General features: G+C 38.3%; 5 protein-coding genes across 8 annotated transcripts; 3 read left to right on the top strand and 2 right to left on the bottom strand.

Moving 5' to 3' along the window:
• The first annotated feature begins 5760 nt into the window (after positions 1-5760).
• On the top strand, positions 5761-16471 carry ldhbb (lactate dehydrogenase Bb). 2 transcript variants are annotated; one of them, XM_067436827.1, is made up of 8 exons: positions 5761-5905; positions 8693-8829; positions 10742-10859; positions 11022-11195; positions 11306-11479; positions 12174-12291; positions 12523-12646; positions 13272-16471. In XM_067436827.1, the coding sequence occupies exons 1-8, from the start codon at positions 5851-5853 to the stop codon at positions 13443-13445; spliced, it is 1074 nt and encodes a 357-aa protein (XP_067292928.1). In that variant the 5' UTR covers positions 5761-5850; the 3' UTR covers positions 13446-16471. The 2 variants fall into 2 exon arrangements, with proteins under 2 accessions (XP_067292928.1, XP_067292929.1); XM_067436828.1 differs by lacking the exon at positions 5761-5905 and adding an exon at positions 6039-6187.
• Positions 16472-16781: 310 nt separating this feature from the next.
• Positions 16782-21354, bottom strand: golt1bb (golgi transport 1Bb). Of its 2 annotated transcripts, XM_067436831.1 has the most exons (5): positions 21094-21343; positions 19513-19604; positions 19250-19428; positions 17219-17300; positions 16782-17129 (listed from the first exon to the last, which is right to left on the bottom strand). In XM_067436831.1, the coding sequence occupies exons 1-5, from the start codon at positions 21116-21118 to the stop codon at positions 17091-17093; spliced, it is 417 nt and encodes a 138-aa protein (XP_067292932.1). In that variant the 5' UTR covers positions 21119-21343; the 3' UTR covers positions 16782-17090. The 2 variants fall into 2 exon arrangements, with proteins under 2 accessions (XP_067292932.1, XP_067292931.1); XM_067436830.1 differs by having other exon boundaries at positions 16782-17300; positions 21094-21354.
• A 126-nt stretch (positions 21355-21480) lies between these two features.
• Positions 21481-29597, top strand: slc35b4 (solute carrier family 35 member B4). Its single transcript, XM_067436829.1, has 10 exons — positions 21481-21729; positions 21836-21949; positions 23304-23406; positions 23486-23535; positions 23993-24074; positions 24204-24264; positions 26602-26711; positions 26788-26863; positions 27913-27988; positions 28678-29597. Exons 1-10 carry the CDS (start codon positions 21653-21655, stop codon positions 28922-28924), a joined length of 996 nt encoding a protein of 331 aa, XP_067292930.1. The 5' UTR covers positions 21481-21652; the 3' UTR covers positions 28925-29597.
• Positions 29598-31078: 1481 nt separating this feature from the next.
• On the top strand, positions 31079-38869 carry chchd3b (coiled-coil-helix-coiled-coil-helix domain containing 3b). 2 transcript variants are annotated; one of them, XM_067436506.1, is made up of 9 exons: positions 31079-31316; positions 32165-33044; positions 34498-34591; positions 34686-34866; positions 35217-35231; positions 36164-36247; positions 36337-36407; positions 36949-37084; positions 37242-38869. In XM_067436506.1, the coding sequence occupies exons 1-9, from the start codon at positions 31242-31244 to the stop codon at positions 37266-37268; spliced, it is 1563 nt and encodes a 520-aa protein (XP_067292607.1). In that variant the 5' UTR covers positions 31079-31241; the 3' UTR covers positions 37269-38869. The 2 variants fall into 2 exon arrangements, with proteins under 2 accessions (XP_067292607.1, XP_067292608.1); XM_067436507.1 differs by lacking the exon at positions 35217-35231.
• An 8651-nt stretch (positions 38870-47520) lies between these two features.
• Positions 47521-53180, bottom strand: gpr22b (G protein-coupled receptor 22b). Its single transcript, XM_067435711.1, has 3 exons — positions 52494-53180; positions 50797-51592; positions 47521-49167 (listed from the first exon to the last, which is right to left on the bottom strand). The coding sequence occupies exon 3, from the start codon at positions 49161-49163 to the stop codon at positions 47841-47843; it is 1323 nt and encodes a 440-aa protein (XP_067291812.1). The 5' UTR covers positions 49164-49167; positions 50797-51592; positions 52494-53180; the 3' UTR covers positions 47521-47840.
• Between the last annotated feature and the right edge of the window lie 12657 nt (positions 53181-65837).

Raw genomic sequence — 65837 nt, 5'->3', positions numbered from 1 at the left:
GACGTCACGGTCACGTGTCGGAGCTGCGCTCAAAGTGCGCGGCGGCGTGGCGGCGACGTATGTGAGAAATTATATTTTTTTACTTTGCGTCTGAATAACGTACGCGTGGATAAACGTCTGAATAACGTACGCGTGGATAAACGCCTGGACAACGTACGCGTGGATAAACGCCTGGACAACGTACGCGTGGATAAACGCCTGGATATACCTATTCATCAAAATTTGGAAACTGTATCCTACTATTTTGATAGTTTTTGTGAGAAGTCTCTTCTGCTTACTAAGGCGCTGCATTTATTTGATCCAAAATACAGCAAAAACAATATTTTGGAATATTTTTACATTATAAAATAACTTTTTTTTTTTCTATTTGAATACATTTTAAACCATTTCTGTGATCAAAGCTGAATGTATCACCGTTACTCCAGTCGCAGTGTCACATGATCCTTCACTCATCATTCTCATGTGAGGATTTGAGCTCAAGCATTTATTATTATTATCAATGATGAAACAGTTGTGTATAATTTATTGTCAGGATTATTATAATGAATAGAAAGTAAAAAAATAACAGAATTGTTTGGGGAAGCTTATTCAGCAAGGATGCATTAAATGGATGAAGTTAAAGTATACACATTTATAATGCTGCAAAAGCTTATATTTTTATTTATCTTAAGTATAAAGCTTTTGCATTATAAATAGGCCTAGGCTATCTTTAACCCTCTGCCCGACGAAAGCACCAGCTTTTTTGATCAGATGATAATGTTGTCATCACATCATATGCATTTGTTAGATATCTGAGAAGTTACTACCATATATAATATTTCTATAATAATGTTGTCATTATTTGCACATTTGTTTTCAGATATTCAAAATGTGTGTACAGGATGTTACAGTCTATGGCAGGGGTTTTCAAACTGGGGTCCCCAGAAAAATTTCAGATAGCCTTATTTAAAAGACAAAGCAAAAATGAATAAAGTCTACCGAACAGTCTAACTGTTTTATTTCTAAACGTTTCTTTCATTGTTTGGCGTATACTTTTCAGAATTGTATATGTTTGCTTTGTATTTTTCTAGTGAGTTTTTCTCACTATAGTCCCCTTTATCTTGCTCACTGAGTTTGTAGAGCAGTATTCTTAATGCGATACATAGCTGCTTATTGTGAAAGTTGCCTATACTAGTCATTTTTTATTGAACATGTTCTTCAGGTTTATACGTCCAACGTAAAGTATAGGCGATTTAATTTTGGAAACAATGTTCTATTTAAAATGTCACACTTACTATTTTTCTAACAGTTTTAATGTTTTTTCATACATAAAAAATATATAGATGGATTTAAGGGGGTCCCTCATAAAGGTTCATCATATTTGGCATTATAAAGTTTGAAAACCCCTGGTATATGCAAAACATTGTATATATCAAGATGGATCTTGGATATCATGATGAAGTTTCACAAGACCGTTATAACTAACAGCACATAAATGTAATCAATAAACACCATCCATATTCTCAAAAACTTGACATCATCAAGAAACATCTGATCATATTTTCTTTTGCCATAACAAATGTACTTGATTACAATACAGTTACAGCAACCAGAGAAGAATTAAAAGACAAGTAAAGGGTCAAGAGATTTAAATAAAGGAGCCACTAATCATGATTCTGGAGACTACAAATCAACATTCAATAAATCATCAGCATCTAAACCTCTGATAATCTTATTAAGAGCTTGTGTGTGTGTGTAGATTCATGATGTCCAAAACATCCAAGTTATAAAATGTTCAAACAAACAAACTTTTTATTAAACTCTTTATTAAACGTCACTGGACTAAACACAAATTAACAGTACGTATGTTCACCCAATTACAGGAAATAACTCTGGCAAATACAGTCACATGTAACACATCTGACACACATGGTGTAATTATAACACAGTGTGTAAAAGGTTTCAACACACTTCTGTGTAGGAGGAATAACACATTAGTTGAGTTAGGTAACACAAATATGTGTTAAAGAAACACAACATGTGTCGTCCGAGCACATACACTACATGTGTTAAAAATATACACAACTTGCGTCAATTTTAAACTCATTTCGTTGTGTTGTTTTCAACACGTCATGTTATAAAGTGCTCGACAAACACCATCATTGTGCAGTGTATGCTGTGTTTATGTTTTCAAACAAACAGGCCTATGCAAATTAAAAGTTATTAATATAAACTTTTTTATCAGTTGCTACATTTTAATTTAAAGTGCAAACTCTGTTAACTGTTTTCTCTTCATGAACTTCTCTCAAAAGTAGTATTATCGGTGAGGTGTTAAACTGTGAACAATTGCGTGGATAAAGTCAGAGTTTGAAACATTGTATTTTGTGCACATGCGTTCTGTACTCGACTACGAACTGCTGACACAATGACAATTTCTGTGTTAAATGCTACATTTATTGAGCACACTCTTATGTTACACATGTTGTGTCAATTTTAACACATCTCCTTTTAGAGTGTAGCAAAAGTTAATATCTCTTACATCTGTTTTTAGTGTTCATTTAAAATAAGACAACTCTGATATTATTATAATCTTCTAGGCCTGTTATTTCACAGTTTAGATTGTTCTTTAATGATGATCTAAACAGCAGAAGACAGAAATTGTGGTTTAAATCCCAGTGGAGCAGGTGGGGTGCATGGTTGTAACACTGCATTACAATGAGCCCCTATTAGAAATATGATATTATAATCTTTTTTCTTTTTTTTTTGTAATTCGTTTGAGAAAACCATGAAAAAAGGGTTAATAAAGACGAGTCAAGTTTTCAAGTTGTTCAGAAATTATTCATTATTATGTTTTTAACTATGCTGTGCTGTATTAAGCGATGTGTTTGTTGTCAAACTCAATTGTTTAAATATTTTTAATGATGAAAAATGCCTTTATATTAAAACGTTAATAATTGTATTTATTAACAAAATATTTTAGTTTGTCTTGTATATGTTTTGATTGAATGATAACATTTTAAGCAGTTATTTGGACATACTACCCCACCTATGGGGCATGTTGTCACATTTCACGTCCATTGTTTCAGGGTAAATCAGGAAAAAAGCTTACACTTATTGAAACAAAACCACATAATTGTATTAGACGTGTGAATTAATGTAGGCAAAAAATACTCTGAACCCCAAGTGGATTTACACAAACTGAGACAGTCAAAAATCGTTATAGGTTGTGCCCTGCTCTCCCCTAAATGATCTAATGTGGATAAATGTATATTTTGTATTTTCTCCTAATAAATACGTGTTTAACTGGGTTAGCTTCTGACCTATTTTAAATACAGCTTTATAAATGGGCATTTCTTTTAACTACTAACTGTATAGTTTTAACACATTGATGTAAAATCTGTAAAATGCATTTATTTACCTTTTTTTTAACTGGCTGAATTAAGTAATATAGGCGATTTCCTTTAGTATTCCAGTACAAGAGACCTATTAGCCTACATGTTGTAAATAAATATAACTTTCTAGACACATAGGCTATCCATCGGTCCTCCTCACTAGACGAATTGTTAATGCAGTTTACTGTAATTACGTCAACTTCGAACATTGAAGGGTTTTTCCCGATAACTGGCAAAACTTCAGACGACACGCGCAGACGTCACGTAGCTTCTCAGGCGAGTATGTGGGCGACGAAAGTGTAACGCTTCTTATCACACGTCTTTGGTCACGGCTTTGCTCACGTCAAGGTACGCGACGATCGACACGATTGATTGCTTAGTTAGCAAAGTAAATATATAAACCACCCCTCATAAGCGAGCGCCATACATCTTAACATTGATTGGTTTTGTTAGCGGACGTGCGTCTGACGTCAGTGTGTTGTCAATTCAGCGGCTAACTTTGACAAGAATGAATGAACAGACGCATCGTTGCCAATAATGTTAATATTATGGCATTACTATCTGTAGCACCAACTATACTCGAGGCAAATTCACCAAATGAACGTCCTCGTTGTGCAAACATTTTATCGGCGCCGACAGGAAAGGAGGAGCTCCTAGAAGATAGGCTTTTTAACCAAAACAATGTATTTTATTTTATAGCCTAGTTATGTTTAAATATTATAATGTTATTTTTAAATTTCATCTAGGCTATATTGATTATGAAACGTGCACAGATGTGCAAAGACATCGAGTCAGAAATAATTTTGACCACTTCATTAGATTTGTTTTGTAGAAAGCTTTATTTTGTATCTTAATTTTAATAAATGTTTCATCATTTGCCTGAATTTAATAAATAAGCTTAAATAAATAATATAGCAGACATCCCGTGACGGAGTGATCATTTGTGTTGCACATGAACTGGAGCGGTCTCATAACTAAACTGAAACTCATATAGTCAAGCAGAGCACGCTGTTCACGCGAGCTGACATAAGTACACAAGCGGTTCTGGATAAAATGCTGCGCGATCACTGCTGCTTACATGTGCTGTGAGTTTAATCTGTGTTTTTTCACTAATCCTACACCAGAACTTCCTGTAAATGGTCTGAAAGTCCGAACTATACAGAAAATGCTTTCACACAAGAAACGAACCGAACCTTTGTTCAGTTTGGTCCGGACCGAGACTACCTCTTGACGTCGGACCAAATTTCGTCTGTTTGGTCCGGACCATGGTCCGAGGGAGGTTTCACACCTGTAATTTTGGTTCGTACCAAACTGAAAAGTCCGAAAATCCGGACCAAACAAGGTAGGTGTGAAAGCACCCTTAATCTTATCGTTTAAGTAAGGATAATTGACAACGGGCCATTTAATTATTTGAAAAATAACGCAAACCCAATAATAAAGCCCCAGTCTTGCAGATCATTAACTAAAAAAAAGTTGTTCTAGGGTTTAGTTACCCTTTAATTAAGCTGATTCTTTAAAATGATTAGAAATTAATTCAGTATTCAGGGATTAACTACTACAGAAACTGCTGTATGGTCATGCATACCCTATATACAAACAACATATTCATATTCATTTAAAAAACATATTCAATATTCTTTTTTTAAACCATACCCTTATTGGGGTAAGGGTATGGTAAAAAAAAAAAAAAGAATATTGAATATGTTCTAAATTAATATGTTTTTCATATTCAACAATATGACCCCCCCCCCCATACTCAATATGACACCTTAAAATGTTACCTGGCTATAACAAAAAAAATATATACACAAGACAAACTAACATATTTTGTCAATAAAATATACTTATTAAGTTTTTCAAATGAAATAATGGTATTTTTTAATCATGAAAAATAAACTAAATTTCGAGTTTGACAACAAATACTATGCAAAACACAGCTATACATCGTTAAAAACATAACATTGACTCTCAGTCATTTTTCGCCTCTTTCTCATGGTTTCTCAATATAATTCATAAAAGTATAGAATATAATAGCACAGTTGCTCATTGTAAGGCAGTGTGACAACATGCCCCACCTACCTGTGCAACTGGGATTTATATAATCTTCTGCTGGATAGATCAGCATTAAATGTCTATATCTTTAATTGTTAAATAACAGATACAAGATTAAAATAATATTAGATTTGTATAGTTGTAAATAAACACACACACAAAGACACACACTGGTTTGTCTCAAAATAGTGTTGATATGGCAACTAGTTAATAGATAAAGTTCCGTCATCCAGGTATGTGTGTCCAGTTTGTGCTCCGCTCAGCCCTACAGCAGGTATAAACCCAGGACCAGTGTCGCTTGTTTTAATCTGTCGCCGTGTGTTTTATCGGCTGTACAGCAGATGGCAGCGGATTACAGTAACTCCATTAGCCTGGCACAGGAGCGGGCACTGACTGCAGAGGACGGTGCGCCATCTCATACAGTAACATGCTCGTCTCATGGTGGTGTCTCTACCTGGGCGCGCAAAGCCTCTACAGACAAGGTACGACTGGCATGAGCGTGTGTGTGTTTTAATATGAACATATAGTCTTAAATGACCTTGAGTGGAAACGAGGGCAGCGTTACGTGAGAGACAGAGTTTTTTTGGACAGGACTTGTGTGTGTTTGTGTTTGTCCACATCACCGGAGGAGTGTCCTGTCCTGTCCTGTGTGTGACCTTGATCGATACAGACCCCCACTGTTAAACAGGAAGGTTGTGCATTACAGCATATCTCCTGATGCGTGTGCGTGTGTGTGTGTGATTTACTGAAGATCATCTGCACAGGTGAGATCTTACTGGGCCACATGCTAGGCCTATATCATCCGTGTGTTATGTTATTATTATGAGATGAGGTTATAGGATGTGCCTTTCCATCTCGTTGCCTTGTAATCTGTGGAGAGTGTTTGTTTTGGGAATTGTTGCTCGGTGAGGTGTTTAATCTTCCACATGGTTAGAGGGCGAAAACTTAATCTGGGACTAATTTAACCAACATGTTCCTCTTAGATTTGCTCGCTTCACCACAATCTAACCGCGTATTTTCCTTTCAAATTCTTTAAAATATTCATCTGACTTACCTCAGTATGCAAATTTAAATAGTTTTGTTTTAATTACTTTTTTAGACCATTTTTTAAATCATATAATTTAAAATTATATTGAGTATCTTATAGAGGAAGCATTTTATCAGTATCAATTAAATACGATTTTGATTAATTATTAATTAATTTGACTAATTGTGTTTTTGTAATTTGTATTAGTTTAAAAAAAAACATGTCTATATAGTTTTTATGGCTTTATTTCAGTTTTACGTTTAGTTGTTTTAGTGAATCAAGTTAAACTAAATGAAAATGAGAAATGTTTCCTGGGCAACTAGTTGGAATAAAATGTTTATTATTTTATTGCAAATAATGAAAATCTGTGAGTGTGCGTGTGTGAGTGCATGAATATGAGTGTGTGTGAGAGTGCATGAATATGAGTGTGTGTGAGTGAGTGAGTGTGTGTGAGTGCATGAATATGAGTGAGTGAGTGAGTGAGTGAGTGAGTGAGTGAGTGAGTGAGTGAGTGAGTGAGTGAGTGAGTGAGTGAGTGAGTGAGTGTGAGTGCATGAATATGAGTGTGTGTGAGAGTGCATGAATATGAGTGTGTGTGAGAGTGCATGAATATGAGTGTGTGTGAGTGAGTGAGTGTGTGTGAGTGCATGAATATGAGTGAGTGAGTGAGTGAGTGAGTGAGTGTGTGTGAGTGCATGAATATGAGTGTGTGTGAGAGTGCATGAATATGAGTGTGTGTGAGAGTGCATGAATATGAGTGTGTGTGAGAGTGCATGAATATGAGTGTGTGTGAGAGTGCATGAATATGAGTGTGTGTGAGAGTGCATGAATATGAGTGTGTGTGAGAGTGCATGAATATGAGTGTGAGTGAGTGAGTGAGTGAGTGAGTGAGTGAGTGTGTGTGAGTGCATGAATATGAGTGAGTGAGTGAGTGAGTGAGTGAGTGAGTGAGTGAGTGAGTGAGTGAGTGAGTGAGTGAGTGAGTGAGTGAGTGAGTGAGTGAGTGTGTGTGAGTGCATGAATATGAGTGTGTGTGAGAGTGCATGAATATGAGTGTGTGTGAGAGTACATGAATATGAGTGTGTGTGAGTGTGTGTGAGAGTGCATGAATATGTGTGTGTGAGAGTGCATGAATATGAGTGTGTGTGAGAGTGCATGAATATGAGTGTGTGTGAGAGTGCATGAATATGAGTGTGTGTGAGAGTGCATGAATATGAGTGTGTGTGAGTGAGTGAGTGTGTGTGAGAGTGTATGAATATGAGTGTGTGTGAGTGAGTGAGTGAGTGATAGAGTGTGTGTGAGTGAGAGTGCATGAATATGAGTGTGTGTGAGAGTGCATGAATATGAGTGTGTGTGAGAGTGCATGAATATGAGTGTGTGTGAGTGAGTGAGTGTGTGTGAGAGTGCATGAATATGAGTGTGTGTGAGAGTGCATGAATATGAGTGTGTGTGAGAGTGCATGAATATGAGTGTGTGTGAGTGAGTGAGTGAGTGAGTGAGTGAGTGTGTGTGAGTGCATGAATATGAGTGAGTGAGTGAGTGAGTGAGTGAGTGAGTGAGTGAGTGAGTGAGTGAGTGAGTGAGTGAGTGAGTGTGTGTGAGTGCATGAATATGAGTGTGTGTGAGAGTGCATGAATATGAGTGTGTGTGAGAGTACATGAATATGAGTGTGTGTGAGTGAGTGAGTGTGTGTGAGAGTGCATGAATATGAGTGTGTGTGAGTGAGTGAGTGAGTGATAGAGTGTGTGTGAGTGAGAGTGCATGAATATGAGTGTGTGTGAGAGTGCATGAATATGAGTGTGTGTGAGAGTGCATGAATATGAGTGTGTGTGAGTGAGTGAGTGTGTGTGAGAGTGCATGAATATGAGTGTGTGTGAGTGAGTGAGTGAGTGATAGAGTGTGTGTGAGAGTGCATGAATATGAGTGTGAGTGAGTGAGTGATAGAGTGTGTGTGAGAGTGCATGAATATGAGTGTGAGTGAGTGAGTGAGTGAGTGAGTGTGTGTGAGAGTGCATGAATATGAGTGTGTGTGAGTGAGTGAGTGAGTGAGTCAGTGTGTGTGAGAGTGCATGAATATGAGAGTGAGTGAGTGAGTCAGTGTGTGTGAGAGTGCATGAATATGAGTGTGAGTGAGTGAGTGAGTGAGTGTGTGTGAGAGTGCATGAATATGAGTGTGAGTGAGAGAGTGAGTGAGTGTGTGTGAGAGTGCATGCACTGATTTGCTGGTTTGCTTCCTCTGCAGTGTTGAATATGGCATCAGTTCTGCAGAAGCTCATCACTCCTCTGTTCAGCGGGCCGGTCGAACCGCCGAGGAACAAAGTGACGGTGGTCGGTGTGGGACAGGTTGGCATGGCCTGTGCCGTCAGCATTCTGATGCGGGTGAGAGCGTAAAACATGAAGTCATTGATTGACAGGCTGTACTCGCCAACATAAATTGGACTTTGTGACAAAAACAAACATTTTCCTGGACAAATTCTGTGTTTGTTTATTGATTGTACAAGAGGTTATGAACATTCAGCTCATGCTGATGATGTAAGTAAGTCAGTGGGTCACAATATCAATCATTTTTCAATAGATTGTCTGCGCTTGACTTTGATCCCTTTGTCCAGTTAGACTAAAGGTGAAGAACCACGGCCAGCACAAACATTGATGAGCCAATCTGAGTCTGACAGGTCGACAAATAAATAGATTTGAAATTTTGAGTATTGTCCAATGATGTGAGATTCACTTATACACACACACACTCTATTGCCAAAAGTATTGTGACACCCCTCCAGATCACAAAATTCAGGTGTCCCAATCATGGCCACAGGTGTATAAATCAAGCTCTAGGCCTGCAGACGCTTCTACAGACATTAGTGAAAGAATGGGCCGCTCTCAGGAGCTCAGTGAACTCAAGCGTGGGGCCGTGATAGGTTGACACCTGTGCAATAAGTCCATTCGTGAAATTTCCTCACTACTAAATATTCCACGCTCAACGTTTAGTGGTATTATAATAAAGTGGAAGCAATTGGGAACAACAGCAACTCACAGAGTAAAATCACAGAGTGAGGTCAGCGTATGCTGAGGGTCACAGTGCGCAGAAGTTTTAACTTTCTGCAAAGTCAATACCTACAGACCTCCAGACTTCTTTGTCCTTCAGATTACCTCAAGATCAGTGTGTAGAGAGCTTCATGGAATGGGTTTCCATGGCCAAGCAGCTCATCCAAGCCTTACATCACCAAGTGCAATGCAAAGCTTGAGATGCAGTGGAGTAAAGCAGCTGCCACTGGACTCTAGAGCAGAGGAGACGTGTTCTCTGAGCGACCAATCACGCTTCTCTGTCTGCCAATCCCATGGAAGAGTCTGGGTTTGGGGGTTTCTATGAGAACGGTACTTGTCTGACTGCATTGGGCCAAGTGTAAAGTTTGGTGGAGGGGGGATTATGGGGTGGGTTGTTTTCCAGGGGTTGGGCTTGGCCCCTTAGTTCCAGCAAAAGGAACTCATAATGCTTCAGCATACCAACAGTTTCCAGCATGACTGCGCTCCAGTGCACAAAGCGCCGGCCCATAAAGACATAGATGAGTAGGTTTGGTGTGGAGGAACTTGACTGGCCTGCACAGAGTCCTGATCTTAACTCGATAGAACAGCTTTGGGCTGATTAGAGCGGAGAATGAGAGCCAGGCCTTCTCGTCCAGCATCAGTGCCTGACCACACAAATGAGCTTCTAGAAGAACGGTCAAACATTTGCATAAACACACTCCTAAACCTTGAGGAAAGCCTTCCCAGAAGAGCTGAAGCTGTTAGAGCTGCAAAGGGTGGGCCGACTCCATATTAAAGGTCATGTTGCATGTAAAGGCAGGCATCCCAAAACTTTTGGCAATATAGTGTGTATATATAAATGATTTCAATGCGTTTCTATGAAAAACACAACTCAGGCTCATTGGAAATACGTGACTCTGCCTACATTTTTGCAACACCTGAAATATGTACCTCCAGTTTTCAGTTTTAATTATTCAGTGTATTATTTTATTATATCGTTTTTTTTCTTCTCTTTTTTCCCCCCATATTTTTTATATTATTATTTTTTCTGTAATATTTATATTTTTCAGTTTTCATATTCGTATTATTATTATTAGTAGTATTATTAGGATATTTTTCCATTTTTATATTTCTATCTATCATTGTGTCTAAACAAAAGCAGTGTTTTAAAGTATTATTTTAAAATGTAGCACATACTTGTGTTTAGCATGAGTGTTTGTAATTAGGGATACACACTCAAGTGATTTCCTGAATTTTCTGGTGTCTGCAGGAGCTGGCGGACGAGCTGGCGCTGGTGGACGTGGTCGAGGACAAACTCAAGGGGGAGATGATGGACTTACAGCACGGAAGTCTCTTCCTAAAGACGCCCAAGATCGTCTCAGGCAAAGGTAGCACTTCTTCTGTCACCTCGACTCCTCAATGATGCATGCAAAACGGTGGTTGCTATGCAGTTGCTAATATGTTTTGTAGTATGTTACGACATGGTAGCTTGGGAGTTTTGAGTGGTTTCTTTCAAAAGAGAGCTAAAAACGCTGCCATGTGTCCTTTAGATTACTCTGTGACGGCCAACTCTCGTATCGTGGTGGTGACGGCCGGCGTTCGTCAGCAGGAGGGCGAGAGCAGACTGAATCTGGTGCAGAGAAACGTCAACATTTTCAAACACATCATCCCTCAGATCGTCAGATACAGTCCCAACTGCATCCTCATCGTGGTGTCCAACCCGGGTACACACACACACACACACACACACACACACACACACACACACACACACACACACACACACAGAGAATCATACATCTCTTTATTTGCTTTTGTCCTTCTGCCCATTCAGTGGACATTTTGACGTACGTGACCTGGAAGATGAGCGGCCTGCCGAAGCACCGCGTCATCGGCAGCGGGACCAACCTGGACTCGGCTCGCTTTCGTTTCCTGATGGCCGAGAGGTTGGGCATCCACCCCAGCAGCTTCAGCGGGTGGATTCTGGGAGAACACGGAGACTCCAGCGGTGAGACAATACAGACAAATATCATAGTGTGTGTGTGTGTGTGTGTGATTTACATACACACTTCCATAAATTAAAAGTATACAGTATTTATATAAATAATTCAACATTTTATAATAATTAAATTATAATGTAATATAAATTAGTAATAATAAAATATATGAAAAATAATCAAATATTAAAAATAACAATGATTAATTTATTATTATAAAAATGTATGTAAATAATTTAATATTTTCTTATGCATTATTAAAAAATACAAAACTATTTAAATAATAATTTATATAATAAATAATAGTAAATATTACATTAGTTCATTATATTTATTTAAAAATATATTTTAATATTTGTATTAATACTTATTAATATTATAAATAATATTATATATATATATACACACATATATATATATATATATATATATATATATATATATATATATATATATATATATATAAATAATTATATTTATTACTGTAAAAAATATTATTATAATAAAAATAAAATGTAAGTATTAAAATCTTTGTTAATATTTATTATTTAAAAATATATTTAAAAAAATAATAATAATAAAGTAATAATATAAATATAATTATATAAACTGTAAAATGTTATGTCTTTAAAATACAGTAAACATATAATATAAAAAATAAACCATAAATATTGGCTTCAAATTTTGAAAATGTTTTTTTTGCAGTTCCTGTTTGGAGCGGCACTAATGTGGCAGGAGTCAGTCTGCAGAAACTCAATCCTGACATCGGCAAAGACACGGACAGAGAGAACTGGAAGGACACGCACAAGAAGGTCGTGGACAGGTACGTCTATCAGTCCGTCTTTTAGTTTTGAGTTCTCATTAAAGAAGAGATCATCCGTATGCCGTATGGATTGATAAACCTTTCAAATAGTATGCGACACTGACGTCACGTGACTTCACTGCATCGCATGATTGATGTCTAGTTATCGTCTAGAATTCGGTTTGTTATTTAGACAGAAGTGAGCGTACCTATAAAGCATCATGTGCTCCTGTGATCATGTGTTCACTGCAGTGCCTATGAGGTGATCCGACTGAAGGGCTACACGAACTGGGCCATCGGCTTGAGTGTGGCCGACCTGACCGAGAGTCTCATAAAGAACCTGAACCGAGTCCATCCCGTCTCCACCATGGTGAAGGTCCGTACAGCATTACTGAACCCTGCACATAACACACACACACTAAAAGTTCAGGGTCAGAGTTCAATAATAACCCCTCCTCCCTTTTATAAGTCCATTTATGCTTTTTATTTCTGGAAAAAGTCTTCCGATGACTCAAATATCGGCTCAAATATATTTTTGGCCAGAGGCTAAAGACTACAGCCCGTAGAGGAGCTATTTCCTCATGTTTTCAACCCGTCCATGGGGGGTGGAGATCACACTCACAGCTCAGCTCGGCTCAGGCATTCATGTAAACGGAGCGGTGTGGAGCAAAGGGTGTGTTTCAACCTCTCAAATTAATTCTTATTAAAAGTTAAGCTTCCAAAGGCATGAACTTAAAACGTTTGACTGAAAACGCTTACCTCAGCTCACCTACCACTGTGACGCTTCAAAAAGTTCATAAAGAGACCATAAAACAAATGCATATGAATTGAGCGGTTTAGTCCAAATTTTCTAAAGAGTCTCGATTTTTAGTTTAATGGGTTTTGAACGACATGAGGGCAAGAAATGAATGACGAATGAAAAGGCAAAGAAAGGCAAACATGTGATCCGTAGAGGAATAATCAAACCCATTCCCAGCCCTGAATGAAGGTGTTTGTTGCAGGGCATGTACGGGATCGGTGACGAGGTCTTCCTGAGCCTGCCGTGTGTGTTGAACAGCGCCGGAGTAGGCAGCGTGGTCAACATGAGTCTGACCGGCGACGAGGTCTCGCAGCTGAAGAAGAGCGCAGACATGCTGTGGCACGTCCAGAAAGACCTTAAAGATCTGTCACGCTAACTCACAAACAAGAGCTTTTATTCACAGCGTACAATGTTTGATCGCTGCTTCAAGACAACCGTGAACAGTTCACTGGGGGTCTAGGTTTTTCTTATAGCCTAAATTTGAAACACTGTCCAGACAAAATTAAAGTTGCTGTTTGGATTCAAACCAGCAAATGCTTAAGAGTCTCTGACTGGATGATTATTATTGCAGTGATTGCGTCTGTAACATGTTATATGTTTGGCAGCGGTTCTTCTAGCCCTGATTGATGGAGTGTGTAGCTTTTCATTTCTTAAACAACCATGTAGGAAGAACATCATGGCCATATTCCTGTATGACAATGTCAAGATTCATCAGCTCAGATTGTGAGAGAATGAAGGATCACTTCCACCTCTGAGTCCAGAGCTTAAATTCACTGAAAGTCTTTGGGATGTGCTGGAGGAGACTTTACAGAGTGCTGGACTCTTGCATTGGCAATACAAGATCTGGACCAATAATCTTTTTTAATCACAACATTTATTTCCATCCAAATTGTGTCAACATCTTGTAATAATTAAATCACTGCAATTACAATCCAATCATAGACTCTTAAAGGTGCAGTATGTAAGAATGACAGCTAGTGGTTCAAATGGGTACTGCAGTCCAAATTAAAAATATTGTTTCGGACTGAACACTTTTTGCCAGTTTGAGGACTCAATAGGAGCGAGCGCAATCGACAATGAAAGTCACCCTGCATGTTATTAAGTTGATTTATTTGTGTTTTAGTATGCTCGTGTTCATAGAGATTTTTAGATGGATGCTGAGGCTTTTTAGGTCGGGTAGAATCTGCAATCTCTGACCCAGTTTGTTCACTGGTATCCTTCATGGCAATAATATTGCATCCAACTGGCAACCTGTGGTGTTGAAATACTATTGGATAAGCTGGAGGAGTGCGGTTTGACACAGACCTAAACAAAAACAGACATTCCCACACGGAAAGCACATTTCAAATTAGGTTAACTGGCTGCAGCACTGTTTTTCAGAGAAACAAGTAGGTGAATTTAGCATGTTTCCTAAATATCTGCAAGCATATTATGGTATTTTTTTTTTTGCTTTAATACAGTCAAAAACTTACATACAACACCTTTAACCATTTGCATATTTAAATCCAAACTGCAAAAATTTTTTTTTTTGGCCGGGCAGTGTATAAATCGTTCTATCAAATGATTTAGAGGACTGAAATTACATTCTTAAAACAATCACAAACTGTTACTGTAAAACAGATCTGAAAGCTTATGGTGAAATATAGCAAATATTATACGCTACAAATCAAATGTTTGGACACACTTGACTGAACTGATGTTTCTTAAATCATAAAACCTTTCGGTTTATGCTCAAATGCTTCAAATGAGCCCTTGTAGACAAATATACATTTTGCCAACATTTGAATTACCTTGCAAAACTAACCGTTTCTAGTAAAAAAAGCATTCATTGAAGCAGATTGTCAATGACAAACATCAGGTTACATATTCAACAGTTTTTAAAAGCATCCCATAATGAACCTCTAGACCGCTGATGAATGACTAGATCAGTGTTGGGTAGGTTACTCGATAAAAAGTCAATTAAAACTAGCTACTAATTACATCTTCAACAGTGTAGTTAGATTACTTCAGATTACTCTCTTAAAGTACCGGATTACTTTTAATCTCTAAATCCCATATCAGCCTGGACTAGTTGACCAATACAAGGATACACATGAAACAGTGGTTAATTATTTCAAATAAACAATATGCAATTGCATAAATTATTCTTGAAATGACCAAAGTATGTAAAGAGGGTTACATTTCAAAAAAATTCATTTTAACATAAAATTTTGATGTTAAATCCACTATTATTTTATATAAGGGATACATCGATATGAAAATTTTGTCCGATAACTGAAAATTCTTTATTTTTGAAAGCTGATAACCGATAAATGGCTGATAAATCTGAAACCTAATTTTTATATATTTTTTGAGAGCCTGATTACAAAAACAAGTCATCTCTAAAGCCATGAGCTAAACACACAATGATGTCCTCATTCTTATCATATGTAGCCTTTATGGCAGACTTGCGTTGCACTTTTTAGAAGTGATTTAAATCATATTTCAAGCAATTCAAACCCATCATGGTGAACAGTGCACAAATTAAGTGTCTCAGCTGAAGGAAACAATCCATTATTAATCAGCTTTAATATATCGGACACGTTTTCATATCGGGCCGATAAAGATAACATTAAAATAAACAAATATCAGTCAATACCAATATGGCGCCGGATATATTGTGCATCCCTGTTTTATATATAGATTTGTTCTATAGTCTATAAAGTATTTAATGCAATTACATCAGAAGTAACTAATTACAGAAAAATGTAAAATTAATCTATTACCGTCACTTTACTTTTTCAATGGAAATATAATAACCATACATTACTTTGTAATTAATTACAACCTACACACTTGTCTAGAGTGAGAAGAGCTGAATTCAAACAAAGATAAACTAAAATATGTGTTTTTCATTTGTCTCATGAATAGTCATAAACAGGGTGGGAAATTAGCACCCGGGTGAATTGTAAAACATATTTTTACTGGTTACTACTAAAAACACTACTAAATTGGACAGCTTTTGTCAAATGATGTTGCTAGTAACAATAATGCACCTTTGTCGAGTAACTAATTTCATGATTCTGACCGTTTCTGCCATTGAAATGACTGCGGAAAAATGTCCCAATCAACCCAAATTGACCCCATACTATGCTAATGCACTTTCTTTTAAATTTGAATTCTGTAAAAAGTGGCTGGTAAAATTGGACATCCACCAGCCACTGTGGCTAGTGGCCAAAAAAGTTAATTTCCCACCCTGGTCATAAAGATTAGGTGTGTCCAAACTTTTGATTGACATTGTGACGTTGCTGACATTCCAAATGACCGTTGGTGACAGGAACTACTCAATGTATGCACTAAATGTTGATATTAAAGTGCAACGTGTAAACCAAATGCTACAAATATATCCACGTTTGCACTGAGCACTCACTTGTATAAGGCTTTAAATGTGATGTCAGGCAACAGGTAGCAGGAGCATCAAGGATATAGTCCATTTATTAAACTGGATCTTTGTCGGTAAAAATGTATATTAGTCTCACATTTTCAATTATGTACAAATACTTAAACAAGTCAGTCAGGTATCATAACAGCTTATCACGCAGGTTTGCTGAGTTTCCTGGTGAGCATGAAGAGATGAAACAAGTCTCCGCTCCACTAGGTGGAGCTCGTGGTCCAAATTAGCCTCAAGATTTTGATGATATAAAAGAGCAAAACAAACCAGTTGGCACATAAAAACATTAAAAAAACAGTAACGACTTTATTCAGAACCCAGAGGAACTTCATCTTCCGCTCAGCGTGTGGTCATTTGGGGGTGCAGTGGTCCCTGTCGCCCCCTGGAGGGAGGCACGTGATGCAGAAACAGTGACAGCGCCTGACTTGGTTTGGTTATCAGTCCCAGAAAAAAACACTTCTTCACAGGTAAAATATCAAAATTCCCATCCGTGGTTCAGAGAGGTTGGCCGGCAAGACGCAGAGCCCGAAGCACATTATGACAAATATAAATATGAGCCACTCATAGAAAACTAAAATAAAACATTGACCGTTATACCATGGTGTTGCTCTCGCCGACTTTATCCACTAGCTGAAAAGAGAAACAGAAGAACCCTGTAGTCAAAACTAATCATTTAACAGGATTTGAAGTATCTTTTGGGAAAAATGTGATTGACTTACTCCACTGATACCAGGAAGATTCAGTAAAGATCCCAGAATAGGCACCCGCCTAATAAAGCCAACCGCTACTGGGAAAAAGCCCCTGAAAACAGATGGAAATACAATTTAAAAAAAGATCACCATATAACTAATGTGGTATTGCAGTATTATTAAAGAATTATCAGTACACATTATTTTTTTGAAAAATTCATGTGCCCTCATAATCTTTAATCAAAGTAGCTTTCCCCCCTCACAAAATCAAGCCCTGCTCTACATTTGTTCTTGTTTGAGAAGAAGTTACACTCATGTTGCGTCCCAATTCACCTACTTATAATACGCCCTAAACGTATGTACTGTTTGTGCACCTTAATACCTATTTACACCTGGTATTGGTATTAAGATGTGTTTTGGTCGATCGGCTCACAGGTGTACGACGCTGAATACAGGTGTAAACGGCGTCTAAACCGTTTTGAGCTTGTCCACTTTCATCCACATCCAGAGGTAGTAGAAAACATATTTGACCCGGGGCTGGGCGATAAAACGATAATGATAATTATCACAATATAATTGTCCTCGATAAAATGATAACAACAGTTCGATAAATTCTCGATATAATGCTTACGTGCTATGCGTAATGCTGCGCAGGCCGGGCTTCTGGGTGCGGCACGCGCTGCTGTTTACAGTCAGTGACTGACAGGCTTGGAGGATCGGAGTGAAGTGGAGCGATAAAAAAGAGCGATTGTGAAGAAAACTCAGAGCTCACGACCAGCTCGGGGGACACAGATACCGTTGACAAGTTAGTTCGCTCAACTTCAGAGGTTTGGAGATATTTTGGCGATCTCATCTGACATAAAACAGAGCGACGTACGTGGACTGCTTATCATAGGTTCCCGTTCACCACAGCGAATTTAATTATTAAATTAATGTGCTTCTTTGAAGTTCTTCCATATATCATTGAGCCCAACACAGCGGTAAATCTACATGAACTACATTCACACACAGGCTTATCACCTTGTTAGTTCAAGTGTGTGACTTGCAAGCTAACGTTACTAAACTATAATCACTAAAACATCGGGGAGAGGGAGAGGGAGAGAGAGAGAGAGAGATGCACGGTGAGGCAAGAGAGGGGGAACTCAACATTTTTCTTAACTTAAAACCCATTTTTTTGCATTTTTAGTGTTTTACTACTTACACGGTTAAGTAATGATATTATTGATATACAGTGTAGAGTAAAAAAAATTCTTACCACAATTCATATTTTAATAAATAAATCTACCTCAGTTTTAATAAATTGTTCACCTGTTTGGGAAGTGTTTGTCATGTTTTGACAATAAAGTATAGTTTAAAACCACAGTTACCTGTCTGTTTTCTACATCTTTCACTCAGGAGCAAATATACGCCTTTAAACTTTAAAGAAATAAAGATTTTACATTTATCGTAATATTTATCGATATCGACTGATATGGAAAATTATATTGTGATAATTTTTTTGGGCCATATCGCCCAGCCCTACTTTGACCGGATTGCTTTTGTAGTGTAGACGCTCATGTGGTTGCCACTAAAATACCGTCTACTCTCCTCCAACTGACCTAATGCGGAAACATTAGACAGGGTTTTTAAATCAACTGTCAGCGTGAGACCCAGGTTTGGTTTGAAGAGGAAAAACATCCCACTTGGAATTCACTATGGAGCTGATTTATTATTTAAACCCCCTTTATTACTTATGAATTTGTTTTATGCACTATGCTATATGCATATAAGGTGTTGGATAAAAAATAAAATTATAACGGGAAAAAAACTCTGCATAAGGTATCATGCGCAAGTATTATGCGATTAAATCTCATAATAGAGGGGACAAGGGTCTAGCCATATAAACTTCCCTCATCCACTTGACAAAGTGGAGCTTACTTCTTAGGGACGTGAGTGTGTTTGTGTGTAACTTTGACAGTGTAACTTTAATTGAAGGGAAAAAAAACATGTATGGTCATACAAAACCATCCCAAATTCCCTGTTGGGGTGCAACTGCAATAACAACAACAACAAAAAACTCACCGGAAAAGCAGGAAAAATCCATAGACCTCCAGGACGACGCCTACAATCGGCCAGCCAATGAGGACCACGAAAACACCTCCCAGAAAGAATCCGGTGGCTTTCATTTTATGCCGCTGGAAAAAGAACCTGAAAGTCCGTTCCAGTCCGATAACAAACGAGAGGCCTGCAACGAACAAGATCTACAAACACACACAGACATCCATGTTCAGTTCAAGGACACAAATCTGAGCTCACACATCACATTATACTCCATTCACACTCACATTTCCTATGGCCAAGAGTGCTTTATCAAAGAACAGAATCATTCCGAAGAAGAGGAAAAACACGCCGAAACCCGTCAGCCCCATCCCGATCTCTGATCAAACACAAGAACAGACTTCATTAGAGATGAATTACACATCTATAGACGGTTAATGCATGCAGAGGAGTCATATTTGGGAGGTTGCAGAAGTGCATTGAGTACTTAAACATATAAGTAATGCTTTTGTACAACATGCAGTCATATTAAAGGTTTAGTTCACCCAAAAATGAAATATGTTATTAATGACTCTCCCTAATGTCGTTCCACACCCGTAAGACCTCCGTTCATCTTCAAAAACTACGACTTTTTTCAGCATTGTCTTCTCTTCCGCTTTTTTTTGCAAACAAATAAAAATTAAAACGGTCATGAATCAGCGGATTGATTCATGATTCGAATCCAATGTCATGTGATTTCAGCAGTTTGGCAGTTTGACACGCGATCCGAATCATGAATCAATACACTGATTCATAACTTGATTGATTCAAATCTGTTTGATGATTGAAAACAAACCCGCAAGAGAAGACAATGCTGAATAAAGTCGTAGTTTTTGTTATTTTTGGACCCAAATGTATTTTCTCTGCTTCAAGAGACTCTAATTAACCCACTGATGTCTCATATGGACTACTGTGATGATGTTTTTATTCCCTTTCTGGACATGGACAGTAAAGTGTGCATACACTTGCATACGCTCTCGGACTAAATATAAAATATCTTAAACTGTGTGTGAAGATGAACGGAGGTGTTACGGGTGTGGAACGACATTAGGGTGAGGAGTTAATGACAAATTTCATTTTGGGGTGAGCTAATAACCCTTTAAGCTTTTTTTTTTTTGATGCTTTGAAAAATTTTGATTTCCATATACCATGGTATTTGCATAAAACTCCACAGCACTTCAGAGAATGCCATGGTAATATAGATAGATAGATAGATAGATAGATAGATAGATAGATAGATAGATAGATAGATAGATAGATAGATAGATAGATAGATAGAGACAAAACTTGAAAGGAAGACAAATGATGATGAGAGACAAAACAGATAGATAGATAGATAGATAGATAGATAGATGAGAAAACGAGAGAGAGAGAGAGAGAGAGAGAGAGAGAGAGAGAGAGAGAGAGAGAGAGAGAGAGAGAGAGAGAGAGAGAGAGAGAGAGAGAGAGAGAGAGAGAATGTTCAACATCACAGCCAAGTATCAAATGGCTATACTATTGATAAATCAAATTATTACAAATTAGTATAGTGCATTAGCCTTCGGGCTAATCTGGGCACATTTACAGTCATGAGTGTTAATTAATGCACACTGTCCCTTTTTGAAAAAAATTGAACACAATCATAACGGCAGTGATACTGCCATGATATCGCCGCTCTTCATTATTGTCTTCATGAGAGTTTTACTGTATTAGATTGAACTGTCGAGACAGGCCGTGTCTCCTCATTCATTCTCTTTTACCACTTCAACAACACTTTCAGCTTTAAAGCCGCATTATCAATATTTCTATCTAGATTAACATAACGCGGAGATCCGGTAAATATGACTTACTCTGTGAGTCCGTTAGCGAAATCATGTTTGTGTTGTGTATCAGCTGCTTTACTGTCTGATGAGTTAAACTGCTCAGTGTGTGTGTGATCGCCACGACACCGGAAACACGTAACGTTAGAGATTCTTTAAACGTCTAAAATGACGCACAGACGCGCTGCAATTTTTAAATACTTTACATTATTATTATTATACTTCAATTTAATTGAATTAAAAATTATTTTATTGCTGCTACGGTATCTCGCGGTTATGTAACTCCCACGCAAAAACTTGCTAAGTTTGTTTATTTGAATGAACCTAGTCGCTTCCGTTTGTGTTGCTGGGAAATGTAGTTCTTGGAAGTCTCCGGATGCGTTCTGAATTAGAGCCAAAAACTACAAATCCCACAATACGAGACGGGAAGCAGGAACGCCGGTAGTCGGTAGACCGTAAAAAAGGAGACGTGAGACGTGTTCATTGAAGCGAGTGCAAGAACATGTACACATTTATTATTCACAATGCCAACATCCGGATTAGTGTAAAGCTGAAATAACTAGCGATTGTTTCATTTTAGCCTTTAGCAATGAATACGTTATTTGCGACCACTTTGGTGTTTGTTGGTTGCTGCAGTAATGTTGTGTTTTTGGAACTTTTGGTTAGGTGAGTTGCATGCCTCTCAATCATGTTTCGTATCACTGTGTATTTAAAGAATGCGAACTTCTTATATGCTGTCAGTTATTACTTCTTTAAATCATATATTTTGCAGGGATTTCCCAGGATGTGGAAATATTGTCACATTTGCCCAGTTTGCCTTCATTGCACTGGAGGGGTTCATCTTTGAGGCACACTTTGGACGTAAAAAGCCACACATACCCCTCAGGTTAATATACTATTATTATATGCTTACACATGTAAACATTTGCTTTGGGTTGTCAAACCAGATTAGTAAACAGTGGAAATTCGTTGATTATTATTGGTGATTAATGGTGAATGCAGAATGATGTGTCAGATTCCCTTCGTTTTATTTAATCCATTTAGCACAAAGACTGTAAAATTCAAAATATATAAAATCACTCTACAAAAATCATTTTTTAAACGCAGTTATACTGAAACAACCAGTTTTTCTTGTTGAACGAGATAAAAGGCAGTATTTGCCTTTAATTGATTATATTATTTTAGGTGAAAGGTAAACGCCTTGCTTCGTCACTGGTGGTTTGTAAGTCAACAGATAAGTGCAGGTGAACATAATGGATATATATGCATACGTATTACATCTAATATCTCTTACTTTTTTTTGTGTGTGTGCATGCTTTGCATAGTGTACATATTTGCATTGAATATCAGATATGAAAACTGGACACCACTTGATGAATGTGGTGTTGTGACAACAATATAAAATGCTCCTTCTATAATATAGTCTCTCGCTCCCCACGTGCATAAATGAGCCTTGGCCGCCCATGACCCTGTGGCCGGTTCTCCACTGTTCCTTCCTTGGAGCACTTTTGATAGAGACTGACCACTGCAGACCGGGAACAGCCCACAAGAGCTGCAGTTTTGGAGATGCTCTGACCCAGTCGTCTAGCCATCACAATCTGGCCAAACTCGCTCAAATCCTTACGCTTGCCCATTTTTCCTGCTTCTAACACATCAAGTTGCTGCCTAATATATCCCACCCACTAACAGGAGCCGTGATGATGAGATATAATGTTATGCCTGATCAATGTTTGTATGTATACTGATTTATTTATTTATCAAATTTGTCTTTATTTATATAAATATATATTTTAAATGTATATAAATATATATCTATACATTTTAATCTAATTTATTTGCTTATTTTATTAATTAATTTTAATATTATTATTATTATTTTTACTTGACTTTTAGCCAGACCCCTCTTTGAAAGCCTCTGCGTTAAGCTAGTATTCCATTCCAAACATAGCCGTGCAGTTTTAAACTTCAACAAGATGACTTGTGTTACAGTCTTTGTGCTAAATCTAGACCCACAGCCAGGATAAGACACATCCCATACGTTCAGTGGTTCTTAACTGGTTTTGCTTCAGGACAGATTTTGACCTTGTTTAAATATAATTTATACGTTCATTTCTGTATAAGGGCATGTCATGGAATCTTTGAGTAGTAATAAAATGCACATATGGTTCGATGCACTACAGTGTTTTCCCTCCGGTCCATCAGCTGTCTGTCATGACCTTTGATGTCTTTCTCCTTTGCAGGAACTATGTGATCATGGTGACTATGTTCTTTACTGTCAGCGTGATCAATAACTACGCCCTGAACTTTAACATCGCCATGCCACTGCATATGATCTTCAGATCAGTGAGTGTCGTTCGCTTCATTCATTCATTGCTTTGGACTGTGCCCTTTAGATCGCGCTAACTACTTGTTTTGTTCACAGGGATCTTTAATAGCCAACATGATTCTCGGTATTGTCATCTTGAAGAAAAGGTATGTTGACGATCAGGTTTTCTTCAAGGAAAGAACACGTCACAATATTCCTAATTTAAGTAATTCCTGACCAATGCATATGCAAATTAAAGGGGCGGGGCCTGGTTGAGTTAGTCAGTGTGTTGAATCTGGCGGTTATAGTAAGGAGCGGGACATTTCCCAAACACGCTCGAAGGGGTTGACCAATCACAACACACTGTTCCAGCCGACCAATTAGAGCACACTGTGCTTTTCAGAAGGAGGGGCTTCTTAGAGACAGGAACTAAACAGAGCGTTACTGACAGACTGGGAAGAGACGAACTGCAACAATGGAGAAAATGAGGAAATAATGTGTTCAAGCATGAAAACTTACTCTACTACTCCAATAAAAACAGCATCAAGTCTAGTATGGCCTCTTTAGCTTTCAGTTTGCTTTGCATATTGTTCAGTCACATTATTACTTTTATTCTGACTGCAGATACTCGTTGAGTAAATATCTGTCCATCGTGCTGGTGTCTGTGGGCATTTTCATCTGCACCATTATGTCGGCCAAACAAGTGGTGAGTTGCAAAACCAAGCCTGGGTTGCAAAAAAGTTTTTTCAAAATAATATCCACAACATACTTGCATTGCAATGGTTTATTTTACGTTTTATCTGCACCTAATACATCAGGTTTGATCCTTATGTAGAATGTTGAGAAAGGGGCCACAGAGGAAGATGGTGTTTATGCCTTCATGCATTGGCTTTTTGGTAATATTCTCACTGCACATTACATGTTTGTACACTATATATTATATATTAAAAATAACTACATGAAATGGCATTAGTAAGCATTTAAAGGCACAATATGTAAGATTTTTGGATAAAATATCCAAAACCCACTAAAACAATGTTATATATTTTGTTGACTTTATCCCAATTGTTTCCAAGAATGTTTACATCCAGAGAACTAAGCAATTTTAACCAGGATGTGGACCCTCCGTTGCCTATTAATGACATCATGCACACGTTACCCTCGATTTCTCTTTATTTTGAAGAAACGCGTGGCATAATAAAAGCTCTGCGAAATCCAGCCATCAAGCTACTAGGGGTGTCCATGGTTAACCGATTAACCGTTAAAAATTGCGTAACCGAGTGAAACATTTTGCTCGGTTAAGTGGCGTCAATGACGTGCTTTGAATTTAGTTGAAATATATTTTTGCACCACTAGAGACCGCCAGAGCGCTCCCAGACATTTGTAATATCCACAAGAAGAAGTCATGACCAGCTTAGTTTCTAACATGAAGCGGGCAAAGAAAAGTAGAGCGTGGTGGGAGCACTTTAAAAATTAGAGTGACAGGGCAAAATGTAAGTATTGCAATGCAGTGCTTACCGCATTTTTCAGGCTATAAGTCGCTCCGGAGTATGAGTCGCACCAGTCAAAATATGCGTCATGAAGAGGAAAATAACATGCGTCGCACTGGACTAAAAGTCGCATTAGGGCAGAAGCAGAGCGGGAGCCGCGCGCGCTGTGCATAACGGAGCAGAAGAAAGAAAGTTTGAAGTGAGAAACTTGTGAGGGACTAGCGAAAAGCAGACGTTACTTTAACTGTAATGAAGAGAACAAAAAAAGCTAATCGCGGACTGAAAGCAAGATGGCCAGAGCTGAAGGAACGAGTCCATAGATGCTTGAACTCTCTGCCGGGAGAGGCTCAGCCGCACGAGTCAAACGCTGTGTGAATCGTTCTCGGCTGCATATTTTACTACATGCCCTAATCATGCAGGCGCCCTCGCGGCCACTTGCATTGCTCGTGAACTGGAGCGCATCTCATCCTAATTTAACGAAACTCAGCGTACGCCTCGCAGACATGAAATTTATCTTAAGAAAGCTTGAAATGTCTTTTAACAATTTAAAACGAAAATAAATGGGCTACTCTCTGATTATGTAATCCATGATGTGCATTTCTCTCTATAGGCGCGTTCACTACAGAGATGGCGGTCGTCAAATTAATAAACTAAAAATAATAACCCTGACGCACACTATGGTTAACCGAGTATTAACCGCTAAGGGCATCGGTTAACGGTTAATGAAAAACTTGAAAACATGCAGCCTACAAGCTACGCCTTTGTTTTGAATAAGTGATCTCTAGTGGCGAAAAATTACATATTGTGGCTTTAAAATGGTTGTATTTCACATTAGTAGTAAGTAGATTGTTTTCTCCAGGTATTCACTGCATATTAAACTTTGCATAGTACCATTTTAGTTCAGATCCTCATTTATATTTTCAAAATGTTATGCTTGGTATGTTTTTGTTAAAGTCTCTTCTGCTCGCTGCACTTATTTGATCAAAAGTACAGTAAAAAAAAAAAGAGATATATTATCTATGTGAAACAAAAGCTGAATTTTCAGCATCATTACTGCTTCAGAACTCATTCTGATATGATTTGCTGCTCAAAAAACATTATTATCAATGTTGAAAACAGGCTTTGTTCAAAAGCTCAGCATTATACATGCCTTTACTGTCACTTTTGATCAATTTAATGCATCCGAATGGAATTAAAGTTTATATATATATATATATATATATATATATATATATATATATATATATATATATATATATATATATATATATATATATATATATATATATATATATATATATATATATATATATACATCATCAAATTAATGATTTCTGAAGGATCATGTGACACTGAAGACTGGAGTAATGAGGATAAATTCAGCTTTGATCACAGGAATAAATTACTCTTAACATCTATTCACACAGAAAACACTTATTTTAATATTTATAATAAATTATATTATATTAAATTATAATATTTCACTGTTTTTACTGCATTTTTGATCAAATAAATGCGGCCTTGGTGAGCAAAAATGACTTCATTAAAAAACATTACAAAATCTTACCAACCCTAAACTTTTGAATGGTAGTGTATATACTGCTAAATTAGTGTTGGTAGTGTGTTAGTATGCCCTTCTAAAGCATTTATTGAATATATGTGAGAAGTTAAATGTTTAATTAATTTTGCGGTACCAGTTGCATAATCTAGAGATTCCGTTACATTAGTGCTGTTGTGTTTCAGGTATCGCCATGCTGACCTTTGCACTGCTAATGTCTGCAAGAATGGGCATTTTCCAAGAAACTCTGTACAAGAAGTATGGAAAACACTCCAAGGAGGCTCTGTTCTACAATGTGAGTCCCTGACTGTGCAACATGCTGGCATATGTGAGTTTTTGGGATTGAGTCGAATTTCTCTGCCTTTTTTCAGCACTGTCTGCCGCTACCAGGGTTCCTCCTGCTGTCGACGGACATCTACAAACACGCCGTGCTCTTCAGCCAGAGCTGTGAGTCTGATTCTATAGGGAGTCACTGAGGCCCTGTTTACACCTGCTGTTAAGATGTGTTTTGGATGATCAGATCAAAAGTGGACGACGCTAAATACAGGTGTAAAATGTTTTGAACTTTCAACTACTTAGGTAGTGGAAAACACATTTAAGAAGATTGCTTTCGCAGTGTAAACGCTCATGTGGTAAAATACACTCGAACAGCCTCTAAAAGACCGTCTGCTCTCGGCCTATTGAATGATATATTATGGGATGTGCACTAGCCAGATGGGATTTTAACTGTCGGCTGGAGACACAAGTTTGGTTTGAAGGCAAGAAACGTACAAGCTCAATGTTCTCTCCATTCCTGATTTTTTTTTACACACACTCACAGCGTTCAGCTGGTCTTGTGTCTGTCAGAGCAGAAACGAAAGCTGCAGCTCTCCGCGTGTCATCCGCGTGTCATCTCTGGATGCGTTCATATGTAAATTGCGTGAGCTTATTTCATCCATTTGATGAAAAGATCTGAATAAGTCCTTACATTTACCCACCCATAGATCCTCCCCCCAGAAATCAGGACAGAAGGGGCTGAAAGTGGACAAAACACATGGATTTAAATACCAGCTTTAAACGGGGCCTTAGTAAATTATTCCTCATCACTATAAACTCATTTTCACAATGTTATGGTTGGCATGTTTTTAAAACAGTTTTTGTAAATCTTCTCCTCACTGCATTTATTTGATCAAAAATACAGTAAAAAAAGAGAGAAATATTATCTATGTGAATATTTGTTACAATGTAAGTTATTCCTGTGATCAAAGCTAAATTTTCAGCATCATTACTCCTTCAGAAATCATTCTGATATGATTTGCTGCTCACAAAACATTCTTATCAATGTTGAAAACAGGCTTTGTTCAAAAGATCAGCATTATACATGCCTTTACTGTCACTTTTGATCAATATTATGCATCCGACTTGAATAAAAGTGTTAATTTCTTTCAAATGTTTGAACGATAGTGTACGTTATACAAAAGGTTTGACTTTGTTTGGCTTTTTTGTTTGTCTCAAAGCTCCAGTGGAAATCCCTGTGATTGGTCAGTCTATGCCAGTCATGTGGTTTTACCTCCTAATGAACGTCATCACGCAGTATCCTTTCATATTTGTTCTTTGTTGGGTAAGTTACTCTAAAAAGTAATTAATTACTAGTTACTAATTACATCTTCAATAGTGTAATTCGATTACTGTACAAATTACTCTCTCCAAAAAGTATTTCATTACTTTTTAATTACTTTCTAAATCCTATATCAATTCAAGGTTAGACATGAAACAGCTCTTTTAATTCATTCAAATACATAATATAAAACCACATAAATTACTCTTATTAACTGACCAACGTATTAAAAATGCGAGATGGATACATAAAAACATGCATTTTAAAGTTAGACTTTAAATGGTGATGTTAAGTCCACTATTGAAGTATGTATAATTTTATTTAGTATTTAGTTCAATTACATCAGAAGAGTAATCCCTTACTTTACTTTTTCAAGTGAAAAATTACAGTAACTAATTACACCCAACACTTTATTTGTCAGGGTGGCCACGGGTCCTTAAAAAGTCTTAAATAAAGTTTTCCTTTAAAAAAAAAAAAAGGTCTAAAAAAGTATTACATTTAACTTGATCAAATCTGTAGACACCCTGTGTTAACATTTTGTTTATAGGCTTGTATTGGCATTTTTGGACAGAACTGTAAAATCCTAATTGCATGACAACTTGCCAAGAAATCTGTCTGGAGTCAGTGTTATGTTGCATACTTCGTCCTTAGCCGGGTTTCTCAGATACGTGTGCATCCGCGGCGTCTTTATCCTGACCACAGAGTGCGCCTCGCTCACGGTCACACTGGTGGTCACGCTGCGCAAATTTCTGAGCCTCATTATTTCCATCCTGTACTTCCGTAATCCCTTCACAACCTGGCATTGGGTGGGAACGGCCGTGGTGTTCCTGGGAACGCTGCTCTACACCGAAGTGTGGTCCAGCGTTCGTGCGGCAATGAAAGGAGCGAAAGCCGACAAGAAGGCGAAGTAAACTGTACGGGAATTGTAATACCTCTTTAGACCCTTGCGAGTGTTTTTTTTGTGTGTCACTTTTCATTGATTTGCTGTGAATTGATGAGTGGTTGAGTTGTTTTTGAGCCGTGTGTGTGTGTGTGTGTGTGTGTGTGTGTGTGTGTGTGTGTGTGTGTGTGTGTGTGTGTGTGTGTTTGAGCATTTGTCTGTAAGCGTGCACAATCCATGACCTGTTTCAGATTGTGTTTGCAGAAATAGAGACTCCTTTTGATCCTAGTACTATATTTACTTCAGCTGACATAATGGTCAGTTCTGATCTATTGAGGACTTGCAGTACGTATTCATTTTCATAAGTATTTATTTCTGCTCCAATTTTTAATCGCTGCCAGTTTCAGTTAGTCAATAATGTCAGCCTACTTACATGTGTGAAACAACGTAAATATGACTACAAAAGGTAATGCGAAACTGTTGTGTAATAATTTTAAGTTGTAGTCATAATATGAGTTTTGACATTTTGTAGTTGGTCCGGTGAGTATCAGGGTGAGCTAAAGCAATACTGTAGAAAAAAAGACTGCCAAAACTGTCTGAGTGTTATGTTCATGAGGCTAGAATTTGCAATTTTGTGTAATTTGTGTAAGAAATGTTGTTTTTTATCAGCTAACACTGAGACCTCATAAACTAAAGGAAATCTTTGTCTTTTGTGCACTTCTTTCAATCTAATCTGCTGGTTTGTTCACCGAGTGTGTTCTGTTAATTTTCATTGACCTTAAAAGCGTGTGTCTGAGGGATCAATACACAGGGGTGTTATGGGGGAAATGTAATGTTAATGTATATGTTTGTTGCCCATGATCTCACACAGTTAATATTCTTTACAAATTTTATCATGTAACCTGTGTTGGGTAAGTAACTCTAAAAAAGTAATTTATACTACTCAGCTACTAATTACATCTTCAACCATTTAATTAGATTACTCTCCTCATTACTCTCTAAAAAGTATCGGATTACTTATCACAAATTACTTTCTAAATCCCAAATCAGCCTCGAGCAGTTGAACAATACAAGGATAGACATGAAACTGCATGTTTTTATTCTTTCAAATGAACAATATACAACTGACTAAAGTGTGTAAAGAGAGAGTTACATTTAAAAACATGAATTATAATGTTACATTTTATCGTTGAATCCACTATTGTTTTATATACACACAAAAAATAAGACTTTTTTTATTCACGCGTTTCAATTAATAGTAAAATTCCATAAAATTGAATTGAATAATCCTATATAATATTTTTATATTTTTAATAGCTAATATTCTGTATAAATTATGATAGTTATCATTTTAATTGCATAACTGAACACTCCTTAATCATGCAATTAAAATGTGTAAGTATTGTTCAATTCGATTCAATAGAATTTTACTATTGAAATGCGTACAAATAAAAGTGTAGATTTACTCTATAGTCTACAGTATTTAATGCAATTAATAATGCTTGAGGAGATTCCCTCCTATATGTAAAGCGCTTTGAGTGCCTAGAAAAGCGCTATATAGATGTAACTAATTATTATTATTAATTATTATTACATCAGAAGTTAATTTACTAAAGACAAATAAGGAGGAATCTATGAAAGCCTGTTTCCGCCACAGAATAAAAAAGGTAATTTAAAAAAGGTAAGACTTTTCTTCTCAGAACTGCGAGTTTATATCTTGTAAATCTGCCTTTATAACTTACGATTCTGACATCTGACTTTATAACTTGCAATTGTGAGAAAAAAGTCTCACAAAACAATTCTTTCACGATTCGGACTTCTAAATTTCGAACAATTGTCGATGAAAAAAATTATGAATGCACCTATTGTGAATACTGTAACATAAATATAATGAGATTGAGCAAAATAAATGTAAGAGTATGAGTTACATTTTTAGTAGGCCTACACAGAACAGTATATTTTTAACCATTTTGAATTATTATTAATGTATTATTAACATATTAGCCACGCCCACAAACATATCGCAAATGCACTAAAACAAACTTTAAATATTTTATGATCCCAGATGTATATATTGGAAACAAAAAAGATTTGATCTCGGTTATAAACGTTTATTATCTTGCCTAAATAAATCGTTGTATGTCTCTCTGAGGTTTGAATGGACGCGGGGCTGTAGAGAGAAATTCCTCAGGGTGTGAGAGAGAGAGAGTGGGAAGGGCCGAACTGAACACGAGCTTTTCGGCAGATATTAGATATCCCGTGCTGAATTTCTTATCGGATAAATCCCCCTTTTGTGTTTTCTTTACAATAATTTTCACATTGAACTGTAGAGATAAAGGCACGCGGTGATGGGAGGCAACAGCAGCTCGCGCCACGTTTCCCTCGACTCGGACGACGAGGTTACATTTGTAAAGGGCATTCGGGTAAGTGTACTAACTAGACAACAATACAATTATGAGGAAGGCTTTTCCCTTTTATTCTTATCACCACATTATCTCTATTGATCTCACGAAACTTTCTTTGAAACCTAAGTTTGTTACCGTACCTACTTGAACTGTATTATAAGTATGATATCTTTTTAATATCGTGCAAAATGCAAGAAATGCATTGTGGAGATTTTATGCGTGTAGGACAAAATGTGCTGCAGTTCAGGGTATGCTATGTTAAATATAGCCTAAGGGTCATGCATGCATGCATGTTAACCTGCTTTGCATACTAAGCATGCATACTACACGTAGACATGGTAAACTTTCCCATTACATATTGACATATTAGTTTCAAAACAGACTTCACTAGTATACCAGTGACTGCAGAGCCCAGCTCCTACCTAATACTGACGAAACTTACCATGGTACAAATTTTGTTAGACACATACCATGGTATTACCATGTTTTTTGGATATGCATCATAGGAATACCATGTTACATGAATTTGAAAGCTAGTGTATATCAATGAAATGGTATTGTCAAAGTACTTTTTATTAATTATTAATACAAATTCAGTCAACTCTTGTATTATTTTCAAAACTAAAAAAAACAATACAATATTAGCTAATGAAGATCTTTGAATCTTGATAATAATATTGCAAAGTTTGAAAAATATTAGTAAATTAATTTTGGGCTACAATAAACTGGACAAAAAAGTTCTACCATCATAAACAAACTTTTTAGCGACGCGGAAAAATATTCAATTGTAAAATGCAATGGTGCACATATTGTAATAAACAAGAGAAAATGTATATCAATGCTATTTCTGATCTGATGATAAACAGCTTTCAGATAAGGTGATTGATCGTATGAAGGTGTCTCCACCTGTGGTTCGCCCGCAAACACCAACCAGATCCTTTATGCAGTCACCAATAACTCCGGTTGAGTCTTCAGCTCCAGATGAACGTCATGTACCCATTATGCCTCATTCTCCCTCATACGCCAGTGCTTTGGTCCCTCCTCCTCTTTCGGAGCCAATAACACCCTTAGTGCCGCCTGTGATTGAGGAAACATCTACACCACCTTCATCTGAGGGACTTTCAATTGCTCCACCTACAGGTATTGAGCATGTAGTTGTGCCTGATCCTCAACCTGGATCTGCTAACATACTTGTGGCTGATCCTCAACCTGCTGAATCAATAAATGCTCCTTCACGAGTCTCAATTGAACCAATAACTGCTCCTCCATTAGTAGAACCAACCTGTGCACCTGTTGAATCTTTAACACCACCTCCTGTCAAGACCTCTACTACTGAACCTGTAACCATTCCACCTTCACCAACCACAGACCCACTTATTGAACCTGTAACATCCTCTGTTGAACCGGTAGTTGTACCTACTGAACTGATTGAACCCGTAGAGACTCCGTCCTCCTCTACTTTAGCTGCTGAAGCAACATCTGCCGACCCCATAGACTTACCCGTTCCTTCACCTGCTGAGCTTGAGCCTTCACCCTTCCCAATCTCCATACCCGATCCCGTTCCGTCTGTCATGGAGGAGTCTCCTGTGTCACCATCTGGATCTGCTTCAGATGAAATGCTTTCCAAGGCGCAAATGGGTCCACCTTCAACTGAAACACCTCTGGTTCCTTGTCTTCCTCCTGTTGAGAAACCTGTTGTTCCTTCCTCAGTTGACCCAGTCGAGGTCTTTCTACCACAAACACATGGTAAGTTCATAATCTGGTAAATGATGTTTACCAAAAAAATTCTGGTTGATTTTTTTTTTTTGAGTGATTGACCAGCAAAGTCTCTAATTGCAGCTTGTATTTTATACAAATGCTTAACTCAGTCTTAAAGTCAATTAAATGGTACAGATATTTTCTGTGCGCCGTATAACGTTATAACCACACAGCTCTATATATATATAAAGTTGGATGGACCATTATGCAAATTTGGGCTGATACAGATTATTCTTTATGTTTGAAAGCTGATAAGAAATATATTGGCTGATAAATCTAAATCCAAATTTTTATTTTTACAAATGACACAGAATTGCTGATAACAAAAACAAAAGTCTCACCATTAAAGCCATGACCCAAGCACACAATTATGATGTTTTCATTATAATTTGATGTAGCCTATTATAACAGACTTGTGCTGTGTATATTATTTTCCTCTTTGAAATGATTTCAATCATATTTTGAGCAATTCAAACCCATCATGGTGAACAGAGCGCATCTGAAGTGTTTCACCTGAAGGAAATAATATTATTTATCGGCTTAAATATAACGGACACATTTTCTTATTGAGATAATAATGACAGCATAAAAATGAACATATACTGATATGGTGGCCCATATATATTGTGCATCCCTAATATTTATAATTTTAACTTTATCAGAATATATAAAGTACACTCGCATAATATATATACTCTATAGCAAATCTCAAGTGCCCATCCATCCATCCATCCATCCATCCATCCATCCATCCATCCATCCATCCATCCATCCATCCATCCATCCATCCATCTATCCATCCATCCACCCATCATGTTTCATAAAGATATTTTGTAAATGTCCTACCGTATATATTATTATTATTATTATTATTATTATTATTAATATGCATTGCTAAGGACTTAATTTGAACAACTTTAAAGGAGATTTTGATCAATATTTAGATTTTTTTTTTTTTACACTCTGATTCCAGATTTTCAAATAGTTGTTTCTTTGCCAAATATTGTCCCATCCTAACAAACCATATATATCTTATTTATTCATCTTTCAGATGATGTATACATAATGGCTGGTTTTGTGGTCAAGGGTCACATATACTAAATAGCAAATGTCAACTGCTTGATTACTTGTATCTAATCTGCTAAATGTGACAGTAAGGCATTTCTGTGAAGCTGCTTTGAAACAATGTGTATTGTAAAAAGCAAATAAATTTGACTTGATGTCCAAGTTTAACAGATTATCACTTGAGAGAAGAGTTTGTCTTATGCGTACTTACCTAAGAAACTACAGGTAAATAAAAAGTAACTACATAGTTTAGGTTCAGGATTAGTACCTAGTTATTACACAGTTATTGCTATTACTATAATAAATACATAGTATGTACATAAGATGCACTTAATCTCCATTAATGCTCAATTGCGGCTGTGTTTCTTCTGTTTAGTGAATGAGGAAAAGCTCAGGGAGGAGATCAGAGAACATCTCCAGAAGCTCCTGAACGAGGAGATGAAGATGGCAGAGCGTAATATGCGACAACAGTAAAATCTTACCTGATCAAGATCTTTCATCAACATATGCAAGAATGCAGTGAGTTTCAGTGTTTAAACAGTGTTTACTGTGTGTTTCCGTAAGGCTGGAGGAAGAGACAGCTAAAGCTAAAGCCCAGGCTCAAGCTGCAGCCCGACTCCAGATTCAGGAAGAGGTCCAGAAAGTTCTGGAGGAGGAGAAGGTGTCTTATCAACAGACTCTTGCAGATGCCATTAGGAGGGAGCAGCTGAACACTCAGGATGAGCATCTCATCACTCAGTATTATGTAAGTCAGCGTCTGCACACAGGATCCTATTCGTTGCCCATATACACAAAAAAATATTAAAATGACTAAACTTTTACTAAAATTAATACGAAAAGAGAAAATATCAAAATAAAAACTTCAAAAGATTAATAATGTTACGTAACATTTTCTCTGCATCCACCTCTACACTGATCTGCTTGTCGTCTTTGCATATAAAAATGCATGAAATGGATATACTGGTGCTTTACTGCTCAACTCCACTGTCACTCATTTCCTCTCTCTCTCTCTCTCTCTCTCTCTCTCTCTCTCTCTCTCTCTCTCTCTCTCTCTCTCTCTCTCTCTCTCTCTCTCGATCTGCTCGTGTCTTCCAGTGGATGGAGAGGAAGGTAAGACGCTGCGGCTCACTCTTTCACCTCTACAAAGAGGTTATGACCATTTCTATTTCAATTAGACGTGAGGAGTGAGTGAATGCTTAAAGGTGCACTATGCAACTTTCTGTCCACTGGAGGGCGCCTATTCTTAACAATGGCGTAGATTGATAACGCCAAGTGTGAGCACAGCATCTTAGGACATGTGGTCTTCACCTCACAGCCGGTGGAAAATAGGACACGGGCAGAAATCATGTTGATGGATGCGGTTATTAACGTTACTGTAGTGAAAAGCAGAGCAGGGCCGAGTGTTGAGGAGCTGAGCACGGCCGCTGGAGCGATTGTTTAACAAATACACGGCTCGCGAACACTGGGGCTTTTATTATGACGGGACGGGACACAGTCGCCGGGCCCGCGCACTTCTGCTTTTCCCGGTCATGATTATAAGGTAAAGCAGCTCTGTTTATCATATTGGATACATTTAAGTGTGTTTAAAATGATGTTATGACGTTACTCTGTGCATTTGCTTGGCGCTGCGGTGACATGTTCACACTGCTAAGAGAAAAGCACTTCTGCAGAATAAAACCGAGGGTAGCGGAGATATGACGCGGTTGACAGGCGACTCGCTCAAATGCTGACACGTCCCGGGTTCTTGGTTAAAATAGCAATTTTCTCACAATTTACAAATAGTTGGAAACATTTGGGATATTGTAAGAACTCAACTGAACAAAATATATATTTTACTGCAAAAATACTACATAGTGCACCTTTAAATACGGTTTAATTTGCATTTATCAAATTTATCATTTATCACACACACATACACTTTGGTATAAATTTAGCATAGTTTTTTTCAGTTTAGAGATCATGAGCATGACGAAAAAAATGGGATCAATTAATTTTTTGGGAGATTTAAAGGTGGATCCGGTCATAAGATGTTATATCTGTAGGCTCAGAAGCTCGACGAGAAGGAGAAAGATCTGCAAATTCAGGACGCTCTGTTCCAGGGGCAGATCGCCAAGATGCAAGAAAAGGCAAAATGATTCATCCCATCTTTCATATGCTCTGCGTAACTTTTCCATGTGGCTGTGTGTGTTGACCGTCTCTCTTTGCTGTCGTGTAGACGGCTCAACTCACTAAAGTCACGGCTGAAAATCACAGGAAAGGCTTAGAAGACGCAACCAACCGCTTCAGGTGAGTGAGCAAGACTGTGATATTTATATAGCTTTACTAACATTTTAAATCATTTTATTTTTAATTTTTAGTTTTTATGTTAATTTTGGTTTAAAGGTCACACTTTATATTAGGTCTCTATTCATTATAATTATAGCTATTTAGGTTTAAAAAAAAAAATTCAGTTAATAATTTTGGTGCTTTAATTTAAACTTACTTCAGTTCATTGGCAAAGCAACATTTCAATTTTTAATATTTATCATATTGTATATTTATATTTAATTTCATATAACTTATTCTCTCTCTCTCTCTCTCTCTCTCTCTCTCTCTCTCTCTCTCTCCCTCTCTCTCCATCCATTGTTCTGTCTGTCTGTCTGTCCGTCCGTCCGTCCGTCCGTCCGTCCATCCATCTATCTATCTATCTATCTATCTATCTATCTATCTATCTATCTATCTATCTATCTATCTATCTATCTATCTATCTATCTATCTATCTATCTATCTATCTATCTATCTATCTATCTATCTATCTATCTATCTATCTATCTATCTATCTATCTAGGCGATACCAGATCAAGCCAGTGTGTTTGGATCTACAGAGTCAGATAATGAAGTGCTATGCTGAGAATAAAGGTCAAACTATGAGCTGTTCCAACATCGCATCGCTGTACATTCAGTGTGTGGACCGCGCCAAACAGGTAAATGGGCCACTTTGATAAACAGGACATGTATTCAAAACTTGTATTCAAAATAGCAATCAAAATACTAATTAAGAAAAAGTTTTTTGCTGTACAGCTTTAAAAAAGGATTTTTACAGGATTAAATAATTGTTTGCTTTTCTTTCTTTTTTCCCAGGATAAAAAGTTGAGCACTGGAGGTTAACTTACCAGCTTGAACATCAGATCTACAGTGTCATGGTGAAAGAAAAAAGGCCTTCACAGCTAATACACACACATCTAAACCTTTACTGCGTACTGTACAGCAAAATGTGCTGTTAAACATTTTCCACTGAAAGCGTGAGGGGAAATCATCCCTACACAATTCAGCCGTTTTTAATATACATTTTCAGGAATATGAGCCATGATTGGACCACGATAGTGAAATACCTCGCTTGGTTTCAAACTCTTAACTGTGAAGTGTGAGCTTAATGTTTTCAGGTGCTATTTAGTGCTTTGTTTGTGTGCGCAGACGTACTGAAGGAAAGCACACGTTTTATGTTTCAGAAAAAGTGCATGCTTTTTTTTTGCGACGCACAATCTGGAAGCTGCTGTCTGATTACACATTTATGCATAGTAAAAAGTTTGTGCCTTTTCCTTTGAAATGATTTTTATGGTAATTTTGGGTCAGTGTGATTGGCTTTTAGCAGCACAGTTTGGTTGTCAGAACTTGTCAAAAGCAAAAGGGATTGGGAATGGAGTTTAAAGGCTAACAATCACATTTAAAGTCACCATAATATCTAAATTTACAAATGATATATCTGTGCACATCATTTTCTGGGCGGGGCAACCTGTCACTCACATGAGATCGACCAATAGCAAACCCCAATCATCCAATAAATTCCCCACAGACAAAATCAAGTCCCGCCCTACATTTGTTCAGATACATTTGTTCATGTTTGAGAAGCAGTTTCAATAGGTTAGAAAGACTATTGCAACTTCCGTGTCAGTATTTAAACCCTCAGTGTGTTATTTAGCAGAGTTTTGCACCTCCAGAATTGCAGTGTGTTTGATTATCCCAAATGAAAACTTTGGCTCATCCAAATGCATTATTTTGGGACGGTGTGTCCAAATATTGTTTGTTTTCTTGTTTGGAGGTACTGAAATTACACACTGCAGCTTTAATTATAGGCGTGTTACTCTTTAAACTGTTGATATAAAGTCCCTGAATAGGTGAAATTATGAACATCAATAAGTATTCAAAGTCCCAATTATTCATGGTCATTTTTTGCTCTCTAGTCTTCTTCTCTATTCTTTTACTGTTGTTCTTAAAACACACAATAATTGGGCGGTTAAGGTTGCAGATGCCCTCGCTAAACTTAATCCAATGATTTGCTTTTTTTGATGTGTGACAACTCGCCCATTTCATTCATGGCTTGTACTAAACGCTGCTGAGAACCACATATTGTGCACTGATACACAACAACAATAAGATAATTGCAATGTCTGTTTGTTTTTTCACTATAATATCATTTATATAGCCTATACAAATGATATTAACCCCTATAACACTGGGTGTTCGCTTATTTTATCCAGCCTATAGGCCTCGTTTTGCAACTTCAAATGACTTATTTCCACTAGATGGCGCTGTCGCCCACAGTCTGTGGACAGAAATATTTTAATTTTCTTGATGTATTGAGGAATCACGCTGTTCTAGAAGGTTAAAAGGACGACCAACACAATCAGTAATCCCATTTTCCCAAGCCTCTGATCAGCAGAATGACAATAAGTTCAGGATGAAACGAACATGACCAGTTTTAAAACGGGGCAGTATGTTTTCTGGTGTCTTATTTAATTGATTCTCTGTATAGTATGAATGAGACTGTAGTTCTATCAGTGCAGTAATGTGTTGTTAGAGAAGGTGAAATGAATAAGAAATCATGTCCACCTGCCACTGGCGTCCTCTGATAAACATATCCTGCCAGCATGAACACACAGCCTAGATTCAGCACAGCAATTCATGCAAATTTTACATCCTGCACACTCTCTGCCTTAACCCTCTGTTGCACGCATTATGAAAGCATGTTTGATGCGAAATATTCTTGCATAAAATGGACCTCATTAGTGAAAGCACATCAATTGGACGTTAGTTAAAGAGTCATCAATTACTCAACCTCATGTTATTCCAAACCAATATGTATGACTTTTATTGTGTTGAATATTGTAATGTAGGCATATATGTCACTCTTTTGCTTGCATTTACAACTTTCATGCATCAAAAAGGATATAAAAGCACCATAAAAATATTGTAGTAGTCTATATTAAGTATATGCGATGGCTTTATGTGAGAAGCAGATTGAAAATTAAGCTAATTTGCTAGACAATCTGATAGTAAATCAGTTAGTTGAGCTCAAAAACGGCACTGTAAACCCGAACAAGTCGGCAAAACTAAAAAAAATTATTATAATTGTTTTTATTTAAGAAATTTAAAGTTTAAGTAATAATACCTTGCAGATTTTTATTTTGTACTTGTATATTTGGATTGCTCTTAACTTGAGTAAGCTAATCTCAACTTAATCTCAATTTAAATATTTTTAGTAGAGGAAACTTCACTGGCCTTAAAGCTGCAGCCTGTAACTTTTTTGGGGTTAAAAATGATCAAAAATACATTTTTGAGCAAGTTCATAACCAGCCAGTGGGAAATTCAAGCACATCTTTGCATCACATCTGTACACATAAAGAAGGTGTCCTGGTTAGTAGGCTGTTTTGCGTGTGAGTATGTTGGACGTGTTGATTTATAGCCTTCTTACAGCACTTGATATAATTAAACGTATCAATTTGATGGCGTATCCAGAAAGGGTCAAACTACAATCACCAGTGACACCTGCAGATTCATCTGTTGTAAAAAGCAAAAGACTTTGCAATAGAAGGTACACTTGTTCCTTTCTCGTTTTGCAATTTGCATTATGCTACTAAATGTAATTTTTTTTGTGCTAGCTATGAGAGGGAGCAGTTCACCTCTAGTCCACAATACTTTGTTGGTATTTGACAATTAAAAATTAGGCTGCAGAGAAATGGAAACTGATCAGTTTTCATTTCTGTGCAGTCGACAGGTAGCCCTAATACACATTAAATGTAGTCACGCAATGCTGATGTTAACATTAACAATCTGAAATTGGTAATCCAAGGATTTTGATAGCACAGCACTTACTGAATGAGTACAACAACATAAAACATTTAACATATATCTGTTCTCAAACTAAGCTCACACTCCACTCGTCACATGATGGAAACCCTAAAAAAAAACATAACAGAAACTCTTCCAAACTAGCATAGCAAAACATTAAACACTACTAAATATTCACCGTGACATTCATCTTGCACACAAAAAAAACCCATTTTATAACACTTAATTTTAGCATGTACTGTTCCTTTTGAGTGTCATGGCAAAGGATGCTGGGAAAGCCCAGTTTAAGTTAGTCAAAATTAAAAGAAACCACTTCAGCTCAAAACAATGAAACCGTTCCGATGACTTAAAATGTGTCATTTTTGTGAACTTAAGACAAAGAAAGTTCTAAATACTCATAAAAGTTCATTTGTCTATACTAATTAGTTTAATTTGAGTTGACTCTACTCAAACCAATTAATTATTTTGAGCAGTGCGGATCAGTCTAATTCCCAAAGGAATCATCTGTGAACTGAATCAGCCGATTCATTGAAAAGATCTGATTCAAAAATCTGTTAGTTCTCAAATCATATGGCTTGATGAGAAATTGAAACGTTATAATATAAATATTATATTATAGGAAAGATTGACTCGAATAATTGTCAAAAAATCTCCTTTTGTGTTCCACAGAAAACAGTCAGGTTTAAAATGGCATGAAGATGAGTAATTGATGTCAGCATTTTCATTTTTGGGTGACCTATCCATTCACCTACATAATATAACAATAGATATTTAATATAGGGTTGAAAAATCTAAACGAAAAACGTTTGACACCAGCAAGTATTCATAGTAGACGTGTTCATTTAATTCCACACACTGTAAAGTATAATTAGTTAACTTATTTTAAAAAGCATGCAAGTGATTGCCTTAAAAAATTAAAATAAAGTGAAATAGGAATAATATGTTGTACTGACAAAAGCTTGGATAGTAGAGTTTACTTTCATAAGAGTTCTAGTAACTAAAAAAGAGCTGTAGAGAGTACATGATCATTTACTTTATAGATTTACTCTTGACTTTTTCTAAAATGCGTTCCAGCCACTCATCCGCACAGCAACAGCGCCCAGAGGGAGAACGCAAACCCCGAAACAGGTTTTGAAACAGTACCGTTACCATCTCCATGTAAACTTTAAAAAAAAACATGATTCTGCGAGAATGGTGATACATGTAAGCATGACGTGTTAAGTCTTCAAGCATGTTTGAATATGTGTGCGCAGGCACATCAAAAAGTTTACTGGGCTGGCATGCATAATGCAAGGTTTTTTTTTTGTTTACGATCAATTTGATAACATTTTCATCTGGACAGAGGGAAAGTGAATGAGGCCATCACAGAGGAGAGTCTAGTTCAGGGGTTTTCAAACTTTATGATGCCAAGGACCCCACATAATATGATGAATCTATATATTTTTATGTATGAAAAACATTTAAACTGTTAGATAAATAGCAAGTGTGACATTATAAATACAAGTTTCCAAACTTAAATTGGGTATACTTAATGTTGGATGTATAAACCTGAAGAAGAACATTTTCAATTTAAAAATTATTTCTATAGTAATTGTATTGTATTGTATTAGAATAAATGTATGTAAGCAGTTTGTGTTGCGTTAAGAACCCAGGTGAGCGAGATAAAGGGGACTATAGTGAGAGAAACTCACCAGAAAGATACAGGTACAATTCTGGGAAGTGTGTAGACGGCAAAAAAGAAGAGAAACATTTAGAAATTCAACAGAATGTTTGGTATCCATTTTTGCTTGGTCTTTTCTGGGTACCACTTCAAACGGTCCCTGTACCCCCGTCTGAAAACCTTTGGGTTAGTTGACACGGCTTCGGCAGACACTTTAGGGAAGTGTTGTGGTAATCTCTAGAGAGACTAACATTAGCGTATGTCATTCTTCTTATGATTTAACGAGTACATCAGGTGTTATGGAAAGTGTTCCTGGATCCGACTGACCTATAGTTAATGCAGCCTAATAATCATTTTACGAATGTGTTACACGTATGCCAGATTAAAAATGTGTTTTTAGTCTAGATTTAAACTGACAAGTGTGTGTCTGCTTCCCAAACAATGCCAGGAAGACTGTTCCAGAGTTTATGTGCTAAAGTATAGCTACCTTTATTGTGTTTTGATGATGAATGTTCATGAAAGTCTGTGAGTCTCAAGCATGGTCAATTACAAGTATAGAGAGGTCATATCAACACAAAATTTTTATAAGGTATTTATATTGTATTACAATAATATAAATGAAGATTCAAGTTCCCAACCAATGGGAACTCTGATCACCATAATGGTGAGTTCGAACAAACATTTGAGGAAAATCAACATCAGTTTATGAAGTTAGCTTATGTGTTCTCTTAAATTTTACTGTTGTATTGACTTTTCAACATTCAAGATGACTTTGAGAAATGAGTGACTGCAACTAGAGAAAGAAATTAAGAATTGCCCTGCCTTTTTTTGCTTGACTGAGTAAAAAAGGCATTGTAAATGAATAGCACAGAGTACTAGATTAATACAATTAAAGGAACACTTCACTTTTTTTGAAAATAGTCTCCTTTTCCAACTCCCCTATTAAACAGTTGAGTTTTATTGGTTTCGAATCCATTCAGCCAATCTCAGGTCTGGTGGTAGCCAAGGGGGTAATCTAGTGCTCGGAAAGCGTTCCACCCCTAGGGGCGGCCATTGCTAACCAAGCCATCACCTGCTGTTAGCATCCCATTGACTCCCATTCATTTTTGAGTCACTTTGACAGTGAATAACTTTACATCTGAGGCGTTTAAAGACTCGACAATGCATAAAAGGCTCCATTACCTTGTATCTTACACTATCGCCCCGTAGAAGCTGTTTTTGTAAAAATAGGCTAACGATTGGGTCATAACCAACGCGACCCTGTCGCACAGTAGAGAAATTACCGTATAGACAGGAGGAGATGCTCAGAAACAATCTTGTCTATGAGGCAGTTGGGTGGACGTGGAGACATAAAGTCTGATAAAGTTAAGGGGGAAGAATGGGGAGAAGCCCATAGTGAGCCAAAAGCAACGGGAGAAAATATTTAAACAACGTGATTCAGATTTCACTTTCCACAACTACTAGAAGACTCACAGCTGTCAGACAGGTTGCTCACGTCGACATCTACGTCCTCAAGCTCAGTCTGAGCCTGCGCAGTTCGCTCAGCCATCAGGAAGTGACTGCCTCTAATTGACCTCATTTTCCGCCATTGACGTCTATGGGATCGCTCTGTCCATTTCTTTTACTGTCTATGGTGGTAGCACTTTTAGCACAGCTTAGCATAAATCATTTATTCTGATTTAGACCATTAGCATCTCGCTCAAAAAATTGACTAAAGAGTTTCCATATTTTTTCTATTTAAAACTTGACTTTTCTGTAGTTGCATCGTGTACCAACGGAAGATTAAAAGTTTTGATTTTCTAGCCCGATATGGCTATTGATGAAGGAACTTTGCTGCCGTACCATGGGTGCAGTGATATTACGCAATGCCGAGAAATAGTCCCCAGCACGCTCTCTGTGTAAGCCAAGTATAGCAGGTTGTCACACTGGTTATGTTGAAGGAAGTTAGCCTATTTTCAGGCGCTGTGTAAAATCATTGGAATTTAAATTGGAAAAATATTGAAACTCTTTGTTCATTTTTTGAGCGAGATGCTAACGGTCTAATCAGAATCAATGATGTATGCTAAGCTATGCTAAAAGTACTACTGCCAGAACCGGAGATCGGCTGAATGGGTTCGAAATCAATAAAACTCAGGTGTTTAACTCTTGGGGAGTTGAAAAATTAGCCTATTTTATTTTATTTTTTAAGTGGAGGGTTCCTTTAAATTAAGACATTAAGTAAAGTTAACTATAATGTGTTGGTTCGATTCACTGTTGAATTTTACAGCTTCTGGGCAATAAGTGTTTAAACGATCATAACATTCAAATCATTTATTTGAGTTTATATGTCATATTTTCTGCACCGTTTGTCCTCAAGATGTTTTTAAAGACTGCTAGGATGTTAGTGCGACCAAGAAATTCATACTCATCTCTTCAATATAAACCATTTTTGTGCTTTCGGTGCTTGTTAAGTGTAGAGAATAGGCTTGTTTCCCAGAGTGCAATAGTCGGACACTCACCGATGGCAGCAAACCTGGAACTACGGCCCCTTTACCCTTAAGTCTAGCTTGACCTGAGCAAACTGAGCTTTATATCTGATGAAAGATTTAACGGGTGACATTTACAAAACCCTTGACTGTTTACAGAGGGCTTGATGATTCTCAATTACAGTTTTATAGGACGATCTGAGAGGTGCAAATCTTATGAGCGTGAAGTGTGACGAAAGGTCACCGTGGCATATTGAGCGGCTGGTTTGGTTGTTTGAAGTGCCGTCACTCAGAACGAGGCAGAGCCGTGAATTGTGGGTCACTGTGTGACCTGGATTTTACAGCTTCAGATGTCTGCCAAGGGCATTTCAAATCAAACGTGTGATTTTTATCCTAGCAAATAACAGGACTCTGTAGGCGTGACCTGTTGATGCTGTAGGAAGCCAGCTTGATATTGCTTTACTAGAGGTCATTGGTGAACAAGAGCCTGTTTGAATGTGAAATGCGCTCTGTGTCACTTTAATGTACAATATAAGAGCTTTAAAGGGATTCTAAATTGTAAAGTTACCGGTGTAATGACACCATCTCTCTGTCTGCGTTTGTTTGTTTGATCACAAATTCGGCCCATTTAAGTAAAGTGCACTTTACCCAGTCTGATGTTTCGGTGGTTTAGATATCATCTTTTCTCTCCCGCAGCACTGCATTGAGATTCATTTGAATGGCAAATGGTACTGAAGAAGTTATTACATTTCTTGTAACCGCTCTGTTTCTGTATGAATAAGCAGACCGTGATCACACATGGCTTGAGAAACCTGTTCATTTTATCACTGAGCGTATCACTGAGAAACGTCCTGCTCAAGTCGTCCTTGTGATGGAGGTTCGGGTTTAATAACTAGTTCTTCCAATGTTTATCATCGGACTCGCGCTCGGATTGCTGTGGTAAAATCACGTCATCGTTACTGTCTTTACAGTGTGTAAAATCGCTGAGCTTTAGGAAGCCTCTGGAGCTGAAGTTCAGTTATGCTAATAGACGTTTACCTTCTGAAACAACATTGGTAGACCCAGGCGCGCTGGAAGCCATTTCATTCGGGGGGGCTGAAAGTTGGGTCGGAAAATGTGTAACGTCATTGTTGTCGGTGGCGACCAGACAGGTGTTGTAGTAGAACCACTCTTTACCGTTAAAGAGCACAGACGGACCCACCGCCCCAGATTATTGTTGTTTAAAATGAATTACTTGTTAAAACTTGATCGTATCATGGGCGTCGGAAGCAAAACTGGGGGTGGTCTCAGAATTAGTTTTTGCTGGAGTAACGCTAGATACAAATATACAGCAGTTTACTAAACGATTGATTGCGGCAGACAAAATTACGGAAATCACTGGCTTATTTACCCTGAATATAGAGTAGGGGTTAGTGACGCATGACATCAAGTTTTGACGCAAATCGATCAGAGGTTCGAATCCGCCTTTTGCCGAACTCGCTCCACTCCCTTTTCACATCATATATCAGATCGGAAAGGCATTTATTTTCAATAAAAATGGAGAAAATATTAGAAAAGTGGGAAAAAAAGAGTCAAACACCTAATACGTTTTTCTCGGTTAGGGGTAGGTAAACAGACATGTGTTGAATTAGGGACGATAAAAGTGAGTGGGTCCAATATCATTGGTCTTAAAAAGTGGGTGGGTGGGTCTTGTCCTCACACACACACACACACACACACACACACACACACACACACACACACACACACACACACACACACACACACACAATGGTTCCGACGTCCATGGATCATACACAGACACACGTTAATCATCACTCATAAAGCATTCTTTTTATTTGTGTTCATAGGATACATACAATATCCAGCATCTGCCAGGGCTCTTAGTCCATCATGTGTGCATATTTGGAGAAAAAATTATTCATAATCATGTTTGTAAAATATCATGTGTCCCGACCTCAGCAGACTGGTGAGAGTAGCCTAACGTTACATGTAAACGTCCAGTTCACAAACCTCGCGGAGGTCTGAACAGAGTTTGTGTCGGTGTCAAGGTCACCGTCATTGTTGTTTACATACTTTTTTTGAGAAGATTTCCCAATTTTACTTTTCTTAACCGTGTTAGTTACTCAAAAAAAGTAAAAATGCGTTTCTGTTGCTTATTGCTAGCCATGACCAAACGAGAGTGAGCGAGGTGACATGACGGTGACGAAAGAACTTCCTGAGGAATTATTAAAATAATGAATCATTAGTTTATATCTTATCCACTGCCCATTATTTTAATCCCATATCAAACACAGTATGTTATGTCAGTCTATTTTAATTTATTTTATTTCATTTCCTGTTTTAAATACAATATAATTTTAGGGGGCTGATGCTATAACGAGGGGGGCTGCAGCCCCCGCAGCACCCCCTTTCCCGCGCTACTGGGTAGACCAATCACAAAAGACTGGGCAGTCTGGCCAATCAGAGCAGAGCAGGCTCACGGAAAGGAGAACATTGTGGTGATGTATATTATGAGAAAAATAAATGAGTTTTTGATGCATGTGAACCTGTCTTAGGACATTACAAATAAAAATTAGGAGCCTTTAAAATAGCACAATAGAGACACTTTAAAAACTGAACTGGTTCTTGAGTTCCACGTTAATCACTAAATCTGCATCGTCATTAGTCCATTTCGGAATAATTCCCTCTGAATGTACAAGGACGAATGCTCTCGTAATGGTGCACAATAGACCTCTTAGAGCTGGGAAAATTTTCATTAATATGCAGATTTGATGAATGGGAGCTTAACTTCAGTGTTTTTAGTGAATGCAAAATGAGGGACGTTTTGTTCTTGACAGCACTGAAATGAACCAGACGTTTCCTCAGATTTTACAGCATTTGGAATGTCTTCCCTCCTTTTTTTTATATCATGAGGTTTTGCAGGGTTCAAACCTATTGGTTACCAGTTTTTAAATTTGTGTCTGTCACTCAAAGCTTTCACATGACTTCAGAAGACTTCGAGTACAACGCAACGCAAGAGGTGTCTTTTGTAAGTGCTTTTGATATTTTGTTCATGTTTGGAGCTTAACATATGAATCTCTGTGTGATGATTTGCCAATAAATATTCTTTTTTGTTCTACAGAAACAATTATATCCTCTGTGTTCTAGTCAAAGAGCAGATGGATTTCGTCTTTTTCCCCCATCTAGTTTATTACAAATACATGTATACACAGGCTACAAGTCATAATAGAGGTACATAACTGATCAAGGGTATGTACAAATCTCATGTATTTACAGTACATACAGTGGTTTATAAAGGACATGCATCATGTAACTGCAGTAGTATTATTCTATGAAATCTATCATATTATATTCCAAGTTAGTTATATAAATAATACGATTATTCGATACCTGCTCATGTATGACTAATATTAACATCACGTGGTTCCCTTTATAGTGCATTTATGAAAACTTGTCTCTTTTTTTGGAGGTTGCAAAGTGGCTTTAATCTGCATCTTCGGATGATAGACATTTCTGTCTTGCTTCGTGATCATCAAATGTCACTTTCTTATTCCGTTTAGGGTCGATCCAGGAGTTTCGAATCACTGCATTGTTCGGCAGTGGATCCGCCTCGATGATGGACACAACCCGTTTCTTCATTTTACTTTTGAGGACTTTCTGAAACTTCTGCCTTGTGAAGGCATACAGGAGCGGGTGGAAGACCGTGGTGCCGTAGGCCATGACCAGAAAGCCCAGTCGAAGTTTGACGGTGAGGTCGCTGGGGCCTGCGCTGAGAATCACAGTGTTTAAAACGGTAATGGGCGTCCAGCAGAGGAGGAACGTGGAGATGATGAGCAACGACATACGGAAGACACGCTTTTGGCGCTCACGGCGTTCCCGGTGGCGTTTGACGGCCCTTCGCAGGGCGATGATCACTGAGACGGATGTGCGCATGCCAAGTGGAGCATTTCCGCGGTTGCCGGCGCTGCTCTGCGAGGCGTCCGTGATTTCGGGCAGCTGCTGTTCGGACGTCGACATAAGAGAGAAGTTCTTTTTCCTCCTGACCTTCTTCTTTTTCTTCTTTTGTGTGGCGTGGAATCGCGTACCAATGCGGATGTTGAGAGCCTGCAGGATCTTTGCGTATGTCATTAACATTATAACAGCAGTCAAACAGAAAATTGGGATTTGGGCCACTAGGTGGTAGTACAGACCAAGTTCGGTGTAATACTCATTGACGTGCACAACAGCGGTCTGATTGGCTTTGGTGGGCTCCGGTCCCAAGAATCCCACCTCGATGAATGGCACCAAGAAGCTGACAAAAGACAGCACCCAAATGCAACCCAACAGAGCCACCGCTCGTCCCATAGTCAGCACGCGATTGGCGGGTTTAACGGAGATGTCATATCGGTCCAAAGTGATCGCTAGCACGTTAGCTGCCGTAGCCACGCTGGCGAAGGACACGCAGGCCTCGTGGAAGCAGCAGACGAGCACCGTGTCGCCTTGCAATGATAGCATCACCACAACGATGGTCAGAGGGATGCAGCAAACGCACACCAACACGTCTAGCACATGGAGATTCATGGTGACAATGTTGCTAACAGAATTGACCAGGTTTGACTTCATGCAGTAGAGAGCCAGCACGGTCAGGTTGCTGCTCAATCCCAAGACAATCTCCAGCATGAGGAATCCGGTCAGGGACACCTGGAAGCTGAGTGGGTATGGGTACGGGCTGGCCGCCGTCATGGCGGGACTCACAGCCTCAGTGATGTCGAGGACAGTAACGTTACTCATGGTGCTTTTTTCCTCCGTCGAGGGAGGGACGTGCATTATCCTGAAAGGTAAAAACAGCAGGATGCACAATCAGAGAAGCGTGTAGAAAAAGCAGACGCATTTGAACAGACAATGACTTCTGAGTTCTGATTCAGTTACTGAGTTTGAATTGAGGTAGAAAACAAGGTGCATGATTTGAATGTGTGAATTACAATGAAGTAAAAGTCAAAGAAATTCATGTAACCGTAAAATTCAAAGTTTATCAAGACAAACTGAAAAAAGGGTAAATATCTTGAAGATTTTACAGTCTTGCAAATAGATGGAAGGATGGATGAATGGATGGATGGAAAGATGAATGAATAGAGGGATGATGAATGACAGATAGACAGATGGATGGATGATGAATGAATAAACAGGTGGATAGGTGAATTAATGAATAGATAGGTCAATGGATGGATGGATGAATGAATAGACAGGTGGATGGATGGATTGATTAATGAATAGACAGATGGGTGGATGAATAAATACATGGATGGATGGATTAATGGATGAATTAATGAATAAACAGGTGGATGGGTGGATTGATGAATGAATAGACAGATGTGCAGATGAATAAATGGATGAATTGATGAATTAATGAATGGATTGGTGGATGGATTGATTGATGAATGAATATGGATGGATAGATGAATGAATGGACGGATGGATGGATGAGTTAATTGACAGATGGATGGATGAATTAATAGACAGATGGTATTCAGTTTATATTTTATTATAAATAAATTAATAAATGAACTTTCGTGGACTAGAAAAGAACACTTCATTCCCCATAATGCACTGCCAGAATTACAATTCATTAAATTGTGCTTCCTTTCATTCTAATTAAACTTCCTGTTGGCTGTAGCCAATTTAATTCTTACTCGCACTCATTCACTCGCTTCAATTCTGAATTTTGAGCAACCCAAGTTAGATGCATTACTAACCTAAGAGAAGAACAAATTTAGTTATCTGTAATGGCCATAATTAGACATATTTCCAGAGATTTATTGGGGGTCTCACCTATCGAGATCAACAAAGCCATTAGATTAAGGTGTTTGTGTATCTGCGGGAAGATTTCAAAAGATTTCTACAGGATTCGAACCACCGCCAAAGACAAAGTTCTGTATTGTTCAGATTCCCGACTTGTCCACTAATGGCTTTACAGCTAATGCTTCTGTGCATGCTGACTAATAATGCATTGGTCATGGACTGGCCATTCTGTATTATGCGCTGCTATGAATAGACACACTTTAGGCATATTTTTTGGGTCCACAATGCATTTTCATTTGTTGCACAGTGATGGATAGCTCCATTTGCGAATGTGACCGTCTTTAGTGCTGCATTTCATTCATCACTGCGAGGGAGAATTTAGAGAGAGGGAAAGAGAGGATCAGCGAGATAAGTATTAACCTGGCTTTTGTAATTTACTCCAATGTAGATGCATCCAGGTGCCAGCTGGATACTAATAACTCTTTGTGTTTTGATGTAGGCTGACTGACATCTTGGAGTGAAACCATATGGAAACTCGAATGACTTCATGAGCTGAAACACAACACCTCACAGATCATCAAGCTTGTTTTCTGGACGTTGAACGTCCTTGTCGACTAATGACAACTGTCCAATAGTTTATTCTGCACATTGGACGACTTACCCTTCTCCTTCCAGCTTTTTTCTCAGCCTCGGGAGTCAGCAGTCGAGACGGGAGAGTCTGGAAAGGGTACAAGTCGTACATCAGCCCCAGACATGGCCTTTCAAGGAAGTATTCTGCACTTTTTAATCCTCGCAATCCAAACGAATCTATCGCTTAATGGTCAGGGTTGATGGTTTTTTACTAAACCGAATGATACGTTTTGTCCCCTGCCATGTCCAGACCTAACAAAGAGTTGGTTCTCTTTCACGCTCTGATTTGTTTAGGAATCCAATGAACATGACAAGTGATTCAAAGAGAAACTGTCCATTTTCCTGTTCTAATCTAGCTTGACAGCTTAAAGCAATTTTTTTCAATTGATTATTATATCCACGTTAGGGTTAGAAAGTTGCTTTCATCTCGCTCAATACCATCAGCACGGCCTCTGTTCCCTCAGTGCCGACATATTCCCGTTATTGCAGTTTTATGGGCCCTATAAGGCGATAAATCCATATTGATTTGCTTTTGCTGATTTGCATGTGCCATCTGCTGAAGAATCCAAGGTCACAGGATTGTTTAGGTCAGCACGAGGGGGTGGGGCATGCCGGGTGTTGGCGATGTAATTTCCTGTCCCCTCACACAAGGTCACCTTTAGGCTGCATTATCAAGCATGTGATAAAAACTTTCCCCATCCGTGCTGAGCATGGGAATGTCTTCCCCTGGGAAAAATCCACTCATCCCGGCAGGCCTGAGAGACCCAATGTTCGTGCACGTCTTCCTGAGAGATGGCAGCTCTTTTCAGGTCTCTGGTTCCACAATCCTAACAAGAAAAAAGCAGAGTGTTGATAAGTGAACAATCAATTATTCATTAAGCCTGCATCCAATCCATCATCAAGTAAGGACTTCCATGTGTTATCCATTCATCTTTCCCAAGCGATCTGCGGAAATGCACAAGCTCTGGTCTTGCTTAACGTCCATGTGAAGGTACAAGTAACATCTGCAAACCTGCAGGGGTTGATGGATGGGTCCATGCATCTTGGGAACAATCTACAAACACTCATTTCCAAAAGCAATGCCTTTTAGGGAAGGTAACGCAATCACCTGTGTTGTTTTATGTCTGTGCTTTCTCACATAATTTTTCAGTCAACAGCCATGCAAGAAATATGCCTCGATCACGTGTAACGGGGTGGTTGCGTTCCAGCCATGAATTAGATTTTACACTGTAAATTTTTCCCAGATGTTACAGGCTTTTACATATCGGGGAAAACCGTAAACAGAATCGATTGGGTATCGGAGGTGAAATTTGTCAACGGAGACGTGGATCAATAGACTAACTAAAGTCAGAATGGCAGTGGCAAGTTAATCACAAAACATAGACGTCCCCTCAAATATTCAGATATGGGGTTTTCAATGCCAAATCCTTCAACTTTGAGTTCCTTTAGTCATGAAGGTTGCGTTCTTCCCTATCTATCCTTAATTTTGCTGATTTATTTGAATTTGATTTACTAGGGCCACTCTAATTCTGACAGATTGTTCTCTAAACGATGCCAATGTTGCCCTAGGGAGCTGTATAAATCTGCAATTCCAAGTTTCGACATCTGCTCTTTTGAATTAACACTGTTTAAATGGTTTTACATCCAAAAACTCAGCAGCATGCATACTTGTTCCATCAAATTTCTGTCTTTTTTTTTTGCCAAAGTTGTTCAATATCACCAGCTTACCTTTGCGCTCCCAGAGTTCTCATCTGTCATGCGATGTAGAGCAGCTTCACCGAAGCATCATCTGAGATCCACAAGTGCACACACTTTTGTAGGCGTTGCATGACAGCGAGTCGTAAACCTGCTTTCTCCTTGAGGAGCATGAATCAAACAGCGTCCGTGCGAACTGTCAGCAGTGCCAGCGGAGTGAAACGGACGTCCTCTGACTTTGATCTACTGTGCTGCTAACTATTTCCTTCACTGTCCTGCTTCTTTGCCTCTCTTGTTCGCATGCTCCTCTCTCTTCAAACTGTGATGCGTTGAAGTGTTGCCGATGCACCCCTCTGTTGCGCCTCCACATCCTTGCTTGTCCCCCCCTCTCTCTTTCTCTCTCTCTCTCGTTCGCTCCTTCTCTATCTTCGTCTCCCTCTCTCACTCACTGCGGCGGTTTTGCAGTGTTGCTCTCTGCTCCGATTGGTCTGTCGTAATGGGGTTAACCATTTCCTCCCCGGAGAGTGAGGATGCACTCTTTTGTTTTCTTGTCGTTCTCTCCATCCAGCTTTTCCCTCTATCCTGCGATGGCAGCGCAGTCTCGGCTCAGTCCCTGCGGAGATGCCTTGGGTTCTATTTAAACCCTCTGTCAGAGTTGCATGTTTTCATTCATATTTGATGCCGTGTTCTGTGATGAAAGTGGATATGTGTCTACTGGGAAAAGGACACAAAAAGAATGTGGCTGTGCTCCAAACCTAGTGAGCTATCTATATAGGCAGCATTTTATGGTGCGCAGGCAGTTTTTAAAGACTTCTTCTATGAGTCAGAATTTTGGCTACATTTTGAATTAGCATGGCATGCATTCATAACAGAGAAGGCAGTCCTAGTGTGCACTGTGATGAGTTCAGTGGGGAGGGGAAAGGTACCTATAAAAATTAGGCATGCACCAATACAAAAATGTTGGCTGATACTGAGAAGCCGACAATTAAAAAAAAAAATGTTATGACTACAAGTGAATTAAAAGTGATTTACAACAATATAATGTAGGTTGTGTGTGATGCATACAGTGGGTACAGAAAGTATTCAGACCTTACATTTTTGACTCTTTTTTTTATAATCATTTAAGTTAATTTGTTCTCATTAATGTACACACAGCACCCCGTATGGACAGAAGAATACAGAATTGTTGACATTTTTGCAGATTTATTAAAAAAGAAAACCTGAAATATCACATTGTCCTAAGTATTTAGACCCTTTGCTGTGACACTCATATATTTAACTCAGGTGCTGTCCATTTCTTCTGATCATCCTTGAGATGGTTCTACACCTTCATTTGAGTCCAGCTGTGTTTGATTATACTGATTGGACTTGATTAGGAAAGCCACACACCTGTCTATAGAAGACCTTACAGCTCACAGTGCATGTCAGAACAAATGAGAATCATGAGGTGAAAGGAACTGCCTGAAGAGCTCAGAGACAGAATTGTGGCAAGGCACAGATCTGGCCAAGGTTACAAAAAATGTTCTGCTGCACTTAAGGTTCCTAAGAGCACAGTGGCCTCCATAATCCTTAAATGGAAGACGTTTGGGACGACCAGAACCCTTCCTAGAGCTGGCCGTCTGGGCAAACTGAGCTATCGGGGAAAAGAGCCTTGGTGAGAGAGGTAAAGAAGAACCCAAAGATCACTGTGGCTGAGCTCCAGAGATGCAGTCGGGAGATGGGAGAAAGTTGTAGAAAGTCAACCATCACTGCAGTCCTCCACCAGTCGGGGCTTTGTGGCAGAGTGGCCTGACTGAAGCCTCCTCTCAGTGCAAGACACATGAAAGTTTGCTAAAAAAAACAAACACCTGAAGGACTCTAATATGGTGAGTAATGCGATTCTCTGGTCTGATGAGACCAAGATAGAACTTTTTGGCCTTAAGTCAAAGCGGTATGTGTGGAGAATAATATCACCTGTCCGATAAAAAATGTAGCATGGTGGTGGCAGCATCATGCTGTGGGGGTGTTTTTCAGCTGCAGGGACAGGACGATTGGTTGCAATCGAAGGAATGATGAATGTGGCCAAGTACAGGGATGTCTTGGACAAAAACCTTCTCCAGAGTGCTCAAGACCTCAGACTGGGCCGAAGGTTCACCTTCCAACAAGACAATGACCCTAAGCTCACAGCTAAAATAATGAAGGAGTGGCTTCACAACAACTCCGTGACTGTTCTTGAATGGCCCAGCCAGAGCCCTGACTTAAACCCAATTGAGCATCTCTAAACAGAGAACTGAAAATGAGTCTCCATCAACGTTTACCATCCAACCTGACAGAACTGGAGAGGATCTGGAGGAGGAATGGCAGAGGATCCCCAAATCCAGGGGTGAAAAACTTGTTGCATCTTTCCCAAAAAGACTCACTTTGTTAAATATTTAAGCTAGCTAACTTTGCGCTGAAGGTCGACAACTTTTTACTTAATAATAATAGAATTTATTTATAACCTATAAAACAGAAACATGCTGATTTGTACGAGATAAAACCAACACAGCATCACTACATATGCATAGATTATTTTACCTGATATGAAGTGTGCACTGCAAACACAAACATTAATTATGATCGTCTCCATCCAGTCTATACACCGTATTGCATTCAACCACAATTGTCTTCTTGATTTCTGTGAATGTCTGGTAAAACTTTTTAGTTTTAAACCAAAAGTGCTTTTACTTCTGTTCTGGCTGCCAAAAACACAACAAGACATTTTAGAGTCAAAACCTCAAACTTTTAGCGTGCCTGCTATGAGTTCTACTTATTTTTTGCCTCCAGCTAGAGCGGTGACGTCACCGTGATGTAGGCGATTAAGCGATCTATACACTGCAGTGTTTCCCTATTTACAAAATATTTCTGTACGATATAGTGTATTTTAGATGCTATTATTGTGTAATTAGTGCTAACAGAAAATTATTAAAATCAAAGTCAAGTCTAACATGCATTTCACACAGTTGAGCACTATTTGTACGAAGTAAGAATCGCTGCTTATGTTGACAAAATTGTTCTCTTACGAGATACCAATTATAGCCAGCTGTGTAGACAGTAGGCAGATCTCTCGGTTTTGGAACAGAGCATGTGTGTTTGATTTAGATGATGGGAACACTTAGCGTGTGTAGAGGAATTGTGATTGATAGTTTCAATTAAACCAGCCTGTCAGCTGGGAGAAGGAGCAGTCTTTCTCAATTCATTTTGTTCGGCTCATTTGGCAGGTATGGGGGGGCATCTTCAAAAGTGACAGTCATAACAAGAATGTGTGTGTGTGTATGTGTTCATATTTGTAGCACTTGTTGGCGTGCAGCTCTCTGTTCTGAAATGTATTATTAAGTGGTAAACAGCCTTCTATAGACACGGCAGCAGTGCTGCTGAAAACTTTTCACTAAAACCAGGCTCGATATTTCAGCTGCCATTAATATTTCAGCATGCTTTTCCAGCAGCCTTCCAACACTGCAGACTAATATTCTGGTATTCCTAACCATTTTTCTGTGTTGAGTGTTGGAGGAAAAAGACGTTAGCTTTTAGCATTGTGTGTGCTGTGAATAAAAATGTGTTTGATTGATTGACATTGTTCCTCCCTCCGCAGGCTTGTGTCTCCTACATGTGTGTCCGTATACAGATGAATGCTGTGAAAAAATAAGACATGTAGTAAGTATATTTTACAAATATATTGACATGCATTTACTTCTATTTCCATAGAAGATATATATATTTCTAGTTGATTCTTATGGTTCTCTGAGGTGCTTCAAAAATAACATGGTTTTACCATATAACATATCCAGTAATGAGATTTACCATATTCAAACCATGCTATTTTCACAGTCCATGTCCACACACTTGTATGGCTCATTCAAATGCCATATTAATGTGATATTTTCAGTATAACATACATTTCAGTTACACATTTTTATAATACATGAATCATTTAAAAGTGTGGGGTCAGTAATATGTTTTTAATGTTTTTGAATGCCGTCTCAGAATACAGTATAAAAAATACAGTAAAAACATTAATACTGTGAACATTTTAAAATAACTTTTCTTTATGTAAAAAAAAAAATCCTGTGATCAAAGCTGAATTTATCATCATTACTCCAGTCTTCAGTGTCACATGATCCTTCAGAAATCATTCTGATTTAATACTTAAGAAACATTTCAATTATTATTAAATTTGTGCTGCTTCATATTTTTTTGGAAACCCTGATTAGTTTTTCAGGATTATTTGCCGTAAAGAACAGCATTTGTTAACACTTTATTTTAGGGTGACATAGTTACTACTTACTATAGTAACATTAAATTATGCAATTAACTAACCATAATTAATATTACTGAGTACTTATTACTATGTCACCTTAAAATTAAGTGTAGCCTAGCATTTATTTTAAATAATACCATAATGTTTCCATGGCATTAAGTTGTACGCAACGCAGTTGTTGTGTCTATCTCTGCTTAAATCTATCATTATTTTCTGTGGAGTTTACCTCTGAAATCTGGTCTGGTCTAAGAGACTGACTCGGCTGAGTTTAAAGCCCTACAGAAAAACCTTGAAACGCGCAGCATTATTCAATGTGTTGTAATTTCCACTGACCTAGGAAGACAGGGCGGGACATATCGAACAGCTCCTCCCCTTTTTTACATTAGCCAATAGCGTTTAGTTTATATCAGAGCTCGGCTAGATCCATTGAGCTTGTTAAAGTTGCAGTTTTCTCCCAATTTCAGACCGTTTCTCCCCCTAATCTCCTCTGTATCACTACAAAAAATATATCCTTTCTGGTCCAACTCAATCACATGATCCGATCTGTATTGTGTCTCTGGACCGGAGCTGTGGTGGTTCATTGACTCTGACATGAAACCAGACTTCATTCGTACCAATGGAAATATATTTACATATCTGAATCGTTCCCTATCCCCTATAAAGCGCACTCACAATCGTTCCCTATACCCTAGATAGTGCACTGTCTGATTGTTCCTTATCCCCTATATAGTGCACTGTCAATCGTTCCCTATACCCTATATAGTGCACTATCTGAATCGTCCCCTATCGCCTATATAGCGTACTCTCAATCGTTCCCTATCCCCTATATAGTGCACTCTCAATCGTTCCCTATCCCCTATATAGTGCACTATCTGAATCGTCCACTATCGCCTATATAATGCACTGTCTGATCGTTCCCTATCCCCTATATAGTGCACTGTCTGAATCATTCCCTATCCCCTATATAGTGCACTGTCTGATCGTTCCCTATCCCCTATATAGTGCATTGTCTGAATCATTCCCTATCTCCTATATAGCACACTCTCCATAGTTCCCTATCCCCTATATAGTGCACTGTTTGATCGTTCCCTATCCCCTATATAGCACACTCTCAATCGTTCCCTATCTCCTATATAGTGCACTGTCTGAATCGTTCCCTATCCCCTATATAGTGCACTGTCTGAATTGTTCCCTATCCCCTATATAGTGCACTGTTTGATCGTTCCCTATCCCCTATATAGTGCACTGTTTGATCGTTCCCTATCCCCTATATAGCACACTCTCAATCGTTCCCTATCTCCTATATAGTGCACTGTCTGAATCGTTCCCTATCCCCTATATAGTGCACTGTCTGATCGTTCCCTATCCCCTATATAGTGCACTGTCTGAATCATTCCCTATCCCCTATATAGTGCACTGTCTGAATCATTCCCTATCCCCTATATAGTGCACTGTCTGATTGTTCCCTATCCCCTATATAGTGCACTGTCTGAATCATTCCCTATCCCCTATATAGTGCACTGTCTGATCGTTCCCTATCCCCTATATAGTGCACTGTCTGAATCATTCCCTATCTCCTATATAGCACACTCTCCATAGTTCCCTATCCCCTATATAGTGCACTGTTTGATCGTTCCCTATCCCCTATATAGCACACTCTCAATCGTTCCCTATCTCCTATATAGTGCACTGTCTGAATCGTTCCCTATCCCCTATATAGTGCACTGTCTGAATTGTTCCCTATCCCCTATATCCCCCCGAAAACTTTTGATTTCATGGGGACTTTTAAGTCACTTTTCTAGAGTGGCAGACAGCAAGTCGACTGGGAATTCCAGCACTCAAGTGCCGTTTTTATCCGTCCACTATCGTAATGGGAGCAGAACTGCAGAAGCTCTATTGGACTTGTGATTTTTCGAGGCCTGGCCTTGCGAGAGGGTCATTTCGCAGGGCTAGAAATCAGCTTCAGAAAGCCAGAGATCTCAGCAGAGGCTGTTTTATCTCTCTCCTGCAGTGCCACTCGTGTTCTTTGTAGCCGGAGTGTGTGCAGCAGTGTCCCAGTAGATTAGCACAACGCTAATAGAGCTGCCCGCCTTTGTGTTACTGAAGTGGCGGCAGTGTTTTAATCACTCGCCCTTAATAAGCACAGTAAATCTGAACACTTTCTCGGCTGGAGCAGCGAAAATGAGGGAGGACAGGTCTGGAGAAGAAAATGTTTTAAATTTTATGTGAAATATCTATCCTAACTATCTTAACTTAAGTGTCCTGGGGGAATCATTTTAGCGATTACAGATGGCCTACATGTAAATAAGCCAGTGCTAATTAGCATATTAATTTGAGTTTATTGCTACGTCATCTATTTTGATGCTGCTGTTCATTGCTGGTTTTGACACTGTTTAGTCTGAATGTATCGGTTTAATTTAAAGCTGTCACCCTATTCGAGATTTGTTCCTGAGATAAATAGCGTCATATCATCTGATAATTTCAATTGATTCAGTGTCACTTTTTTCTCAACATTATAACCACAGTAACACTGATGATCTCTTCATCACGGCTCCTGCTAATGGGGGGGATATATTAGACAGCAAGTGAACATGTTGTCCTCAAAGTTGATGTGTTAGAAGCAGGAAAAATGGACAAGTGTAAGGATTTGAGCGAGTTTGACAAGGGCCAAATTGTGATGGCTAGACGACTGGGTCAGAGCATCTCCAAAACTGCAGCTCCTGTGGGCTGTTCCCGGTCTGCAGTGGTCAGTCTCTATCAAAAGTGCTCCAAGAGGAACAGTGGAGAACCGGCCACAGGGTCATGGGCGGCCAAGGCTCATTGATGCACGTGGGGAGCGAAGGCTGGCCCGTGTGGTCCGATCAAACAGACGAGCTACAGGAGCTCAAACTGCTCCAGAAGTTAATGCTGGTTCTGATAGAGAGGTGCCAGAATACACAGAGCATCTCAGTTTTTTGTGTATGGGGCGGCATAGCCGCTGACCAGTCAGGGTGCCCATGCTGACCCCTGACCCCGCCGAAAGCACTAACCATCAAGTGGGCACTTGAGCATCAGAATCACGGTTTCTTTTACATCACGTCGATGGCCGGGTGTGTGTGTCACTTACCTGCATGAGGAACACATGGCCCCAGGATGCACTATGGGAGGAAGGCGAGCCGGCGGAGGCAGTGTGATGCTTTGGGCAATGTTCTGCTGGGAAACCTTGGGTCCTGCCATCCATGTGGATTTTACTTTGACACGGTCCACCTACATTGCTACATTGCTACATTGTTGCAGAAACAGTTGTTTTCATGGAAATCATATTCCCTGGTGGCTGTGGCTCTCTAAGCAGGATAATGCACCTGATGCAAAAATGCTTCAGGAATGGTTTGAGAAGCACAACAACGAGTTTGAGGCGTTGATTGGCCTCCAAATTCCCCAACACAAAATATGGAATATATAAATATGTAGGTCATAATGTTATGCCTCGTTGGTGTATAGCTAACCTATTTCTCAGAAAAGTAACTATTGGTGTATTTCTTTTGGTGTTTGGTTTTTTCATAGCTTCTTTTATCCATTCGTTTTTAGTTAACGTCTAGGTGTTATTTCTGACACTTTACATTCATTACACAAGATTGAAATTGGCCGATATATTAAAGCCGATAAATAACGTTTTATTTCCTTTAGCTGAGACACTTCATATGCGCTCTGTTCACCATGATGGGTTTTCACTTGGGTGCATCCCAGATTATTCATTTATTTGTACACGTGCTGTTTTTCAGCCGTAACCTGTTTCAATCCTCTTACTTCGGTGCTAAATGTTCATCTCTGTGCAATCAATAAATGATAATTGGTCATGGGGCTCCGCTAATGTACTTACACTCAAGCCGACGACTGCATTTATAAGCCCTTTGATGTTTCGGCAAACAAATCACTCGTCTTTGTTTGCGTTTATGACACTCTAAATCTGATTTGTGTGCGATACCCTGTAGCCTGAAGTGATTAATCTTTATAGTTGAAGCTTGTAAATTTGATAATGTGGCCAGTGAGGCAAGACTGTTTTGTCTGTGTGTAATTGCGCCCCCCCCCCCAACCCCGTTGTCTCATTGCATCATCTGTTCTTATTAACATGGTCTCTGATTTGTTTGCTGCATGTGTTTTGTGTCATCTCTAGTCCTCTGTGGTGTCAGACTAACTGGTTACATAATTTAGAGCAGGTGAGGTCACATGATCGTCGTAATGACTGAAGGCACACATGAATGCCAACACTTGTCATTAGACTTTACGATTAGGGGGCGACAATTAAAGAATCATGGTGGGAGTTAATTATTAAGTTGGCTTGAGAGAGCCAACTTACTGAAATCCCATAAACGTATTATTCTTCTTCTGACTCTGATTCCTCCAAGAGCTTTAACTCTACAACCTCCAAACTTGGCTCAGACCGTAAGACTGTTCTGACTTGAGTTGCTAGATCTTTTCTAAACGATCCGGTTTTCCTAACAATGACGAATAAAACTTGGAAAAATCCCATAGATTTTCATCGACGAATGTTCAAATGAGCCAAGACTGTTCAAACGCCAACTGTCAGAATTCAAATTTATCTATCTATCTATCTATCTATCTATCTATCTATCTATCTATCTATCTATCTATCTATCTATCTATCTATCTATCTATCTATCTATCTATCTATCGTTCTATCGTTCTATCTATCTATCGTTCTATCTATCTATCTATCTATCTATCTATCTATCTATCTATCTATCTATCTATCTATCTATCTATCTATCTATCTATCGTTCTATCTATCGTTCTATCTATCTATCGTTCTATCTATCTATCGTTCTATCTATCTATCGTTCTATCTATCTATCTATCTATCTATCTATCTATCTATCTATCTATCTATCGTTCTATCTATCTATCGTTCTATCTATCGTTCTATCTATCTATCGTTCTATCTATCGTTCTATCGTTCTATCGTTCTATCTATCGTTCTATGGTAAATGGACTGCATTTATATAGCGCTTTCAACAGACATGGCCATCCAAAGCGATTTAGATGTTGCCTCACATTCACCCATCAATACATTCATTCATACACCGACGTTCTATCTATCTATCGTTCTATCTATCGTTCTATCTATCGTTCTATCTATCGTTCTATCTATCGTTCTATCTATCGTTCTATCGTTCTATCTATCGTTCTATGGTAAATGGACTGCATTTATATAGCGCTTTCAACAGACATGGCCATCCAAAGCGATTTAGATGTTGCCTCACATTCACCCATCCATACATTCATTCATACACCGACGTTCTATCTATCTATCGTTCTATCTATCGTTCTATCTATCGTTCTATCTATGCTAAATCATACTAGCAATCATGCTAAAACCTGCTAGTAACATGTTAAATCATGCTCGCAACATGTTAGATCATGTTAACAACATATTAAATAATGTTAAAACATGCTAGTGTTTTTCTGATAGACTGTCAGAACAATCAAACTTTAACCTTTCAAATTTCTTCAAACTTTCTGGTCTTTCTTGTTTTGACCACCATATTTTTCTAGTTATTGGTTGTAAATTTTGACTGAACATTTAGTTGTCATTTAACCAATTTATTAGTGTCCCAGTTGTGTTCTGTTTGTTGTCATTGGTTACATGTTTTGTTCAGTTTTCCCGCCACCTTTTATTTGTCAGTTTTTGATTATCATCATCATTATTTCCCTTATTTTACATGTATTTAAGTTGCTGTCTGTTTACTCTTCCGTTGTCTGGTATCGCTTGTGTTTACTCACTGTTACAGCGTCAAATTGTCTTCGTGTCATTTATAAGAAGAAGGAAACTATTTTTGTATTCATCTTCGTCTTCATTGGGACAACCAATGGGGCAAGGTGATGGGTTTGTACGGCGACAATTTCCTTTGCTTAGTATATTGCTAACCTGCAGATAATATGCAGCTTCCACACCTAATACAGTATGCATCCTTTTCCCTTCATTTATTGGATTTTTTGAAAAGCTCAATGCATATGCAATATGAAATTGGCCAATCATTGTGACTTCCAAGTTGACTACAGCAATAAATCTAGTAAAAATAGAACAAATCATACCTGAAATCATACGGTTATTATGTTGCATATGATTCCATTTTAAACCAATTGGTGTGGATGCAGTTTCAGTTCAGCTTCTTCTGAGGCCTTTTGTTGATTTTAGGTGATCTCACACTCTGACCAAACTGGTTTAACTGGATGGCTAACTAGTATACCAGCCGGACCAACTGACAAAAGCCCAAAACCTTAACCTTCAAACCAGACCAATTTGAATAGTGGAAACCATCTTGGTGGACAGTAGAGACCAGCAAACCATCTGATGCTAGTTCAGAGGTCTTTAACCTGGCAGATAAGGTCAATCTTTTTTTCTTTTCTTTTTTTACAGTATATTTAAATTTGTGTGTGTCAATTTCTATATGCATAAGTGTAAAATATCTGGCTTCTTTTGTGCTTAAACCCTTCAGTCAAATAGCTTTACTTGGATGCAAACATTCATTCGATTTATGCAATTGAACGCATCCACTCAGGTGCGTCCCTGGAGATATTCTGAAGCCATAAAAGCTGATGATTCTGTCTGCAAAAATTTGTGCAAGGCAGATTAATAGTGGCGATAATACGCCTTTAACGGCGAACACCAGTCCTCCCATTAGAAAAGTTCCACTCTAAAAACCCAAGTGCTAGTTAACTGTTGGACGGAACATATGTTGGGTTAATTTTACCCAGCAAATTGGGTTGTTTAGTTAACAGCATAATGGGTTGATTCGTTTTTACTATAATACTAGCTTATTAATTTACTTCATACAAAAATTGGTTTACGGATTTACTTAAATCCTCTAAAAAAATGTAAATACTCCACACAGCCACTGGTTTGCATGATAATTCCTATCATTTTCATATTTTACAGTATAGCATATTTTTTATACATATACAATACATACTGCACGCACTATTAAATATTAGAAGTAAAATTAAACATTTAGAAGTAATTCAAGTGTAGTTGACCGATCTCTGTTGTCCTGTTTCTAACTTCAGTCCGCCGCACTGCGTTTACCTCGTAGCCGAAATATGTTGTCATAACCTGTCCATAAAAAAATCTGTGTACAGTTCTGAGAACATTTTAACATCCTAAGTATTTATTTACTGTTTATTTTGAATAAAATTATAACATTTTATGCAAGGGCAAGGCGTGACTCATTTCCATCTCGTGAAAAGGCAGATGCGACACTGGTGTACGTGACTCATATCGCAATCTTTAGATACATTTATAGAATTTAGAATTTATTGATTTAAATAAAAAGTACACAAACCTGTATTTTACCGATGACATGCACCGATGTGGCACTGCTCTCTCTGAGGATCTGGGTAACATAAAAACTACCCAAACACTGGGTTGTTACGTCTGACCCAGGATCTGGGTAACTCAAAAACTACCAAACATTAAGTTGTTACGTCTGACCCAGGATCTGTGTAACATAAAAACTACCCAAACACTGGGTTGTTACGTCTGACCCATGAGCTGGGTAACATAAAAACTATCCAAACACTGGGTTGTTAAGTCTGTCCCAGGATCTGTGTAACATAAAACCTACCCAAACGCTGGGTTGTTACGTCTGACCCAGGATCTGGGTAACTCAAAAACTACCCAAACATTAAGTTGTTACGTCTGACCCAGGATCTGGGTAACTCAAAAACTACCCAAACACTGGGTTGTTACGTCTGACCCATGAGCTGGGTAACATAAAAACTACCCAAACACTGGGTTGTTATGTCTGACCCAGGATCTGGGTAACACAAAAACTACCCAAACACTGGGTTGTTAAGTCTGACCCATGAGCTGGGTAACATAAAAACTACCCAAACACTGAGTTGTTACGTCTGACCCAGGATCTGGGTAACATAAAAAATACCCAAACACTGGGTTGTTACGTCTGACCCAGGATCTGGGTAACATAAAAAATACCCAAACACTGGGTTGTTACGTCTGACCCAGGATCTGGGTAACATAAAAAATACCCAAACACTGGTTGTTACGTCTGACCCAGGATCTGAGTAACTCAAAAACTAACCAAGCACTGAAAAAAATTGTTTAAAAAAATGACCCAAAAGGTTCAGTCCAGGATTTAGGTAGAAAAAATAACCCAAGAGTTTTTTTGGAGTGTAAGTTCTAGTGATTTGTTTTAGTATTTATGAAAGAGTCAGTAGCAATTCTGACTAATCGTTTAATAGTAAAATGTTTCATTATTATTATCATCCATTATTCTTTTTCCAGTTATGTATTCAGTTCTTGGCTGAAATTCTGGGAAAAAACACAATGCTGATATAATGATACGAGCAGCAGAATGTTGCAATTTCAACCAATACATTGATATGCGTTTATGAAGTAGATGACAAGTCTATTATTGTCCAGCATACAGTACACTAAAAGAGACGGAGAGTCACTGCAAACCCTTGACTTCCTGTTTGAGTTGCATGTTTACATTAGCTTGTTAGCGTGAGAAAGGACAGGTCCGCTGTTTGAGAATGCAGCAGACATGCTCCAGAGGACACATTGTTCACCCCTCGGTCAGAGATTCACAAGAGAAACTGCTATGTCATGCATTAAAAAAGAAACGGGTTCGCCACGCTCCGTTTAGTATTACAAGGGAACCGTTATGAAACCTAGTGAGCCGTGCTGCTGTCTACTACTCCCTACACTGGCAGTAAAGTAGCATGCTTAGCCAAATACAACCTCTGATTTAAAACACAACACTCGAAAAAAAAAGGAAATCACAGATTAGCTACACAACACAGTAGTGTTTTTCTTTTAAACTTGATTTATTTGCTTTCAATTGATGTAATTGAGTTATGTGAACCAATCCAATACTCAAATGATTTTAACTGAAACTGCAGTTCCCGGAATGCATTTCCATACCTGTCAACTTTTGGGTGTCAAAATCCGGGATGGGGTGGGGGGTGTTGTCATTACAAGTGAATACTGTCACTTTAAAAGATCTTCCGCTATCGCACATGATGAAGTCGCAGTTAAAAAACTTACAAAACGCGTGACTGTCCCCCACCTGCTTCTCTTC

This window comes from Pseudorasbora parva, chromosome 25 (genome assembly GCF_024679245.1).
Source record: "Pseudorasbora parva isolate DD20220531a chromosome 25, ASM2467924v1, whole genome shotgun sequence".
Taxonomy (NCBI): Eukaryota; Metazoa; Chordata; class Actinopteri; order Cypriniformes; family Gobionidae; genus Pseudorasbora; species Pseudorasbora parva.
This window is presented reverse-complemented; position numbering and strand designations above follow the sequence as displayed.

Bases quoted from the DNA above. Each gene is read 5' to 3' on its own strand.
- gpr22b (XM_067435711.1), bottom strand. From the start codon at position 49,163: ATGCACGTCCCTCCCTCGACGGAGGAAAAAAGCACCATGAGTAACGTT.
- slc35b4 (XM_067436829.1), top strand. From the start codon at position 21,653: ATGAATACGTTATTTGCGACCACTTTGGTGTTTGTTGGTTGCTGCAGT. The intron at 23,536-23,992 runs GTATGTTGACGA...TTCTGACTGCAG, and splicing joins ATTGTCATCTTGAAGAAAAG to ATACTCGTTGAGTAAATATC. The intron at 24,075-24,203 runs GTGAGTTGCAAA...ATCCTTATGTAG, and splicing joins TTATGTCGGCCAAACAAGTG to AATGTTGAGAAAGGGGCCAC.
- golt1bb (XM_067436830.1), bottom strand. From the start codon at position 21,118: ATGATTTCGCTAACGGACTCACAGA. The intron at 19,605-21,093 runs GTAAGTCATATT...GTGTTTGATCAG, and splicing joins TTCGCTAACGGACTCACAGA to AGATCGGGATGGGGCTGACG. The intron at 17,301-19,249 runs GTGAGTTTTTTG...ATCTGTTTTCAG, and splicing joins GGATTTTTCCTGCTTTTCCG to GGGCTTTTTCCCAGTAGCGG.
- ldhbb (XM_067436827.1), top strand. From the start codon at position 5,851: ATGCTCGTCTCATGGTGGTGTCTCTACCTGGGCGCGCAAAGCCTCTAC. The intron at 5,906-8,692 runs GTACGACTGGCA...CTTCCTCTGCAG, and splicing joins GCAAAGCCTCTACAGACAAG to TGTTGAATATGGCATCAGTT. The intron at 12,647-13,271 runs GTCCGTACAGCA...TGTTTGTTGCAG, and splicing joins CCGTCTCCACCATGGTGAAG to GGCATGTACGGGATCGGTGA.
- chchd3b (XM_067436506.1), top strand. From the start codon at position 31,242: ATGGGAGGCAACAGCAGCTCGCGCCACGTTTCCCTCGACTCGGACGAC. The intron at 36,408-36,948 runs GTGAGTGAGCAA...CTATCTATCTAG, and splicing joins GACGCAACCAACCGCTTCAG to GCGATACCAGATCAAGCCAG. The intron at 37,085-37,241 runs GTAAATGGGCCA...CTTTTTTCCCAG, and splicing joins GTGTGGACCGCGCCAAACAG to GATAAAAAGTTGAGCACTGG.